The sequence below is a fragment of the Vulpes lagopus genome, chromosome 3 (assembly GCF_018345385.1).
Source record: "Vulpes lagopus strain Blue_001 chromosome 3, ASM1834538v1, whole genome shotgun sequence".
In the NCBI taxonomy this organism is placed as follows: Eukaryota; Metazoa; Chordata; class Mammalia; order Carnivora; family Canidae; genus Vulpes; species Vulpes lagopus.
This window is the reverse complement of record NC_054826.1, coordinates 137,581,526-137,653,614: the sequence shown is the minus strand read 5'-3', so window position 1 is coordinate 137,653,614 and position 72,089 is coordinate 137,581,526. Positions and strand designations below refer to the sequence as shown.

General features: G+C 38.2%; 1 non-coding gene and 1 pseudogene across 1 annotated transcript; one reads left to right on the top strand and one right to left on the bottom strand.

Moving 5' to 3' along the window:
* Positions 1-17,693: 17,693 nt before the first annotated feature.
* LOC121488410 lies at positions 17,694-17,809 on the top strand (annotated as a pseudogene).
* A 37,090-nt stretch (positions 17,810-54,899) lies between these two features.
* LOC121488544 lies at positions 54,900-55,023 on the bottom strand. Its single transcript, XR_005987158.1, has one exon. It is a non-coding gene; the product is annotated as a small nucleolar RNA SNORA31 (small nucleolar RNA).
* Positions 55,024-72,089: the final 17,066 nt, after the last annotated feature.

Genomic DNA, 72,089 nt, shown 5'->3' with positions numbered 1-72,089 from the left:
CTTATCAGAGTGGAAGCTTGTGTCATTCACTGATAATGGTCACACTGCAAGACAACTATGGAGGTGGGCTGGAGACAATGAACTCAATTTTGTGGTATGTTGTACTTGAAATGCCTTTGAGATATCCAAGTAGGAACATTTATAAATAATTGGTTATATAAATCTGGGGCATCAAAGAAAGGTGTGTGCCTGAGGAATACTCACAAATTTGTGAATTGTGTGTGAGTAGGTGAAAATTAAAGACATTGATGTAGGTAGGTATAATAGCCTGAATATAGAAACGGGAAAGAGAGAAAGGCTAAGACAGAGACTTGAAGAAGTTCCATCATTTAACATCAGTTAATTATTGGATGGAGAAGGATGACCATGTGAAGCAGAGAGAAGGAAATGCCAGAGAATAGGAGTAAGCCAGAAAACATTCATGCATGTCAGAAGCAAAGAAGAGAATGAAAAAAGGATTGTCTATTTCCCCTACTAGTGTGTAAACTTCATATGTTCACTATTGTTCCCAGAGGAGCTAATAGCTTTGGCTCATGGTAGGCTTTTAATAAATAATTTTTTAATCAGTGAATGAATATTGAGCAAGAGTTGTGAAATAGGGCATTAAGGGAAAATGGGGGCAGTCACAACAAAAGGCAGGATTGAGGAGATAATGGAAGATTTCTGAAAACATATTCATCATGAGGTTTGTGGTCAATTATTAGTGTTAGACTTAAAATTTTAGCCCTACGTGGGTCACCGTTCTGTCTTCTAAGCATCGTGTGGATGTGATGGCAAATTCCAGAAGGGACAATTTGGGAAACAGGAACAGTGGGAACTTGTGTTACTGGGGAGGCCTCACAGAGGAAACCAGTTGCAGATGTGTGTGGCTGATACTTCTGGAGTCCTGTTGGACTTTGATCTTTAGGAATTCACAGCTTTTGCTCTATAACCACTGTGATGCGTAGGCTTCAGAACAGGGCATGAAAGTTGCTGCTTTGGCTGAATATTCGTTTGTTTTAATTACCATGGTAAAGCCTTAAATGGCACATGGTAGGTGCTGCCTGTAATGATCCCCAAACTTCACTGGCTTAGCCCAATGGAATTGAAGTCTCATTCACATAGTATTTCTGTGCAAGTGGGTGGCCAGCAGCTTTCTCGAATGTGATCCGTGAGCTCAGAACCCCTCTATCCAGTAGTCTCCAGCTAGAGCTGTGGGGCCTATGCTAATCTTTTGCTTCCAGCCAGTCAGTGGGAGATGAGAGAAAAGAAGGCCTTATGAAGGAGGCTTTTTGCATTGAGTGGGCTACAAGCACTGTAGAGGTAGTGTCCACCCTTTCCACTCACATTCTGTGGTCAGAGCTCAGTCCTATAGGGCCACACTTGATTGCCAGGGAGGCTTGGGAATGTAGGCTGACTGTGTACCAAGTAGAAAGGGAAACAAGTTTGGTAAACCTGCCCATTGCTCTCCATGGGGTCTTTTTCCGTATCTTCTGCTAGTTTGAGGACCTAATGAAGCCCTAGTATCTTCCTTGCCAGAGAATTATCTTTTTTTTTTTTTAAATTCAATATATTTTCTTTTTTTTTTTTAAAGATTTATTTATTTATTGATTCATTTATTCATTCATTCATGAGAGACACAGAGAGAAGAAGAGATATAGGCAGAGGGAGAAGCAGACTCCCTATGGGGAGCCTGATGTGGACTCCATCTCCGACCCCGGGATCACACCCTGAGCAGAAGGCAGATGCTCAACCACTGAGCCACCCAGGTAGGTGTCCCATAAATCCAACATATTTTTTTTAAAACTGTTTCTGCTTGCTTGCTCTTTTACTTAAATACTTTCTCTCTTCAAGAGAAAAAAGAAATGTGATTTGGGGGTGATTTCCCCTAAGTGTCCAGTGATTATTTTCTAGCCAAAAAGACCCCACCTCTGCTAGTTTTCTGTGAAAACAACTTCATCTCTCTAGTTTTACCTCTTTTTTTTTTAATATTTGTATGGGGTCCTATTTCAACAAGATTTTGGGGAAGGGATTTATGGTTTGGCTTTTGTCTAAAAGAGTGGTTCTTAAACTTTCAGAATTGCCTGAAGGGCTGACCCTACTCCCAGAGGTTCTGATTCTCAAGATCTAGGGCGAGGACTGAGAATTTGCATTTCTAACAAATTCCCAAGTGATTCTCTCACGCTGCTCATTCAGGGACTACACTTTGAGAACCACTGCTCTAAAATAAACGACTTTTTTATTTTTTTTTAAAGAGGACATCCTGTTTTCCTAACCCTGAAATTTTATTCATATGTGAAGATAGCACAATAGGAAATGCATTAAAATTTTTTTAAAAAATATGCTTAGAAATAGGACATCCTAATCTTGCCTTGAGCCAGCTACTTTTTAAGCCAGTAGTATGAAACTTAGATTTTCCATTTCTTTATTTATAAAATGAGGATAATAGCACCTACTTTGCCTGGAACAAGATATTTTGTCCCAGGCAAATCAGGAACAGAACAGGCGGCAGATTGGCTTGTTTCTATGAAAGGCAGATTTATACCCCATCAGAGAACTTCCGGGGGGGGGGGCGCTGCCCACCTGCATCGCACACCTCCTCAAATGGGGCCAACTTCGTTTTCTTGAAGGCAGGGTTCACCAACCCTTGGACAGAATTTCAAAACAATGCACCAGCAGTGGTGCTAAAAGGTCAGCACCGCATCCCTGTGATTCTCGATGCAGCTCTATGTCAGAACCATCTGCCATAGCTCTGGAAAAAAATGTCCAAGTCCTGGCATCATGCACTCTGAGGTGGGGCCTGGGCATCCAGAAATGAGTCTTATGTGTAAAGTGGGGTTAAGACCTCCCAGTGGGAAATCGACGCTGGCCTTCCCCTGGTCGCTGAAGTGGGTTGTACTGTGACTTCCAGCTTACGGATGATGGGCACATTTTGTGCCCTGCAAAGTTTGATTGCATTGGGGATATTAAATTCCCATGCAGTGAGCACTCTATCACAGGACAAATGAGAGTGTCAGAGCAGGCTTTTTAAGGCCCTGTGTTATTATGTTGAATGATAAACTGCTTGCAGGTGATTAAACTGCCTCCACGGGCGTAGAGGCCCTCACTTCTTTTACTTTTCAGGTGATGCCATCCATCTTTGTATTTTTTTTTTCCACCAAAGAGAAAGTGCACACATGTTGAATTGCTGGAAAGCACCCCAGATACTAGAGGAGTAGATTGAAAATCATGCTTTGTGCTTAATTTTCCCAGTCACATACAATTGAATGAAATCTAATGGAGCCGTATTAAGAAATTGGGCAGCTATAAATAATGTCGGGTCTTAACATTTGATTTTGAGATTTTATTCTGGCTCTTATCACTAGGATAAGGGCAAACAGAACCGTAATCGTAAGAAGGGAGTGAACAGGCTAGGTTCTGGATACCAGATCCCACTGTGGCCTCTGCTGCTTCCTCGGGATGCACGACTTGAGTTTCCATTGTTTCTATGGAAAAGTAGGTCAAAGGACGTGGTTATTTATTTGATACAAGATTGCTTCAGCTTGCTCCCCAAGCTCTCCATGTTTATACTTTTGAAAAGCTATTAGTATTAACATACTTCACATTAAAATAAATTGGCCCCAGTAATATTTATCTCAGAACCACTTCTATCTGGTTCCCATATCAGCACTAAATAAATGACTTTTCAATGATTCTGGAAAGAGGCAGTTAGAACACTCAAATTGTAGAGCTTCTGGTGAACTGAATTCCATAGTTGAATGAGCACCGTAGGACCAAGGCCTGTCGTTTTCTTCAAATGTACTGATAAGAAAAAGAGCAACTTTATAATGGGCCCATTATTTTGATAATTTTGGCTGTCTGGAGATGATAAGAAATTTTCAGCAGATGCTGTGATCAGTGATCTCCGATACCTCTCTTCTCCTAGAAACTTATTTTCTGATTACCTCTTGGCTATGCTTTTTTGGATGATGGAGGTTTGGTTTAGATGATTGCTTCTGGAAAAACTCTGTTAACCTCCCTGCAGGACAAACTGGTGGTATGCAGGCTCCCCAGGAGGAAGAGGCGGAGCAGGATTCTAGTCCAAGTCACCAAAGCTTATGGGAAACTGGGATTTAGAATCAAATAGATCAGTATCCCCCATGTGTGAGGAGGGCACTGAGGACAGGACTGGCCTCAGACCCTGGGCAAGGCCGAGAACAGCCTAGGTCAGCTGACAGCACCTTTCCTAAATTCCAGCGCCCATGGATATTGGAGAGAGCACATGTGGGGATCCCAGGGCTGGTATGGGGTCTTGGGCTCTGGGAACAAATGTTGGCACTGCATTGCATTATACTAGAAACTGAATACAAGAGGCTTATGTTTTTATTGTTCTACTGCCAGGAGGAGAGGGGAAAAATAACTTGCAAATCAAGTGGATAAAAATTGAGAAATGAGAAAGATTTGCTTGTTGAAGGCACAGTAACCCTTTTATCTCTCTCTCTCTCTCTCTCTCTCTCTCTCTTTGTTTTAGATGTCTGTGAAGAGTCAAGTCAGCTGAATCCTCTTCTGTTCTTTAGGAATTCTTTTCAAAGTATTTTATTCTTTGTCTCAGGTCAGGTCCGAAGATGTGACACCGTACATAGTTGTTATCAGATTCTGGAGTTGGCGTACAGATCCCAGAACTGGATGTGGCTTGGTATAATTGTTCTGTCTAATTAGCCTTAGAAGCTCTGAGTTAAGGGCTCACACTGCATGTCCTTTGGCATGACATCAGTCCTCCATTGACTCTGGTTGTCAGCAGGAGTTTAAATGTTTGAGCCAAAGCATTTCGCCTAGAGTTAATATTTGTGTTCAAAGAGAACTTCTGTGGAAGGAAAAGAAAGCCTTTTTGTTATTATTGTGCTCTCTTTGGAATTAGCACTATCCAAATGAACCCTAACTTCTCACACTTCCCCAATACATTCACCTCCTTAAACTTTTAAAATTACCAACGAAAAAGGGAATGATAGTCTTTGTAATTATATTTCAAGAGATAAATCAGTCATACCTATTAAACCTTACCAAGCTATGCTGAGTGTGGAGTTTCAACCTAATGAAAGAGCTGTATATATATTGCCTTTCTACACAGTGAGACTCGATGGAAACCCTGGTTTTGCAGGTGCTGGTTATTGATGAAACGACTGAACTGTCTCCACACTTCAGAAAGGAAAATTATTTCTTTTCCTTTACACTTATCATCTTAGGCTTGGAAGATTATTAAAATAGAGTTATTAAAGGTTACTGTCCCCTTGCCCATTCAGTGCTGGTACCATCTTTACAACATCTCCCCCAAGTGGTAGTCTTGACCACAATAGAACACAGCTAGTGCTAGATCAAAACAGAGACTCCAGCAAACAGCAGACAGTTATAATTTGGAGTTATCTCTTGGTGCACTTTATTTAAAATTATGGTAAGTTTCAGCTGAGGAGAGACCTAAACACATAAATAGATAAAATGTGTACATGTTTTGATAGAGAGACAAATAAGTTGTTCAGAAACACCTGATTGCATGGGAGGGTCTAGGAAAGATATTCAGAGGGGACACTTGAGTTTGTCTTAAAGGATAAGTAGGGGTATGGGTGGGGGTGCGGGGAACAGTATTTCCACAGAAAGGATAACAGGTGCAAAAATATGCAATCTAGGAAGGGCCATGCTAAGACCTGCTGAGAGGGACACCTGGGTGGCTCAGCCGTTGGGTGGCTGCCTTCGGCTCAGGTCGTGATCCTGGGGTACAGGATCGAGTCCCACATCGGGCTCCTGCGAGGAGCCTGCTTCTCCCTCTGTCTATGTCTCTGTCTCTGTTCTCTCTCTCTCTGTGTCTTTCATGAATAAATAAATGATCTTTAAAAATAAAAAAAGAAAAGAAAGACCTGCTGAGAAGTGCAGAATGGCTGGTTGGGAGGGTTTATGAGATGGAATGATGAAAAAGATGGCTTGCCCCAGGTTATTTGGAGCTTTGCTTGCTCGACCAACAAGTTTAGATTTCATTCTACAGGGAAAGAGGAAGATGTCAAAAGGTTTAAAGCATGGCAGTGACTTGATAAGATTTCAATTTTAGGAAGATAATCCCAGTGGCAGTTTTGAGGACTCATTTGATGGAAGCGAGCCTGATTCAGGGGTATAGACTGGATGGAAAGCAATCTATTTCACTGGCATCCCATGTGTCCCAGTTTTGGTTCAGACAGTAAGGTCACTGTATGTAGAACCAGCTTTAACTGGTTGTGGTGGATTATTGTAAATTGTCTGCTTAATTTGTGTGAATACCAGCAAAGTAAAACCGGGAATTGTGGCAATTACTTGGATTGTGTGAGGAAATAAGAATTGACCCGAAATACCAAACATAAAGAATTGGAAGATGGGAAATACCTAGGTCATCGGAGAGGGTTGTATTCCTATGAAATGCTCAACTGTAATTTGGCTAGACATAATCTGAGGCACATACTCTGTAATTTGACGATTCCAGCAGGATGTTATTCCATGACATTCTGTCACAGTTGGATCAGAAAGTCATCATGGAACAGGACAAAATGAAATCACAGAAGTATTGTATTCTGAAAAGAAAGGGTTAAAATACTATTAGGAAAGGCATTAGCAATTGACATGTACTTGGCAACTTCTGTTCTCTCTGCTGGAATGTGGGGATCACTACCCTCGAACCATAGATTATGCAATTTTGATGGTCTTTCAGGAAATGCAGTAGCGGTCAGAGGAGAGGAGTGTGAACTCGGATTCTCTCCCACACTCACTTTTGCCTTATGGGGTTTACATCATCTGCCCCTTCTGGCTTGCTGGCCGACCAGTTCCCGTTTTCGTGCCGTAAACAAATGCTCCCAAGACAGATAATGTCACAAAGAGAAATTTGGTCTGTTTCAGAAAAAGAAAGGGGAGGGGGATGCATGGATTAAAGCCATGAAATGAATCCTCATATATCCTTGCTAATTTAACATGAAAAATAAGCTTTCCAGATAATTTATTTTTATCCATGTTATATGTGTATTTAGTAGCATCCCCAGGTGGAGGAAAGTAGATTTGTTACCAATTGATGGAGGAGCACACTCTGGACAGTGGTCCTCTTCCCCGAAGGGCCGAGTGGACCTGTGCTTTGTCATCTCCCACAGGTTGCCTGATAAAGAAATGTGTGCTGGTCAGAATTGATTTCTGGCATTTCCGTCAGTGGCACCCACATTTCGGTCCCCCCGGCACATTCCCCTGCAACTGGTCTGTAGCTGCATCCCATCATTTCATATTTTCTGCATGCTCCATCAGGCTAAAAAGCAGCTGTTTATTATGCATGACGTGCTCTGTAGTGTGGCTGACGGGGAACTGCAGCAGGCTGAGTCTTATGTCAGATTCTCCCTTTTGCTGCCAGCCTATTATATTCTATAAAAATGTGTATTTTTTTTTGTAATGGACTATCAGAAGCAAAAGTAAGTTGTTTTAGGGTCAGAGCCAATCGGAATCCTGTGAAGGACTTCCAGATGAGAGGGCAGGGTAGAGGTGGAGAAGCTATTTAGAAGAAGATACAATTAAGGGCACCGAACATATGCACAAAACATGCTTTTTCTATATTTGAGCATATGTGGTTGTAGATAGGGTACCCCTGTGGAAGCTGGGATTCACTATGAGCTGGAACAGTTTCTTTCTTTCTTTTTTCTTTCTTTCTTTCTTTCTTTCTTTCTTTCTTTCTTTCTTTCTTCCTTCCTTCCTTCCTTCCTTCCTTCCTTCCTTCTTTCTTTCTTTCTCTTTCTTTCTTTCTTTCTTTCTTTCTTTCTTTCTTTCTTTCTTTCTTCTTTCTTTCTTCTTCCTTCCTTTCTTTCTTTCTTTCTTTCTTTCTTTCTTTCTTTCTTTCTTTCTTTCTTTCTTTCTTTCTTTCTCTTTTAAAGATTTTATTTATTTATTCATGAAAGACACAGAGAGAGAGGCAGAGACATAGGCAGAGGGGAGAAGCAGGCTCCCTGCAGGGAACCCTATGTGAATCTCTATCCCAGGACCCTGGGATCATGACTTGAGCTAAAGGTAGATGCTCAACCACTGAGCCACCCTGGTGCCCCTGGAACAGTCCTTTCTATGAGGTTTGGAGACTGGTTGAAAGAAAGACAAGGACGGGTGACTGGCATTCACTTAGTACTTAGCCCATGTCTGGCCCTCTGTTGTGTTCTACTGAGACAGTATGTCATTGATTCTCAAATAACCATGAGAGGCAGGGGGTGTTATTCTCTTTTCTTCCTCTTCTTCTTCTTCTTCTTCTCCTTCTTCTTCTTCTTCTTCTTCTTCTTCTTCTTCTTCTTCTTCTTCTTCTTCTTCTTCTTTAACATATGAGAAGTAAGTTCTGAGAAACTGTGTAACTTTCTTAGTTTCTCACAACAAGAACATGGTTGGGTTAGGATTGAAAACCAAGTATGTCTGGTGGCAATTCCTGTGCCCTTTCTGTGACCCTCTCCATGCTCCCAGCTGAATGGAGCCCCAGGGAGAAAACTCTTTCTTAAGGAAACCCTGGAGAGTCTCAGAGGACTTGACAGGTCTCCAACAATTTGCTTCCGGAGGTTTCAGTGATTTACTGGCTACAGATTGTTCATACCAACAAGCATAAAGGCAGACTTCAGTGTAGTTTGTTTCTATTAATAAATTATGTGTGTTACATTTATATTAGCAAATAATGTGGCAATTTAAGAATCATGTTTAGAAAATATAATTATGTCTTAAGGTTCTAGTAGAACACAGTTTGATAGCTATAAGATTATCATATTCCAATGAATATTTTAGCTGTTTTGACATGTGTGTCTCCCTACCTCTTTGTATCTTGAACTCTTGACCTTCTTCCATGTACTCAAGGTCATTAATTAGCTCAGGGTGGGTTTTGATTTTTATCTATTTATTATTATTTTTAAAATATTTTATTTTATTATTTTTTTGAAAGAGAGAGAGAGGGAGAACGAGAGAGCACAAGCAGGGGGAGGGTCAGAGGAATAAGGAGAAGTAAGCTCCCAGCTAAGCAAGGAGACTGCTGTGACGCACAATCCCAGGACTCTGGGATCAGGACCCGAGCCAAAGGCAGATGCTTAATTGACTGAGCCACCCAGGCGCCCCTTGGGAAGGGTTTTAGAGCCTATTTCTAAAGTAAGAGAGAAGCTTCTGGTTCATGAGTTGCAAGAATCTGGAATTTGAGCATCAGAGGCCTTAGCCCTGAGATCAGTAGGCAGAATTTATGCCCAAAGTGCAGATTTGGAGGAATATATTGTGGGTCAGAGTGAGCTTTTCTGATATCCAGGTAGATAAAAATTCTATGGTATGAGGGAGAGGAGACAAATCATCAGAGAAGCACAGGGCATCGCTGATGGCTCCCCTGAGAAGAGTCCAACATTCCCTCCAGACTTTGGGGGCTGAATATTTTTAAAAATACATTTTAAAATAGGGGCATCTGGGTGTCACAGTCAGTTGAGCATCTGACTCTTAGTTTCCTCTCAGGTCCTGATCTCAGGGTCATGAGCTCCATGCTCAATGAAGACATTGTCCCTTCCTCATTGTGTGTCCTTGGCATCTTTTTTGAAGATCTATTGACCGTAAATGCATGGATCTATTTCTGAACTCTCTATTTGGTTTTATGGGTTTAGATGTCTGTTTTTATGCCAGTGTCATGCTGTTTGGATTACTATAGTTTTATAGTTCATTTTGAAATCAGGTAATGTTGCTGTAGAATTTTGTCAAGTGCTTTTTCTGTATCTATTCAGATTATCATATGATTTTTATTCTTTATTCTGTTTATGTAGTATATCACATTTTAAAACTATCCTTACATACTAGGGATAAGTCCCTCTTGATCTAGGTATGATCTTTTTAATGTGTTGTTGAATTTGGTTTGCTGATATTTTGTTGAGGATTTTTGCATCTATGTTAATCATGAATATTGACTCTTGTAGTATTTTCATCTGGCTTTTGTATTAGGGGGATGTGGGAATTGTAAAATGAGTTTAAAAGTCATTTCTCCTCTTCAATTTTCTGGGAGGGTTTGAAAAGAATTGGCTTTAGTTCTTCTTAAATGTTTGGTGGAATTCACCAATGAAATCATCAGGTCCTGGGCTTCTATTGGTGGGAGGTTTTGATTACTGATTCAATCTTTATTCATAAGTGTTCTGTTCAGATTTTCTATTTCTTCATCAGTCAGTCTTGATAGGTTATATGTTTCTAGAAATTTATCCATTTCTTTTAGATTAACTAATTTATTGGCCTAAAGAAGCAAAATTGTAACATGACATAGGCCAGCTCATTTAATGCCCCTTTGATTCCCATTTTTCCCTAGGTGGCTTGCTTTAGGGAACTAATTTATTAACTAATTAATTAATTAGACTAATTCACTCCCCAATTTGTTTATTCAACAAACTTAAATTGAAAACCTATCATGTGTCAGCTTTATAGGACATAGGGATCTGTGAGATATAGATCTAGCCCATATGACATTAGATTTTTTTTTTTTTAAGATTTTATTTATTTATTCATGAGAGACACACACAGAGAGAGACAGAGACACAGGCAGAGGGAGAAGCAGGCTCCATGCAGGGAGCCTGATGTGGGACTTGATCCCAGGTCTCCAGGATCAGACCTTGGGCTGAAGGCGGCACTAAACCGTTGAGCCACCAGGCTGCCCCAGACATTAGGTTCTGAAAAGAGAATGGTTATCTGTATTATAAAATAAGAAGTGGTATGATAGAAATAATCTCAAAATAATAGTGACATTATAGAAAAGTATAATTAATTCAGTTTTCAATTATTTTTAAACTAAAAACTTTAGCTTAACTTCTGCACCTTGATTGCATTGAAAATATTCTTGTATGGGACACCAAGGGCCTTTATGTGACTCACTTAAAAGGTTGTTTATCTGCCTTCAACTTACTTGATCTCTAGAATCCTTCCACACAGTGGACATTTTCTTTATGTGGAAATTCTCCTCTCTTGGTGGCTAAGACATCACAATCTCATGATTTTCCTCCTTGTCTACTTCTTAGTGTACTTCTCCTATACCTGACATCTAAATCTTAAAGCTTTTCAGGACTCAGTCTTGGAACTTCTTTTCTCCTCTAGTTATATTTTCTTCTAGGTATTATAATATATATCCAAGACTTTAAATTCCATCTATTATATTGCGGAATGCTACATTTCTATCTCAAATTCAACTATTCTTTGAATTTCAGTCAATATCTATTTATCTATCTATTCACCCATTTGTCTATATCTATCTCTAGTTCATCTATCTATTATATCAACCTGACATCTCACTTGGATGTCTCAACGATACTTCCAAATCAAAAGTTTGAATTGTTTATATTCGTCATCTGTTCTACTTCTGTTCCTTCCCATCTTAGTAACTGGCTCCATTAAATCAGTCAAGTCAGAGTAACAATAGTCATTCACGATATTTTCTTTCCCTCAATCTCTGTAAGCAGCCTATCAGCTTCTTTTTTTTTTTTAACTTGTAAAATATATTTTGAGTATGTCCACTATTCTTCATCTTCATTGACAATGCCCTAGAACAGGCCACTTTATAGCTTGTCTGGACAACTGCAATAACTTCCATTGGGTCTCCTTGTTTCTATTCTTTGTTTCTCTAATATTTCTTACCTAAAAGAGAGGAACTTTAAATAAATATTTATTTGAGAAAGAGAAAGAGAGAAAAAGCACAAGCAGGGGAGAGGGACAGCGAGAGGGAGTAGAATTTTCCTTCTGAGCAGGGAATTCCACGTGGGGTTCAATCTCAGGACCCTGGATCATGACCTGAGCTTAAGACAGATGCTTAACCAACTGAGCCACCCAGGTGCCCCCAGAATAGCTTTTAAAATGTAATTTGCCATATGCTATCTTTGCTTAAGATATTTTGAAGGCATCTCATTGCATTTCAAATAAAAGTCATGAAGTTGTGATTTATCATAACTTCGTAGCTTTTTCACACTTGATACTTGTTGATTTTTTTATCTTTATCTTGTGCCATTCTATTTTTCTCTAACTGATGAAATACACAGGTTCAGAAACCCCAACAAATCTTAAGGATGATAAATAAAAATAAATTCACAATTAGATACATCAGAGTGGAACTTCAGAAAATTGAAGACAAAGAAAAAAATATTTTTAAATCCTAAAAGTAGTCAGAGAACAAAAAAAGACAAATTTCCTTTAAAATAGGTACACAAGTAAGACTTCAAGCTGACTTCTGACCAGAATTAATGGAAAATGGAAGACTATAAAATGATAAATTTAATGTGCTGAAATGCCAGCCAACTTAAACTACTAACCACTTTTGTATCCATTAAAAATATCATTTAATAATGATTTGAAATGCAGATATTAACAGCTGATAAAAACTGAGGTGGTTTGCTACAAGCATACCTACAGTAAAGGAAATACTAAAGAGTGTTAATTAGGCAGAAGAAAAGAAACAGAAAGCTAGAGCTGAAGGGAAGAATAAAAACAACAAAAGGGCAAACATTTGGTAAGTCTGAATGAATATCGGCCAAATAAAATGATAATAAAATATCTTGTGAGGTTTAAAATGACATACATGGAGTATAATAATATATAACATACATATAATGTGCATATAACATATAATATAGCCACATAATATATGTAAATATAATTGATATATATGTCTATTAACATATTGTATTTATCTATAATTATCTATGTAATTAAAGTATACAATGATAATATAATATGAATGGGGGAGGGATAAATGTACTAAGATATTTCTTAGTATTCCTTATATTGGGGAGTCAACAATGTATGATGTAATTTCCCAAAAATAATAGAAAAAGGGCATAAAATCTCCAAAGCAGTAGAGGAGAAAATAGAATAATAAAAAAATTCTCAATCCAAAGGAAAGTAAGAGAGTAGTTAAGCAGGAACATTAAATAGATAGGACAAATAGTACATAATAAGATGGTCATTTACATTCAAATATGTGTTAAATTTAATCTAAGCTAAATGGGCCAAGTCCCTTAGTTTAAAAATTGAAGTTTGACACACTGGATAAAAAATAAAATAACATAATGTCATTTAAAACACACCTAAATATCAAAACTACAGAAATGTTGAAAACCATTACTAGAAGTGGAGGATCTGCTTCTGATAAATGTTCATTCTGATAAATGTTCAATTTTTGTAAGAAGATAAACAATTTTGTAAGAAGGTAAACAGTTCTTTTTTTTCTTGAAGATAAACAAATCTACATTTATTCACATAGTAACAGTACTGAAACTTGCAAAATAAAAACTAACATAACTGTAAGGAGAAATGGACAAATTTACAGTCATAACAAGACATTTTAATATGTCTTTCTCAGTAATTGATAGAACATGAAGAATCTTGAAAACATCTTGCAAGATTATATAAGATTTGAATAACAATTTAGCAAACTTGACCTATTATATATATATATAAGAAATAATACAATACATAATGCATAATATAACAATGGATATAATAGAATGTATAACATATAATACATCATATATTATATAACTATATTATTACATATATCATATTTATTATATATTATTACATACTATAAAATTACACATAATATGCCCTATATTATATAACACATGATATGTAATATTTATTATAGGTAACAGTTCAAATTTCCTAAATTTATTTAAATTTTGACTCAAATATATAGTCAAGTTTGCTAATTTTATTTAATAAGTTTGTAAATATATATATACATATATACACACACAAAATAGGTGAAGTTTACTAATATAGGTACACACATACTAAAATCTCAGTGTGTTTATTATATTTGTAAGACCATTTTTTACCATGATGCCTTACAACACCAAATTTTGTGTATTACCACCATAAAATTAATATTTTAATGATCATTAATTTTAAACAATTTTCAATACCAGGCACAACAATGCCAGGTCATTCTTCAGTGACATAATGATCTTCCAAAAGCTTTACTCTAATTTCTTGAACTGGATGAGAAAATCAAAACATTAGTGGAATTAACTTTTTTTTTCTCTCTCTCTTTTTAAAAGATTTTTTTATTTATTTATGAGAGACACAGAGAAAGAGGCAGAGACATAAGCAGAGGCTCTTACAGAGAGCCTGCTACGGAACTCAATCCCAGGACCCTGGGATCACGACCTGAGCCAAAGACCAACGCTCAACCACTGAACCACCCAGGTACCTCTAAATTATTTCTCTTTAAAGTAACTGAAAATACTGTAAAATACCATGAAACTGGCATCACTTGATGGATTGCAAGGGTCTGTTGTTGCTAATGGAGCCCACACGTTTACAGATGTTGCCTTGCATTTTGAAGATACCCAAGAAAAGCCTGAAATCAAAATGAGTTGAAATTAATTTAGAAGAACAGGCCTTTGCTCTAAATGAAAAGATAAGCTTCACAGTCTTGTTTAAATGCACTTTCTGCAGCTTCACGTATTGGATTATTATTTCGTAACTCAGTCTTCTTACACACTTTTGAAATAGATTCTGAGCGTTCTTCAGGAGATCTATGTCTATGTGTTCAGTGATGTCACTACTACCTTCATAGAGGATGGTAAATCTTGGCAATTTTTCATTCACTTTCTCAGGTATAGTTATGTAGTACCTACTTTTTCACTAAACATACGATTCCATTCTTCTGAACTCATTGCCGACAGGGTTTGCTATAAATTGGAAAATAATGAAAAATAATAAAATAGTTATGTATTTGTGATGTGCACTGAAAAATAATGACAAAACCACTTTTTGCAAGAGTGTTCACACTACTCGTGCTCTGCAGCAGATTAGCTCATCATCCATCTTCCACACGTACTTCATGGAGATCTCACATGTCATTTCCCATCTTCTACTGACTCTGCTGGTTGGCAACCTGTGGCTTCATGCATCTCACAGGTCCAGGACATGGCCCTCTGAGCTGGGGGACCAGAGAGTTGTCAAGGGCAGTGGCCTTGTTGAGTGAATGCAATTATCTTATCAGTAAGTCCCTGGCTTTCCTTGAAAGGAAAAGTTTGTTCTGTTGTGTATGAGGAAGAATTGAAAATAAGAGAAAGGTAACTGGCAACCTTTCAGTTGTAACCATTTGTAGAAGCTTCTGGCACATGCCTCACATACCCAGGATGAAACTATGGCAGCATCAGGGAGTACACAATGGGGATCAACCAAACCCATTAAAAAACATGTGGTATAGGTGTTTATTAGATACTTTTTATTATATCAAGGGAACTCCATTCTATTCTTTATGCAGCTTTCTTTTCCCCTCCAAGACTGGTTAGGGAAAACAATGAAAGCATGAAAAATAATGACCAAGAATCAAAAATGGGATATTATTGCATATCCTGCAGTATCAGAAAAAATGACGATAGGATATTATGAGCAATTTTATGACAAAACACTGAAAATTCAAATAGAATAGAGACACTCTTAGAAAATTACCATTTACCAACATGGACATAAAAAGAAATAGAAAATATGAGTGATTGCATAACTGTATAAAAAAATTGAAAAGATAATTTAAAAACTTTCCATAGAGAAAATATCATGCTTAGGTGACATAATTAGTGACTTCTGTCAAGCTTTGACACAAGTAACTGCTATCTTTTACAAACTTCCCAGAGATTAAAGACTTGTCTTACAATTCATAGTATGAAGTTATCATGACTTTAATAATGAATCTGAAGAACTTGACAAGAAAATAAATAGGCAAAAATCACCTATAAACATAGATGAAAATATTCTAAGTCTTTTTTTTTAAATTTTATTTATTTATTCATGAGAGACACAGAGAGAGAGAGAGAGAGAGAGAGAGGGAGAGAGAGAGAGAGAGAGAGAGAGAGGCAGAGACACAGGTAGAGGGAGAAGCAGGTTCCGTGCAGGGAGCCCAACGTGGGACTTGATCCCAGGACTCCAGGATCACGCCCTGGGCTGAAGGCAGACGCTCAACCACTGAGCCACCCAGGCATCCCAGATGAAAATATTCTAAACAAAATATTAGTAAATCTAATACAGTGATAAATAAAAGGGATGGTGTATTGTGACCAAGTTGAGTTTATTTCAGGAGTATGTGGTTGATATACAAAATGAATGAAATTTATTACATTTGCAGAGTAAAAGTGGGGAAATATGGTAATTTTAATAAATGAACAGAGATATTTGTCAAAATTCAATATTTTCATCAAGTTCAGAAAAAGTAGCAAAGTAGGAATGGAACGGAACTTCTTTTATTTGATAAAAAGTATTTAATAAACACCTACAACAATATCACGTTTAATGTTTAATGGTTTAATACTAAAGCTTCATAGAATTTTCCTGTTAGTTTCAAAGCAAGACAAGGTTGCTCATTATCACTAGCTGTATATGATTTTTTTTTTATCCTGGAGGTTTTATCTGGTGTGATAAATCAAAAACAAAAACACTAAATCACCAAAACAATACCAAAACTGAATAAAACTTTTATTCATTTGAAAGAAAAAACAAAATTTGTATTATTCTTAGATGAAATAGTAACATTATATGCAGAAAATTTAACTCTAATCAGGTAAGTGATTAGAACTAATGATCATTTAGCAGAGTAACTCTAAAAGACCAATATGCAAAGGTAATTACATATACTAGCAGCAAGTAGTAACTGAAGTTTAAATAAGATGCTTAATTAAAGTATCAAAGTACCTAGAAGTAAATATACAGATAGAACTATGAAATTTTATTAAGATAAACTAAAAATGCTGAAATAAATGGAGAAATAGACATTGATCATGGATTGGAAAATTCAAATTTGCCAAAATGCCTCTTTTCTCTAAATCAATCTATGGATTTAATCAAATCCAATACAAATTTCACTAGTTTTGTTTTCGTTCTTGTGGAACGTAAAAAGTTACTTCTAAAGCTTATATGAAACTACAAAGATTAAAGAAGAGCCAAGTTAATATAAATCTACATTAAGTTATACCATGTAGTGTTAGCACAAGAATAGACAGGGGAATGAACAGAATAGAGTATCCAGAAAAACAAAGACCAGGCATATATAGACAGTTGATTTATGACAAAGTGACACTGCAGAGCAGTGAGGGAAAGTCTGGTATTCTTAATAAATGGTGCTGGGACAGTTGGACATCTTTATTATAGAAAATGAAATTGGATTTCCTGTCATACCTAACACAAAAATCAATTCCAGGTGGATTATAGACTTACATATAAAAAAACCCAAAACAATAAAGCTTGTACTAGATAATAAGGGGAATATCTTCATGACCTTACATAGGAAATTATTTCTTAAGCATGACACAAAGGGCATTAACTAAAAGAAGATCGATCAAGTTAGTTCCATTAAAATTAAGAAGTTCTGTTCATTGACATACACCACTAAGCTAATGCAAAGGCAACCACAGAAAGGGAGAATACATTTGCAACAATTTTAACCAAAATATTCAGAATACTTAGAGAATTATTATAAATCAATTTTAAAAGAAAAGACTAAAGAGAAAAATAGAAAAATGGGCAAGAGACTTTGAAGATGAAGAAATCTAAATAACCAATGAACATTTAAAATGGTATTCAACTCCACTGGGAATCAAATAAAGCCTATTAAAGCTTCAATGATAAACAATTGTAAATCCACTAGGTTGGAGAAAATTTAAAAGTGGGACAATTCCAAGGCAAGAACGTGGAGAAATAAAGGCTTTCAAAAACTGGTGGCAAGCTTTGTGCAGTGGCAGTATCGTACCAATGAGGTTTATCGGAGGAGTGATTATTGCTAATCAAACACCTGTGGCAGTGAACATTGGCCCGCACGCTCTGGAAAATGCTTTGGCATTATGTAGTAATGTGCAGACACCACGACCAGAAAATTCTCTCTTTCTCTTTTCAAAAAAAGCATTCATTCATTCATTCATTCATTCATTCATTTGAGAGGGAGAGAGAGAGAGAGAGAGGGAGAGAGGGAGAGCAGGAGCCGGGGCAGGCGGAGGGGCAGAGCGGGAGGGAGAAGCAGACTCCCCCCTGAGCAAGGAGCCTGACTTAGGGCTCCCTCCCAGGACTCTGAGATCATGATCCAGCCAAAGGCAGACACTTAACCGACTGAGCCGCCCAGACGTTCCCAGAAAATCATTTCTTAGAGAGATATTTGCTACCAGTTGGAATGCATACTTATGTGGACTGTGGTACACTTGACAAGAATGTGCAATGCTGCTTAAAATAGCCCCAAATAGGATCCTATCTCAATGTCCTAACGTCCTAGTGTCCTAATGGACAGTAAAATGAACAAATTGTTTATCCATGTAATAGAATGACATTTAGCCTTGAAAATTAATTAGTTAATTAATTAGTTAATGATTCTATTTATACAGATAGAACTATGAAATTTCATGAGAGAAGTTTCCCTCCTTCCATGCACAGAGCCCTACGTGGGACTCGATCTGGGGTCTCCAGGATCAGGCCCTGGGCTGAAGGCGGGGCTAGACCGCTGAGCTCCCAGGGCTGCCCCTAGCCCTGAAAATTTAAAAACTACAGCTACATGCAACATATATAAATTCTGATACTATAATGTCAACAAAAGGAACAAGACAAAAACAGACAAAAGTGAACTAAAAAACAATTTTTTTTTGTAAACCAAATTGTTAAAGATTTCTGCTTTGTGGCATAACTACAGAGTAAAGTGAGGACAAATGGTCATAATAGTCAGGATAGTGGTTACCCAAGGAGAGGAAAGAGCTTGAGATCAGAAAAGGAGATGGTGGAACCATTCTGTAACATGGATGTTATTCAGTATTTTGACTTTGGTGGATGTTACACAAGAATCTTTTATTTTTTTAAAAATATTTTATTTATTTATTTATTTGAGAGCGAGTGAGTGAGAGAGAGCACAAGCAGGGGGATGGTGGGCAGAGGGAGAGGGAGAAGCAGAGGGAGCCCCACACAGGGCTTGATCCCAGGACCCTGGGATCACAGCCTGAGCTGAAGGCAGACCCTTAACTGACTAAGCCACCCACATGCCCCTGCAAGGATTTATTTTGTTATAATTGTTAAATGGCACAGTTAAAATTTGTTCAAGTGTTCAGTTTATAACTTTATTATTATATAGTATTTATTATTACAGTTAAACTGCATAGCAATATTTTATACATCTTTATGCATGTCGTATATCACAATTAAAAGATGTTTAAGCATATACAGGGTATAGAGGGAATCCAAAGAAGGGACGGATCAATTCTATGGGAGGAAGGGAGTAGGAAAGTTTTCTTAGGAGGTTACCCCTGAGTTGAGATTTGGAGGTGACTTTAGAAAAAAGAGAGTTACCTCAGTGTTTAGTCCCAGTCATAAACGGTTACTTGTTTGTGAAAATGTCCAGATTGGAAAGACTGGTTCAACTTGGCTGTATTTGGATTGGAGGTTGGGGTGGTAAGATGCTGATGATGAATACACTGGTTAAAAAATTCAACCTATTTAAAGTCCATAGGCAATAGATATAGTTAAGTGCTGTCTTCCTGGGCAATGTGTTTTAGTTGTATGACATCCCTGATTCATTAATTAAATTAATTATTATTATTATTTTTAAGTAGGCACCGTGCCCAAGCATGGAGCCCAGTACAGGGGGCTGACCCTGAAATCAAGACCTGAGCTGAGATTGAGAGCTGGATGCTTAACTGACTGAGCCACCCAGGAGCCCCCATTCATTTAATTATTAATGCATTTATTCAACAAGTATTTTCTGAGCATCCACCTTGTGTATGCACTCTTCAAGGTTCTGGGGACATTAAAAATGTATGAGACTGATGTGGTTTCACTGGCCATGATTAGCATGGGGTTATTATAGGCATCTGCCTATTTTCCATAGTAGATTGAGTGATTTGTGATCCTAGAGTCACTGTAGCTATATACTTCTTGATCTCCTCCAAAATTACTCAAATCAAATGAGTTCTTTGATGTAAGTTCTATTAGATTAGATGGGTTCTCCTTGGCTCAGCACATGCTATCTGAGGCTTTACCTTGCCTGAGATTTGCACCCACAGAGCTCAGCTGAGATTGGCCAATTCTTTTAGTTTGGGAGTTCGGGAAAATAAGATAGTATTCACCTATATAAGTACCTAAATGTCTCCACCACTTCAGATTCCTTTGGATTTTAACTTTACCTTCAGCAGAGGTCACTGGGACCACAGTAGAGGGTTTTTTTTGTTGTTGTTGTTGTTTGTAATGGCTTTCTTTATAGAGAACAGTTTCAAAAAATAGTGAAAAGTAGAATGAAACTAATCCTGAGGCTAATTCTGAAATTACTGCTAGAAGCAGTACTATTGACCTGAAAGTGTTAGAAATTATTCTAGAAGTTAGAAAGTGTTTGAATTTTGGAATGTTTTACCCTCCAATAGTGTAAAATTTGTTATCTGTTGGATTTTACTGGATAGACCTGAGCAAGATCCTGAGATACTATTCTCTCTCTCTCTTTCTTTTTAAAGATTATTTATTTATTTATTCACAAGAGACACAGAGGCAGAGACAGAGGGAGAAGAAGGCTTTTTGTAGGAATCCTGATGTGGGACTCGATCTCAGGACTGGGATCATACCCTGAGCCAAAGGCAGACGCTCAGCTGCTGAGCCACCCAGGCGTCCCCTGAGATAGTATTCTTAAACAGAAATTATTTTTGCATGCTTAGGTTAAAATACAGATAGTCTCCAACTTGTGATGGTTTGACTTACGATTTTTTGACTTTATGATGGTATGAAAGCAATATACATTCGGTAGAAGCCATGCTTTGAATTTTGATGTTTTTCCAGGCCAGTGATATGTGATGCGATACTCTCTTGTGATGCTTGGCAGCAACAGTGAGCCATAGCTCCGAGTCAGCCATGCAATCACAAGGGTAAACAGCCAATACACTTAGAACCATTCTGTACCTACACAGCCATTCCATTTCTCACTTTCAGTCCAGTATTCAATAAGTTACATGAAAGCTTCAACACTTAAATTTAAAATAGAGTTTGTGTTCGATGATTTTGCCAGGTAGACTGGGCTAAGCTGTGATGTTCGGTAGGTTAGGTATATAATTTTCAACTTTCAATATTTTCAGCTTATGATGTGTTTATCAAGACAAAATTCCATCATAAGTTGAGGAAGATCTGCATATGTATATAATGCATGTTTCTTTACCTCATAGTTCAATGATGTGTACTAATTCTTTGTTTTTAGTTTTGATAACTTTGGCTTTATCTGAACAAAAACATGGCCTCTGAACTTCTTATCCTGCTGACCTTCCCAGCATTTGATTGACAATACAACGGATTCCTTCAGGTATCATGGGATATTTATTTCTCACAGTTTACAAATATTCATATCTCATTGAACTATATAAATGAGCTCTAAATGGCAATTTCAGAATTATTTGTCTTGCTATGGTTATTTTTCTCAGCATTCTCTTGAAAGAAAGATCTTTTTTCAATAACTCCTTCTAAAAGATTATAAACATTCTAGCTAATTCAACAGGTATTTACTGATTGCCTATTCTCTTCCAGACACTATGCTAGTTTTGCAAAAAAAGATAAACAGCAAAGTAAGAGGCAACATTGACTCCAGGACTTCACAATTAGTTGGAGATTGACAGGTATAAATTGTCAATAGTGAGACAGTGCAGTAAATGTGATGGTTAGAATAGAATGTTAGGTACGGAAATAGGAAAAACATGTACCTTAGTTAGGAAGAAAAAATGAAGGAGTTTATACGTGGATGTGATCTGAGATGAGAACTGAAGATGGTTTAGGTTTGAGTCACTAAAGAAAAGTTGATAGAATGGTTAGTGATGTAGATGGAAGGAACAGAGGTTGGAAGACCCAGTGTGTGGAGAATGTGGTGAAGTCGGGACTGCAGGTGGTTTAGTGTGGCTGGCATGGTATGCAGGACAAAGTGAACAGTGAGACTAGAAGGGCTGATGGAGTCCAGGAAATCCAGGTAATTAAGGGCCTTATGTATTATTTTAATGAATATATTAACCTTATCCCAAATATATTGGACAATGCAATAAAAATTGAACTTTTAAGTAGAGAAGTGAGAAAATGCTTGTGTTTTAGATGGACCTTTCTAATTTGGAAAACATCTAATAGAATGAAAACCTGGTGTTTGAGGAGAAGGCCATCTGCCCAGAAGCAAAGTTAAAACACTAAGCTGAAGAAGTTAAATAACTTATAAACAAAGAGTTAATTTTATCCCAAATAACTATGTAATTCAGATTTTTCTTCAAAAAATTTCCAGATTACTGCCAACTCAATTGGCCTAGTTTGTCATAGACCTATAAAAGATCTAGCAGAATTTATGTAAATGAGACAAGATTTATTCCTTCTCTGAATAGGCTACAAAATTTCAAGGAAAAAAAATCTATAATACTTTACCAATCGTGTGAGATATAATAAGAAAAATACAATGTCAAGAAAGCCCCGACTTACATTATTATTAATAAGCAAGTTGAGGTGTCAATGGCAGCCTGAACATTGTTTCAAAAGTCGCTAATATTTGATAGCTAGTGATTTGTTCAATGTTTGTCCAAGAGATGTGTCAATGGTGATTTTGTAGATTATGGCAGGCATCCAATTCAGTTTTCCAGCAGGACAATACCATCATTTGATAATGTCACTGGTTCAGTTAGGATTAAAGAAGAAGTGTGAGAAGTTAAGTGAGTTTTCAGAACATTCTATCCATTAAAAGAGAGGACTTAAAGATTCAAGGAGAAGAATTTATGTGTATTTTCAGCTTTAGATATATTTGTATATTGAAAGAGGAAAAGCAAAAAAAGAGAATATGAAACAGACCTGTAAGGATAAGTGCTGATCTTTCCTCCTACTTGAGAACTGTTAACTGAACAAAATTTCATGGTGGTAGCTTAGGTTGAGGTACCTAAGAGCAAGTATGTTTTAAAGGAATGTCTTAATATGATATTTCCCACTAGGAAATACCGGCATTGTTTGTGAAGGCCTAGATACCACGAATCTAAGTTTAAGCTCTGTATTGTCCAGCTCATCTAGTCAAATCTGGAAAGAACTGAATGTGAGATGTCTTATTTTGAACGAACATTTGACATTGCTATCAGATAAAATTACAAGCTAGAATTCTATACAAAGTCACATTGTAATTAAGCTGTTCTAATTGAATGCTTTATCTTTTTTAATAGTTACCCTTGCCTTCAGTTTATTAGTAAACATTATCTAATAAAGTACTCTATTATATAGAAAAGTTTGAGCAAAAGGGAAATTGTTTGGGGAAATGAGTAAGCAATGGATAGAATTTGAAATGAAATGTTGTCTTGTGGCAGCCAGGCAATTATGTTCCTTCACAGCATAAGTGCTTAGTATCCATTTTGTTCATGTAGAAGGCATCTCTAGTGATTCAGAGGAGACAGAGAAGCAGTTTTTGCGGCTCTCCAGTTTCCTATAAAGCACTGCATTGAAAAGATGAATAAACATATAGTCAGGCATTTAAAGAATAAAATGATTTTATTTCCACTACTGGTCATAAGGTGATGAGGGAATGAATGTGTTGTCCTTTGGCTTTATGGTTTGTGGCCTTAGGAAGACTACCTTAAGGTTAGCTTTGCCACATCCTGCTCAGTTGGACTTTCTTGTATATACAAGTCCAAGCTTCTAAGAGAATGGTCTCTATTTCCATCTCAGGGATCAGGTGACCTTCTCACACAAACAAAAAATCAGAATGTGTGTTTTGAAAAGTAAGGATACATTTAATATTATATATTTTTAAAAAATATTTTATTTATTTATTCATGAGAGAGAGAGAGAGAGGCAGAGATACAGGCAGAGGGAGAAGCAGGCTCCATGCAGGGAGCCCGATGTGGGACTCGATCCCAGGACCCCAGGATCACATCCTGAGCCGAAGGCAGATGCCCAGCTGCTGAGCCACCCAGGCATCCCTATATTTAATACTATAAATAGAAGTTGCATATAATAATTACCTATTTCTGTGTAGCAAATTACCCCCAAACTTTGTGGCTCACAACAAACATTTATTCCCTTAAAGCTGCTGTGAGTCATGAATATGGATGTGGCCTGGCTAAAATGTCTCTGGCTCAGGGTCTGTGACAAGGCTGAAGGGAAGGTGGCCAGGGTTGCAGTTATCTCAAGGCTCCATCAGGGGTGGGCCTTCCAAGCTCATGCAAGTGGCTTTGGCCAAGCTCAGTTCCTACTAGGTTGTTGGACAGCAGGCTTAAGTTCCTGGCTATATGAGATTCTCCACAGGGCAACTCACATTATGGCTTTCTTCAGAGTGAGTGAGGAAAAAAGTGAGGGAGGGCCACCGAAGATGGAAGGCACGATCTCTTTGTAACCTAATTCCAGAAGTGACATCCCATTACTTGTGCTATATCCTAGCTGTTAGAAACCAGTCACTAGGTTCAGCCCACACTCAAGAGGAGAGACACACAAGAACATGAATACTAGGAGGCAGGGATCATTGGGACCATCTTAGAGCCTATCTTCTACAAACTGGAAACCTGGCAAGTGTGAATTCTTCTGCAAGCCCCCTCTCTTACTCAAATGCCTGAAAACAAGATTCTCAATAGTCTTTCTTCATTGGGATCCCTATCCTGAATCTCCAAATTTCTTCACTTTTCATCAGAGATGTTTTTCTTAGAACTGTTTTTGAGTATCTGCTCCTTAAAGCCATTGGCAGTGCCTAAAATTAGACTGGAGTTATAATCTCAGAGATGAGTATACTAGCTATGACCTACATTCGATTGACCTAGCAATTCTGAGGATTTAGAAAAACTTTAAAACCACCTTAGAATGTTTACACATTCTTTATCAATTTTAAATTCTGGGGATATGGAATGTGGTTAAGACTCCAGGACAGGGGATTTGGAAGATTTAAGCCTGGCTCTCTTTGACTTCTAGGCAAAACTCATTGTCCTTCAGCCACACATTACTATTGTTCTTGGAACTTTCTTTATGGCAGCAGTGCACATGAAAAGGAAAAATGTCTTGAACCTGCTAGCACCCAGGCTATTACATCTTTCTGATAAATACTAGGCTGCAGTAACTTGTGAACATTTCTCTCATTAGGCTTGGGTAATTAATTGCTGAGTCTTGCTGCCTTCTTTTGAGAAAGGGGCAGTATATAAAACACATTTTGTAAATAAAAATATGTCGGCTGCATCTGCTTTGAGAATAAATGCTCAATTTCAGGACTGCAATTTGGCAATGTGTTCTAAATTTGTCTATTCTGTTATGAATAGAGCAAGGTCAGTGGTTTAATTAGTTCAGCATTTATCAAGCACCAGCGCTGCCAAGCATGATGCCAGGGCTGGGGAGTATGAGGATGAGTTATATACAGTCCTGCCCTTGTAGAGTTCTCAGTCTGTTGGGAGGAACAGTCAGGTAAACCAATAATAACAACATAATGTGATAAAATAGAGCTGCATATGGAGGGCAAAGAGGGCATTGAGAGGGTGTGTCTCATTCTGCTGGGGGATTCGTGTTCTACAGCATCCCTTAGACTATGAACCTCAGAATGTATGACATGTTCAGGAGGAGAAGCAGGTATGCTTGTAGGCTGTACAATGTGTTTTTTCAGCCGCCCTATCTCCAGTGGGAAAGAAGAACTATATCTTCACTGGATGTTCAAGTTTTTTGTAACCACTCAAGTATTATCTCTAGAAGGTGGAAAATAGTTTAATTTTACCATGGTAATTCTGTCTTTGAAACCAACTTCTAAATGCCAAATGTCAATTTGAACTTTTCCAATAAACTTTTGCCAAGAAGACCTTTTACCAGGAGATACTTTATTTACATCTCTGAAAGTCATCCTAAAAGAGAGTAGAGGGTATGTATTAGGAATACCTTGTGTTTAGCAGCATGTACAGCGATGCCCGCTTCCTCGCAATTTAATTCATTCACTATGCCTATAAAGTTTGTATTGGCTTTCATGAAAAATGTGTTATCCTAAGATTAGTATAGTACTATTACTATCAGTATGGTACTGGTGTTAGTTCCCTAGGGCTGCTGTACAAAGTACCATAAACTGGATGGCTTAGAACAAGGTGTTAGCAGAGCCATGCTTCTTCCGAAGTTTCTAGGGGAGAATCTTTCTTTGCCTCTTCCAGCTTCTGCTGGCCCCCAGTGTTTCCTGATTTGCAGAGAATCACTCTGATCTTTGCCTCCAGATTTCCATGGCCTTCTCTCTATCCTGTGTCTCTGTATTTTCTCCTCTTGTTATAAACACACCAGTCATTGGATATAGGGCCCACTCTAAATCCAGAATGATTTTGTCTTGAGGTATTAATTAGTTTTACATCTGCGAAGACTCTACTTTGAAATAAAGTCACATTTTAGGTTCTGAGTAGATATGAATTTTGGGGAATACTATTTAACTCACTATAGCTAGATGTATAGAAAAGTAAAAGATATGTTTGTAGCTCAAGGATAAACACTTTATCCTTCTTCACATTTAAAGAATATGTGTATTTCTTCATATTGCTTTATACCTGGCGATGGAAAGAAAAGAGTAGGGAAAGGGTAGATTTTAAGGATAGTTAGGCAAGATTGGATAGAAATTTATCATGTGGAAGAGATTACCATGCATAGGACTGAAATGTAAAGTGGGGAGTGCTGTGATGGCCTAACTGACCTACCCAAAGTTGTGCAACCAAATATGTCTACAGATATTTAGAATGGAAGTCAGCAACTTGATTCAACACAGGAGGTGCCTGGATGGCTCCGTAGGTTGAGCACGCAACTCTTGATTTCAGCTCAGGTCATAATCTCAGGATAGTGAAGCCAATCCCTGCATCAGGCTCCATCCTGGGTATGGAATCTGCTTAAAATTCTCTCTCTCTCTGCCTTCTCCTCCTTCTCTCCCTAAAAAAACAAAAGAAAACAAAACAAAAACCAAAAAAACCCAACAAACCCAAATTAATAAAAACCAGGTAAGTTAGTTTACTGAGAGATGAAAGGAAGAGGGCCACTGAAAAGCTCTAAACCATTGAAACTCTCAGTAAGGATTTGGCGGTTTGCAAGTCTGTTCAATTTTTTTTCCAACATGTCAGTCTACTATGCCATCTGCACAGTTGTAATTTATGCCTATATTTAATCAAATCAAGTCAATAATTATTTATTGAATAATTGCTTGCAAATGAAGATACTATATTGTATATAAAGAAATATAAAACACAGTCCTTTCTTTAAGAAGCTTAGTTGTGGAAATAATCTAAATGGAAATGGAAAGGTAACTGACAGTATAAATAGTAAATGTATGTTAAGGCCTTATCACAATTTGAAGGAGTGAAAGCTACTGTAGGTTTTGAGAAGAAAGGAGTTTAATGCAGGGAGTTGGAGACTCGTGTTAACAGTGGAAGGGCTGTAGAGTGTGGGCTTGTAGGCAACCTGGGAATTGCAGGGGCTGCAGGGAAGCTGCCACTGAGGAGCTCTGCTGTCTGCAACCTTGCAGTGGCTGATTCTTGTGGAGGTCTCTGCTGGGGGAAGTAATCAGGTGAACTAATAATTGGAATGCAATGTGATAAGTGAAATGATAGAGTATGTACAGAGTGTAAAAAGGGGTAGGGAACAGGGAGTGCTGCTGGCCAAGTCCCACGTTTGCTAACTGAGACTACCCACTCATCTAGCTGCAGATGCTTCGAGGGAATGATGACTCGTTCAATTCTGCGTTCCAGTCTGCCCCTTATAGGTAGAATCCAATGGGCCCTGTTGAAAGGAGCCTGGAGGGGGAGGGGCAAGATGGCGGAGGAGTAGGGTCTCCAGGTCACCTGTCCTCAGCAAATTACCTAGAAAACCATCCAATCATCCTGAAAACCTACGAATTCGGCCTGAGATTTAAAGAGAGACCAGCTGGAATGCTACAGTGAGAAGAGTTCGCGCTTCTATCAAGGTAGGAAGACGGGGAAAAAGAAATAAAGAAACAAAAGGCCTCCGAGGGGGAGGGCCCCGCGAGGAGCCGGGCTGAGGCCGGGGCGAGTGTCCCCAGGACAGGAGAGCCCCGTCCCGGAGGAGCAGGAGCTGCACCAACCTTCCCCGCGGAAAGGGGCTCCCCGGGAATTGGAGCAGGATCCCCAGAAAGGCGGGGATGCCCTCGGGCTCCCTGGGACAGTAACAGAGGAGCTGCGCCCCGGGAGAGTGCGCCGAGCTCCCTAAGGGCTGCAGCGCTCGGCGGGACCGGAGCAGCTCGGAGGGGCTCGGGCGGCGGCTCCGCGGAGGGGGCTGCGCGGCTCCGGGAACAGCTCAGCGGCGGCGGCTCGCGCAGAGGAAGAAGCTCCGCGGAGGGGGCGGCGCGGCTCCGGGAACAGCTCGGAGGGGCTCGGGCGGCGGCTCCGCGGAGGGGGCTGCGCGGCTCCGGGAACAGCTCAGCGGCGGCGGCTCGCGCAGAGGAAGAAGCTCCGCGGAGGGGGCGGCGCGGCTCCGGGAACAGCTCGGAGGGGCTCGGGCGGCGGCTCCGCGGAGGGGGCTGCGGGGCTCCGGGAACAGCTCAGCGGCGGCGGCTCGCGCAGAGGAAGAAGCTCCGCGGAGGGGGCGGCGCGGCTCCGGGAACAGCTCGGAGGGGCTCGGGCGGCGGCTCCGCGGAGGGGGCTGCGGGGCTCCGGGAACAGCTCAGAGGCGGCGGCTCGGGCCGAGGAAGAAGCTCCGCGGAGGGGGCTGCACCGCCGGGAGCGCGAATCCAACAGCGCAGGCCCCGGAGCACAGGGCGCCGGGACACAGCCCAGGATCCGGCCTCCCCCGGGACAGGCAGAGGCCGGGAGGGCCCAGGACAGCGAGGACGCTCCTGCCTGGAACTGAGCAGATCAGCGGCCCCGCCCCGGAGCCCCCAGGCCCTGCAGACGGAGAGCCCCGGAGCTACTGCGGGGGCTGACTCCAGGGTCCCAGAGCTGCCCCTGCCACTGTGGCTTCCTCCCGGGGGCTCACGGGGTGAACAACCCCCACTGAGCCCTGCACCAGGCAGGGGCAGAGCAGCTCCCCCAAGTGCTAACACCTGAGAATCAGCACAGCGGGCCCCTCCCACAGAAGACCAGCGACACGGACCAGTTCCAGAGGAAGTCAAGGGACTTAAACTACACAGAATCGGAAGATACTCCCCCGTGGTTTTTTTTGTTTTTGTTTTTGTTTTTTTTTGTTTTGTTTTGTGCTTTTTTTTTTTTTTCTCTCTTTCTTCTTGATTTCTGATTGCTTCCCCCACCCCCCCTTTTTTTCTTTTTTCTCCTTTCTTTCTTTTTCTTTTTCTTCTCTTTTTCCCCTATTTTTTTCTTCTTTCTCTTTTTTCTTTTTCTCTTTTTTTCCTTCTCTCTCTTTTTCTCCTTTTCCCAATACAACTTGTTTTTGGCCACTCTGCACTGAGCAAAATGACTAGAAGGAAAACCTTACCTCAAAAAAAAAGAATCAGAAACAGCCCACTCTCCCACAGAGTTACAAAATATGGATTACAATTCAATGTCAGAAAGCCAATTCAGAAGCACTATTTTACAGCTACTGGTGGCTCTAGAAAAAACCATAAAGGACTCAAGAGACTTCATGACTGCAGAATTTAGATCCAATCAGGCAGAAATTAAAAATCAATTAAATGAGATGCAATCCAAGCTAGAAGTCCTAACGACGAGGCTTGACGAGGTGGAAGAACGAGTGAGTGACATAGAAGACAAGTTGATGGCAAAGAGGGAAACTGAGGAAAAAAGAGACAGGCAATTAAAAGACCATGAGGATAGATTAAGGGAAATAAATGATAGCCTGAGGAAGAAAAACCTACGTTTAATTGGGGTTCCTGAGGGCGCGGAAAGGGACAGAGGGCCAGAATATGTATTTGAACAAATCCTAGCTGAAAACTTTCCGAATCTGGGAAGGGAAACAGGCATTCAGATCCAGGAAATAGAGAGATCCCCCCCTAAATTCAACAAAAACCGTTCAACACCTCGACATTTAATAGTGAAGCTTGCAAATTCCAAAGATAAGGAGAAGATCCTTAAAGCAGCAAGAGAAAAAAAGTCCCTGACTTTTATGGGGAGGAATATTAGGGTAACAGCAGACCTCTCCACAGAGACCTGGCAGGCCAGAAAGGGCTGGCAGGATATATTCAGGGTCCTAAATGAAAAGAACATGCAACCAAGAATACTTTACCCAGCAAGGCTTTCATTCAAAATGGAAGGAGAGATAAAGAGCTTCCAAGACAGGCAGGAACTGAAAGAATATGTAACCTCCAAACCAGCTCTGCAAGAAATTTTAAGGGGGACTCTTAAAATTCCCCTTTAAGAAGAAGTTCAGTGGAACAATCCACAAAAACAAGGACTGAATAGATATGATGACACTAAACTCATATCTATCAATAGTAACTCTGAATGTGAACGGGCTTAATGACCCCATCAAAAGGCGCAGGGTTTCAGACTGGATAAAAAAGCAGGACCCATCTATTTGCTGTCTACAAGAGACTCATTTTAGACAGAAGGACACCTACAACCTGAAAATAAAAGGTTGGAGAACCATTTACCATTCAAATGGTCCTCAAAAGAAAGCAGGGGTTGCCATCCTTATATCAGATAAATTAAAATTTACCCCGAAGACTATAGTGAGAGATGAAGAGGGACACTATCTCATACTCAAAGGATCTATCCAACAAGAGGACTTAACACTCCTCAATATATATGCCCCGAATGTGGGAGCTGCCAAATATTTAAACCAATTAATAACCAAACTCAAGAAATACCTTGATAATAATACACTTATACTTGGTGACTTCAATCTAGCTCTTTCTACCCTGGATAGGTCTTCTAAGCACAACATCTCCAAAGAAACGAGAGCTTTAAATGATACACTGGACCAGATGGATTTCACAGATATCTACAGAACTTTACATCCAAACTCAACTGAATACACATTCTTCTCAAGTGCACATGGAACTTTCTCCAGAATAGACCACATACTGGGTCACAAATCGGGTCTGAACCGATACCAAAAGATCGGGATAGTCCCCTGTATATTCTCAGACCATAATGCCTTGAAATTAGAACTTAATCACAACAAGAAATATGGAAGGAAAAAAAAAAAAAAAGAAATATGGAAGGACCACAAACACGTGGAGGTTAAGGACCATCCTGCTAAAAGATGAAAAGGTCAACCAGGAAATTAAGGAAGAATTAAAAAGATTCATGGAAACTAATGAAAATGAAGATACAACCGTTCAAAATCTTTGGGATGCAGCAAAAGCAGTCCTGAGGGGGAAATACATCGCAATACAAGCATACATTCAAAAACTGGAAAGATCTCAAATTCAAAAGCTCACCTTACACATAAAGGAACTAGAGAAAAAGCAACAAATAGACCCCACCCCCAGCAGAAGAAGAGAGTTAATTAAAATTCGAGCAGAACTCAATGATATCGAGACCAAAAGAACTGTGGAACAGATCAACAGAACCAGGAGTTGGTTCTTTGAAAGAATTAATAAGATAGATAAACCATTAGCCAACCTTATTAAAAAGAAGAGAGAGAAGACTCAAATTAATAAAATCATGAATGAGAAAGGGGACATCACTACCAACACCAAGGAAATACAAACGATTTTAAAAACATATTATGAACAGCTGTACGCCAATAAATTAGGAAATCTAGAAGAAATGGACGCATTCCTGGAAAGCCACAAACTACCAAAACTGGAGCAGGAAGAAATAGAAAACCTGAACAGGCCAATAACCAGGGAGGAAATTGAAGCAGTCATCAAAAACCTCCCAAGACACAAGAGTCCAGGGCCAGATGGCTTCCCAGGGGAATTCTATCAAACGTTTAAAGAAGAAATCATACCTATTCTACTAAAGCTGTTTGGAAAGATAGAAAGAGATGGAGTACTTCCAAATTCGTTCTATGAGGCCAGCATCACCTTAATTCCGAAACCAGACAAAGACCCCACCAAAAAGGAGAATTACAGACCAATATCCCTGATGAACATGGATGCAAAAATTCTCAACAAGATACTAGCCAATAGGATCCAACAACACATTAAGAAAATTATTCACCATGACCAAGTAGGATTTATCCCTGGGACACAAGGCTGGTTCAACACTCGTAAAACCATCAATGTGATTCATCATATCAGCAAGAGAAAAACCAAGAACCATATGATACTCTCATTAGATGCAGAGAAAGCATTTGACAAAATACAGCATCCATTCCTGATCAAAACCCTTCAGAGTGTTGGGATAGAGGGAACTTTCCTCGACATCTTAAAAGCCATCTACGAAAAGCCCACAGCAAATATCATTCTCAATGGGGAAGCACTGGGAGCCTTTCCCCTAAGATCAGGAACAAGACAGGGATGTCCACTCTCACCACTGCTGTTCAACATAGTTCTGGAAGTCCTCGCCTCAGCAATCAGACAACAAAAAGACATTAAAGGCATTCAAATTGGCAAAGAAGAAGTCAAACTCTCCCTCTTCGCCGATGACATGATACTCTACATAGAAAACCCAAAAGCCTCCACCCCCAGATTGCTAGAACTCATACAGCAATTTGGTAGCGTGGCAGGATACAAAATCAATGCCCAGAAATCAATGGCATTTCTATACACTAACAATGAGACTGAAGAAAGAGAAATTAAGGAGTCAATCCCATTTACAATTGCACCCAAAAGCATAAGATACCTAGGAATAAACCTAACCAAAGAGGTAAAAGATCTATACCCTAAAAACTATAGAACACTTCTGAAAGAAATTGAGGAAGACACAAAGAGATGGAAAAATATTCCATGCTCATGGATTGGCAGAATTAATATTGTAAAAATGTCAATGTTACCTAGGGCAATTTATACGTTTAATGCAATCCCTATCAAAATACCATGGGCTTTCTTCAGAGAGTTAGAACAAATTATTTTAAGATTTGTGTGGAATCAGAAAAGACCCCGAATAGCCAGGGGAATTTTAAAAAAGAAAACCTTAGCTGGGGGCATCACAATGCCAGATTTCAGGTTGTATTACAAAGCTGTGGTCATCAAGACAGTGTGGTACTGGCACAAAAACAGACACATAGATCAATGGAACAGAATAGAGAACTCAGAAGTGGACCCTGAAATGTACGGTCATCTAATATTCGATAAAGGAGGAAAGACTATCCATTGGAAGAAAGACAGTCTCTTCAATAAATGGTGCTGGGAAAATTGGACATCCACATGCAGAAGAATGAAACTGGACCACTCTCTTTCACCATACACAAAGATAAACTCAAAATGGATGAGAGATCTAAATGTGAGACAAGATTCCATCAAAATCCTAGAGGAGAACACAGGCAACACCCTTTTTGAACTTGGCCACAGTAACTTCTTGCAAGATACATCCACGAAGGCAAAAGAAACAAAAGCAAAAATGAACTATTGGGACTTCATCAAGATAAGAAGCTTTTGCACAGCAAAGGATACAGTCAACAAAACTAAAAGACAACCTACAGAATGGGAGAAGATATTTGCAAATGACATATCAGATAAAGGGCTAGTTTCCAAAATCTATAAAGAACTTATTAAACTCAACCCCAAAGAAACAAACAATCCAATCATGAAATGGGCAAAAGACATGAAGAGAAATCTCACAGAGGAAGACATGGACATGGCCAACAAGCACATGAGAAAATGCTCTGCATCACTTGCCATCAGGGAAATACAAATCAAAACCACAATGAGATACCACCTCACACCAGTGAGAATGGGGAAAATTAACAAGGCAGGAAACAACAAATGTTGGAGAGGATGCGGAGAAAAGGGAACCCTCTTACACTGTTGGTGGGAATGTGAACTGGTGCAGCCACTCTGGAAAACTGTGTGGAGGTTCCTCAAAGAGTTAAAAATAGACCTGCCCTACGACCCAGCAATTGCACTGTTGGGGATTTACCCCAAAGATTCAGATGCAATGAAACGTCGGGACACCTGCACCCCGATGTTTCTATCAGCAATGGCCACAATAGCCAAACTGTGGAAGGAGCCTCGGTGTCCATCGAAAGATGAATGGATAAAGAAGATGTGGTTTATGTATACAATGGAATATTACTCAGCAATTAGAAACGACAAATACCCACCATTTGCTTCAACGTGGATGGAACTGGAGGGTATTATGCTGAGTGAAATAAGTCAATCGGAAAAGGACGAACAGTGTATGTTCTCATTCATTTGGGGAATATGAATAATAGTGAAAGGGAATATAAAGGAAGGGAAAAGAAATGTTGGGAAATATCAGGAAGGGAGACAGAACATAAAGACTCCTAACTCGGGGAAACGAACTAGGGGTGGTGGAAGGGGAGGAGGGCGGGTGTTAGAGGGGAATGGGTGACGGGCACTGAGGTGGACACTTGACGGGATGAGCACTGGGTGTTTTTCTGTATGTTGGTAAATTAAACACCAATAAAAGTTAATTAAAAAAATAAAAATAAAAAAAATAAAAAAAAAAAAAGAAAGGAGCCTGGACATGTAATTTCCAGGATTTCATCCTTTTCTGTACAGGAGAGGGCTTACAAGGGTAGTGATGCTTCTGGATGCCACAGAAACATCTGCTACAGTGGCCAAGAAAAGCAACCTGAAAGAAGGATATAATGTGAGCCTTGAGGAAAGGTAGGATTTGGATTGAAAAGGACGAACAAACATATATATTCCAGGTGGAACTAGGGCTATAGGTATCCCAGAATGTGTTCAGGGTACAGTGATTGTGGGGAATTGACTGGAAGGAGATGGGAAGTGTTAGCGAAGGACAACGTTGTAAAGATAGGTTGGATCGGGTTAGGGAAAACTCAATGCTGGCTTTGAGGTATTGGATTGATTTCAAGTTGGTGGAACCCAGTTCGTGGGCCTGAGATATCTGGGGACTCCTGGGTTATTACTGTAAAAGGCTCTCTGATCCACATCCACAGTAGGTATATCCCAGACACTGGGTAGATGTGTTTGTCACACGTATCTGAGCGAGTGCTCTTACCAGACTGCAGGATAGGACTTAGTAAAATACAAATTACCTGTATGAGTCTAACTGGTAGCATTTTATCATCTATATTTTCACTTAAAGTGGTCTAATAGTAAAAGTACCATCACGTGGTAATCTGTACATAATTGTTGATATTGTCAAGGGGTTCTCATACTTAACAAGTTTAGGATCACTACTGCAGGCAATACAAGTCCACTGAAAGCTTTTGAGCAGCATAAAGACGAAGTGAAATGATGGCCTAGGGAAATCAGTCTGATCGCGCACCATAGATTTAAAAGTGGAGACTAAAGGCAACTAAGCCAATGAGAAACCTCTTGTGGACGTTAAGTTTGGGAAAACCAGTGAGCTGAGAATAAGCAATTCCTAAAGCATGATGTGATGTGTGACAGTGGGTACAAATGAGTTTGGTGCACCTACCATGAATTTATTGCCTCTCAGCTGCAAATCCACACTGCAGTGTCTGCTCTGTGAGAGTGGGGCTGGGCTCAGCTTGTCAGCTGACACATTGTTAAGAGGCAGGACTATCGTTTACTGGCCCCAGGGTGTGCCTCTGTCTGCACTCCTGCAGCACACATGGCGTCTCCGAGATCTGGCTTTTGTCAAATGTACAACTTCTCTAGCACCTGGTTTCTGTAGCATGAGTCCCTATAGTATGGTTCTTTAAGCATCCTTTCAGGTGGCTTTGCAACAGAGCCACCAGTGAAGAAGCACTGTGGATGGCTTCTCCCAAAACCTTAGAGGGCAATTTTCTAGCAAGTTCTATTGGCGCAGCACCCCAGCAACTTCTCTACCATCCCATAAGCCATGACTGCACCCTCTCCAGGGAGGTCTGGATCCTAAGGGTAGTGACTACTCCTTTTTTTTTTTTTTTTAAGATTTCATTTATTTATTTGAGATGAAAGTAAGCACGAGCAGAGGGAGAAGCAGAAGGAGAGAGAAAGGGAGAAGCAGACTCCACACCAGGCAGGGACCCCAAAGTGGGGCTTGATCCCAGGCCCCTGGGATCATGACTTGGGCTGAAGGCAGATGCTTAATCGACTGAGCCACCCAGGTGCCCCAGTGACTGCTCATTTATCTGCTCTTTCTGTGTTCCTTAGTGGGTTGTTGTTTTGTTTGTTTGTCTGTTTTTTGCTCCTTACTAGCCAATATCCTTTTGGATTTAATAAACATTTATATTAAGCATCCCCATTCAAATTCCTGTATTTCTGTCTCCTGATCCGCCCCTGACTGATGTAAATGGTATCTAATTTTGCTGGACATCCATACTTAAGCAACATCTTTCACACCTCTCTTTAGTTGAAAATATAAAAAGCTATGGGTTGAAGTCCAATAAGGTCATGTTATTATGCATATTGTTCTTGCTGATAGGAGCCGTAAAAGCAGCATCATATGAGCTTTTTGAAGGCTGCAAACATAATGAGTTTCTTGAAGAAGTTCCTTATAAATAGAAAGTAACAAATTAACATTGTTTTTGAAATTTTTTCTATGGTTGATAGCAGGGTGATAGAAATTTTATTTATTAATTCTTCTAGTCGTTCATTCATGTATTCTCAGTTATATAGTGACACTTTTTATTGTTATTGCTGAAATCCATCTGGGATTATGATGCTCAGGATTTCATCATTAAAACATATGTTTATACCCTCCTACTCTGGGAATTTTAGCAGCGACCTAACAGGTATTGTACTTTCATATGTTTGATGGCATTTATTTAGACCTTATGGTCTCAGAAGGCCAAGAGACTTTTGAGTTTAACTCGTTTGTTCACAGAAATATGCATTTAAGCATACATACATACATACTTAAATGCATACTTCTGCTTGAAAATCACCGTGTCGCTGAGGTTTGGATAGATTTACAAAAACTACTTATGAATATATTTTGAAAATACCATTAAGTTAACGTGTGTGTGTGTGTGTGTGTGTTGGGTGGCAGTTGACAAAGGAAAATGTGTTTCCTTTTCTTGCTACTTTAATGGCTAAAAATAGCCCAGAACACAAATGAGCAGATTTAGTAACATCATGCTCTTATTATGAAACAAAGTGATATCAATTCTCTTATGATGATGAAGGCATCTATGTATTATCAAATTTATACAGATTATCTCCTGCTTTCTGAAAGTTCATTTGTACCACTTTGCTTTTGTGAAAGACCTTCTTTAGTATGGCAACGGCTTTTTTCATAGAAGCAAAAATCCTCTTCAGATTTCTTTCTGTTAGAAAAAACAGGTACTCATGTAGATCTCTCATAAAGGGAAAGTGGCTTCACCTGAGGTGGGGAGGAGCACCTGTGGTTAACTGGTGTTGATTCTTTTCCAAGACACCTTCCTCTACTAGACCTGATAAAATTGAAACGTGTTTTTTGCCCCTGCCTTTGAAAGGGCTATATACCAAGCTCAGAAATCTAGAAAGCCTAAAGAAATTCTTAAGGGAGATTTTCAAGGTTGACAATCAATACAGAATTCAAGGACACTTAACCTTGCTTTGTTAGATGTTAGGACCTGCGCGGTGTTACTCAGCATGTTTGCTAGATGGCGCTAGAGTTCACACCTCTTAGCCAGCTTCACGTGTCCTCTGGCTAAGAGTGGAGCAGTCCTTTATTTTTAGTCTTTATTGTAAGATTCAAAAACTTACTACCTTAAAATTCTTATTTATTATCCACCGAGTGTTACTTTGTATAACATCATTTCACATATCATTCTCCTCTAGCCTTTACATGAGAAGATCTGACAATACAATATAAAAATGCTTTCTTTGAATATTCATGTGAAGGGAGTAGAAGACTAAACATGTCCAGAAGGATCTTTTTCAGAAAAGAAATTCTCAGCGAAAATTGAACTTTCGATATGTGTTTATACTTGAAAATTGAATAGGGAAATTAAATAGTTTCATGCTTATTTTAAGTTTAAAAACCATCTTTGCCTCAATTATTTCAATGTTTTAGTTGAAAGGCCCCTGTGACCCATATACACATATAAACACAGTCTCTCTTGACCAGGAGGGGGATTTGAAATGAAGAAAAAACATCAATTCTAAGATGTTGTTTTTACTCAGTTATAAAGAAATGCCACATTTTTGAAGAGGAAATGTCTTACGTTCATTATTTTCTTCAGTTTCAACTAAAATTTATATTACAAAGATGCATAAATGTGTATATAAAACAAGTCCCCTGCCGGTATCTTTTACTTTCTCTCATCTAGTCTGACTTTATAGAGGTGACTGCTGTTAACAGTTTGATGTCTGCTCTTTAATACATTTTTCAAAACATACAACATAAATAGACATTTTCCGTATTTGTGGATTACCTCTCTATATCCCTGTATGTTATCTTCTGATCTTTCTAGAAGACATTTTTAACCTTCATATACCCAGCTGTCCTCTGATCTAATTACATGGGAAAAAAACAGTCCAGAGTCCAAGAAAATAAAAAAAGTAAGTAATGTGACTCTTACTGCAGTCTTGCACAGAAACAGTCAAAGGAGAGAACATTCCCAACACATCACAAAGTTTCTTCCAAAAACTTTTTTCCTGGGACGCCTGGGTGGCTCAGTGGTTGAGTGTCTACCTTCAGCTCAGGGTATGATCTTGGGATCTGGGATCGAGTCTCACATTGGGCTCCCTCCAGGCAGCCTGCTTCTCCCTCTGCCTATGTCTTTGTCTCTCTTTCTGTGTTTATCATGAACAAATAAATAAATCATTTTTAAAAAAGAAAACTTTTTTCTCTAAGTCCTCATTGTCAATATTTTTCTCACCCACAGCAATGCTTTAAGTCTCACTCCTTTCTTACTCCAAGCTTTCTAAGTTTTTCACCCAGTTCAGTCCAGACCAACCCTCTTGTCTTTTCTCCTCTCTCTGGTGTAGTTCTGTATTATGTCAATTTTTTTCCTTTCTTTAACATCTAGATTTTACAAAACAAATTAGAGTCTTCAAGCTGACTGAGGAAACAAGTCAGTCATCTTCATCTCCCTTGTGTTGGAGATGGAGAGGATAGAAGATGGTTAACATTATAGCATCTTTTCTTTTTATCCCACTCAACGTGTACACAAAGGTGCTTATGCATGCGCATACTCGCACATCCAGATTGCTTTCTCACCTTTAGTTACATAAATGGAAAAGTCATACCATTTATGTTGTTTTATATCTTGCTTTTTCTGCTCAACAATTTATTTTTTGAATTTTTAAAAAAGATTTTATTTATTTATTCATAAGAGAGGGAGAGAGAGGGGCAGAGACATAGGCAGAGGGAGAAGCAGGCTCCCTGCAGGAACCCGATGTGGGACTCGATCCCTGGACCCGGGATCATGCCCTGAGTCTAAGGCAGATGCTCAACTGCTGAGCCACCAGGTGTCTCTGCTCAACAATTTATTATGGACATTTTTCATATCCATATACATACATCTACTTAAAAACAAATCACTTCTTAAAAAACAAATCCATAGTATTCCATGCATTGGTAGGTATGGATGTACTTTATATAACTGTTTCCCTACATTTGAGTAATTTCTAATTTTATGGCAATATTCTAAGAATATTCTGATAGATACATTTGTGTATTTCCAAAGACACTTAGAGTTGGAATAACTAGTGTATAAATTTAAAATTTAATTGACAATGCCATATTCCTTTTCTAAAAGGTCCTACTGATTTATGTTCTTATCAGTAATGCATGAACATGTTCTTTTTTTTTTGCATGAGCATGTTCATTTTCCTTTGTCTTGCAAATACTGCTTGATATCAATTCTTAACCTTTTCCAATCTAAAATTAAAGTTATCTTATTAAATATTTTCTATCTTTTAATCAAATTAATGAATGTTTATTGTTTATAAAGTAAAATAGAACCATAAATTTATATTTTAAAAAAAACAGCATTTTTTTTTGTGTGTGTGTGTGTGTGTTCTTGTTCTGAAATTCCTATTTAGTCAAATGTTAAATCTCCTGGATTGGCTCTTTTTGGTATAGGCCAGATTTTTGCTGTGATAAGTTTCAGTTGTGAAGTCTCAGTGCTTAACCCAACAACTGCTGTTTCATATTCATGTTCAAAATGAGTTGAGTGAGATTACATCTGTTCCATATGGTCACATAGGTACCCAGCTGATGGAAGTGCCACCATTTGCTGCAGAGCTGGTTATTATGACAGGAAAGAGGGTAGAGAACTTTCTCTCAGCCTGGAAGTAACACAAATCACTTCTGCTCATATTTCATTGACCTTAATTAGTTGCATGACCCTGCCTAGTGCCAAGGATTCTGGAAAATGTAGTGGAATATTTAATGAGTGTAACTATCTTTGCCACAAACTTATAAGGCTCTCATCTTTTCTCTCTAATATGTCCACTCTGGTGTTTGTTTCTTATGATATAGCCATAATTTAATCTTTTAGTCTTAAAAATTAATTCTTTCAAAATTTTTGGTCACATTTTGAATTCCTAAGAGTTCTTTCTTTTCATGGTCTTTATTTTTTTAGACATATTTTCCTTCTGAGCTTGTGAATTCAGTATATTTTCTTATTTTTCAGAAGATACTAATTTTAGTTTTAACTTCTTTTCTTTTTGCCACCTACTAAAGCATTCTCATTTTTTTTTTAAAAGCATTGCCATTGTTTCTTTAAATTCCCCCTTTATTTTTTTTTCAGGGGGAAGTGGTTTTTTTTTTTTTTTCCTTTTCTTTCCTATTGGATGCTTTCCTAAACTGTCTGGTAATTTTTGACTCTCTCTCTCTCTTTTTTTTAAATTTATTTTTTATTGGTATTCAATTTGCCAACATATAGAATAACACCCAGTGCTCATCCTGTCAAGTGCCCCCCTCAGTGCCCGTCACCCAGTCACCCCCACACCCGTCCACCTTTGACTCTCTTTTTTTATTTACAATACTACTAGAGTCTCTTCTAATCCCTGAATATTTGAGATGAATAAGCCTGCTGCCAGTGTTCTGGTAGTTAATTGAGAAAAGAGTATGCAAACTCACCAACTAGTACAAACAGTTTCACTTGACTGCCCTGTTTTTGGTTTAGGGTTGTGGCAGAATGACTTTCTTGCCACCAACATTCATGCTTTTGCATTCATGGTATATGGAGTTATTATTGGAAGCAGCTTCCAGTCAGACCTATGTTTTCCAGCACCTGTTATATCTAGGTATATCTAGGGACCCAGTCCATACATCTCTGCATGGGAGATGCTTTTTACTTCATTTTTTTTTCAGCTGCATATAATGGAGATAAACCTCAGGCAAACTTTCAAATTTACATTTTGAAGATGGCAGTGTTTCCATTTGGATGCCTAGTTGATTCTGCAGATGTATTTATTAGCTTCGCATTGCTGCTATAACAAATTACTTCTAACTTAGTGGCTTCAATCAGTACAGATTTATTATCTTATAATTCTAAAGGTCTGAAGTCTAAAATGAGTCAGCAGAGGTCAGCTCCTTTTAAAAGCTCTAGGAGAGGGACACCTGAGTGGCTCAGTTCGTTGAGCATCTGACTCTTGATTTGGCTCATGTCATGATCTCAGGGTCAAGAGATCAAGCCCCCTGCATTAGGCTCCACACTCAGTGGGGAGTCTGCTTGAAGTTTTCTCTTTCCCTCTCTTCTGCCCCTTCCCAACACCCCTCCTTTGCTTGAGCTCATGCACTCTCTCTTTCTTTCTCTGAAATAAAAAAAATAAATACATCTTTTAAAAATAGGTTCTAGGGGACAATGTTTCTTTGTTTTTTCAGCTTCTAGAGATGACTTGAATTCCTTGGTTCAGATCCCTTTGCTTGCATCTTTCTGACCTCTGTCTCTGTTGTCACATCTCTTTTTCTTAATCTGACCTTCCTGCATCCTTCTTATAAAGATCCTTGTGATAATGCTGGGCCCGCCTGGATGTCCAGGATACCCTCTCCATTTCAAGATTTTTAAATTGGCATTATCTACCAAAGTCTCTTTTGCCATATAGGGTAACATATTCATAGATTTTGGGGATTAGAATGTGGACATGTTTGGGAGGCCATCATTCTGCCTCCCAAAGTATAGGAATGTCCTCTTCACCTGTTTATGCATCAACTGCCATTACATGAGCACACACACAAAAAAAACCCACAAAATAAACTCCAACAGCCTCCCCCCAATCCACCCCCCCCACACACAAAAACAAAAAGCCCCAAATATCTATCATGTAAGGGTAACAAAACTGGGGTAATTATTTGCTATAGCTTTTACCAATATGTTAATGAATATAGAATTGAGGTGGGGCTACACCATAATCAAAAGCTTAAAATAGCAATATTGAATTGGGGGTTAGATAGTGAATGGTAAGGAAATAGATTTTGTAAAACTCTCCTTCATGGTTAAATGGAAGGCAGACAGACCTGGTTCCTACTGAGTCCATAACTCTAGTGGAAATAGCTGGGAAGAGCTGAGAGTGTGTGTTGATTGTTAATTGTTGATTGTTATCTTGCATTTAGCAAGCTATTTGAAAGAAAGAAATGAGTTGTGTGCAGAATTAAAGACATTAGACAAAGTTCAGAAACTTGCAGCCTCTCAGAAGAATCCACTGCTTCTAGATACTAAACTTTAGGAAATGAAGACTACAAAAAGGCTCTGAATGGCAAAAACCCATTAAGAGTTCCCAGTTAAACAAATGATTCATCCCGGCAGCAATGATCACATTAAGTATATTACCTTCCCTTTAAAGGTATTGTTTCAGATGGCCTCAAGGTAGATTCCATTAAATTGCTAGAGTAAGAGAAATCGCCCTGAGAAGCAACAAATTATAGGAGGCTTGGATTTATGACTTTGAGGGTGGTTATGGGCACTAGGAATTGATCAGAAACAAATAGATCATCAGCCTGTTAAGATTTTTGGAGACTTATATAACTTAAGAAACTATGATCTTGGCCTACAAAAAGCCTGTGATAGAAAATAACCATGGAAACCCCAAGATTTCACCCCAGATTTTGAAACTGATGCCCAGAGTACACAATCCCTGGAGCCCTTATTTGTATTCACTTTCCTTTGCATTCTACCCATCTTCCTTAGATAGCAGTTCCAGTTAGTTTCCTGAGTTAAGGGGAGTCAATGCACTAAGCAACTTTTTATTTGGCAAAAATATTTACAACAATCCAGACAACAAGACATCGAAAACCCTACATCCCATTATATCTAAAAAGGCAGGTTCCTTTCTCCAGAGAAACTACACTTGGGTACCTTTCATAGAAGCCAGACTTTGCTATAGACTTTTCATAGAATTAGAGCTTGGAAAGAGCTAGAGAACAGATGGTATGTAATTCCAGAGGCTGTTTCACCTTTTCAGACTTTATAAGAAAGGTGTGCCACTTAGGACAACTCTACGCTTTTTTGTTTTAGAGTTACCTGATGATCTCTGTACAACAGGTTTCATCACCTGGCACAGGATCATTCTTGATGAGTGAATGATACTAAAACATTGCCATACTATGTGACAACATCAGAAGGCATTGTAGCAAAAAAATAGACTAGTGGTTGATTCCTAATGACTGGGATTGGACTTGTATTATAAAAGTTTATTGATTATAACTACAAATTTTGTAGAAATCTCTCATCTTGGGCATTTGATGACAACCTTTGGAATATTTCCTGACATTACCCAGGATCCATTATTCTGGTCCATCAGTCTCTCTTCCTAGAAAAATGAGAGTTATTTAGATAGTTAAACTTAAGGGTAAGAAAAACAGGATCCTGATTTGTATTCAAACTGTTAATCATTGAAAAGAGAATTGTGGACGGTTTTCTTCTGTCTCCAAGCTTCTTCAATTTATATTCTACCAAAGCCCCCAAAGATGTACATAATTCTACATGCAATGGCTCAAAGTGTAGCAGGAGACCTAGACAATGTTACTGAGTCTATGGAACCTGCCCAATTAGACAGGTGATGGTACAAAATGTTTAGGATACTGGCCTCTGGAGGTAGAATGTGTGCTGTCTTAGGAGAAAAATGTTGTACTTACATCTCTACAGACCTCTCCAGGATCTTTTATATTACTGAAAATATCCAGGAAACAAAGAAATGATGAAATTCAGTAATTTGGCTTTTACCCCCATACCTAGTTTTGCAGACTCTTTGGTTTGGGGATGGGATCTTTCTCTTGGTTTTTAGGGAAATCTTGACTCTTGTATTATGAATGAACTACAACTTTTGATTACTGTCCTTCAGCTAATATTTGTCTGTTTTAAATACATGAATGTATGGTTTTCAGAGCCTTGAAATCTGTGGAGAAGTCGACATCCCAGCAAATGACCCAAGTAATAAATTTTCCAGGAAAATAATAAGAAAATCTGACACTGATTAGTGTTGGAATGACTACCATTGGAAGTTCTACACAACCCAAACACATCATCCAACAGTGCAGAGCTAGACTAATACTGTGTTTAGATGATAATGGTCTACCCTTTACCTTAGGAGGAAGAATGATCTAAAATTCTTTATTGCTGTGTGACAATATTATCACCAACATTATTACCTTAAGGCTTAAACCAACACATTTATTACCTCAATTTCTGTGGGTAAGGAATGTAGGAATGCCTTAGCTGGGCCCTTAGTACTTCAGGATCTCACAACATTGTAACCAACATTTCGGCCGAGGCTGCAGTCTCATTTGAGACTTGACTGTAGAAGGATCCATGTCTAAGCACACATGGTTGTTGACAGAATTCAATTCCTGTGGGACTGAGATTCTCAATTTTTCTGCCTGTCATCTGGGGGCCATTGTCTCAGGTTCTTGCCAGGTGGGCTTCTTAACATGGTGGCCTGCTTCCTAAAAAGCCAGTAAGGAAGAAAATCTAGCAATAGGGATGTTATAATTTTATGTAACATAATCACATATGTCCCATTGCCTTTGCGTATTCATTTGATTAGGGGAAAGTCATAGATCATACCCACACTCAGGGAGAAGGGATCGTAAAGGCACAAATGTCAGGAGTTAAGGATCATTGAGATCACTTCATAAGATCTGGGGCATGAGAATTGAAACCAATTAATGTCCTGTTTCTGTGTTAACTCAGACTATGACTGAGGATACTTCATGCCCATTGACTAAACCATAATAGGACTGGGAATATTTTTCTGTTCCTATCATACATAAAACTGAGAACAAGTAAAAGTAATTTAACTATTTGATTCAGGAAATACTTGCTTCTGAAAATTAACACTGAGCCAACTGCAATAGCTTACTTATTAAAACTAGCAGTTTAGGGTGCCTGGGTGGTTCAGTTAGTTAAGCGTCTGCCTGTGGTTCAGGTCATGATCCTGGGGACCTGGGATGGAGCCCTGTGTCAGGCTCCCTGCTCAGTGGGGAGCCTGCTTCTCTCTCTCTCTCTCTCTGCTTACTCACTCATTTCTCTCTTGTTCTCAAATAAATAAAATCTTAAAAAACAAACAAACAAACCTTGCCAGTTTATCATGACTTTTGTTAAGACCTGCACCTCTGTCTGTCCATCCATCTGAAACTGTTATGTAATAAATGTCATTATGTCTCTCTACTACCAACAAGTTTCTTCCCTTACCTTAAAATCACCAGCTCAGGCTCTAAATCCCTATAAATATCTTCCTGTGACTTCCCCCTTACAATACATTGCTAAGAGTCTATCAAGCTGTGATTTGCCTTAGAGAGGAAAGCCTAATAAACTTAGCTTTGATCATCTTTGTTTTCTGGTAGTCTTTTTGAGGGGTTAATAATCAACATTATAACTATGATTGTTTTGGTGTCAGATATAGTATGTATCCTTCCTGTACTAAAACAGAGGCTAGTAGCAAACCATTTTTGTTTAGTCATACCTCAATCAAAGTTAAGGCCTTCTCTTCATGTTATCTTAGGCCTTCAAGGTGACTAAATCCCCTATTTTCTGTTTTGAGAAGAAAATTATGAATATTATGAGGTGAGGCATTGCCCTCATGGGAGAGGAATTGGCTAGTATGTCATTTGGAAAATTGGCATTCTTCCACATCGGTTGTCTGATAGAAGAAAGATCTCTTTGTGATTGAAGTCCTTTGTGGTGGCAATAAGGAGAACTGACTCAGCTTCCACACAGCCACCATTGCTAAGTGTGAACAGAGGTCCTTGCTCCAGCAATTGCTTGATTTTTCACTTTCCTTTTCTTAGAGTAACTGGTGTTTCCCTTCTGTGGCCAACTATCTTTCTTTCCTCACACAAGGAAAGATTTAATCTGGAAGGAGACATCTGAATCTTTTTGTCTCAGAGTAGCAATGGTGTTTAATAGTTGGATGTTTCTGATTATGCTGTGAGTCACTCAAGACTAGCTGTCCAAGCTAGGAAGCAGAATGGGAGAGAAGGGAAGAGGCTCCAGGAGGAATGTGCAAGTTAACACTTCAAAATACTGAACTACTATATTTCCTTTTTTTACCGCACTCTTCTCTCTTTATCTTTGCTGAGCATGTACATTTGAAGTCATGTAAGTTAAATAAATGTTTCATTTGTGTGTTTTCCTTTTAAAATTTATTATTATTATTATTATTATTATTATTATTATTATTTTAGTTTTTAAGAGAGAGAGAGATGAGGGAGGTGGCAGGGGGCAATGAGAGAGAAAGAATCCCAAGCAGGCCCCACACCCAGCACAAAACCTGATGACACAGAGCTCCATCTCACAACCCTGAGATCATGACCTGAACTGAAACCAAGAGTCAGACACTTAACAACCTAAGCTACCCAGGCGCCCCTATTTTAGATAATTCTTATTTTAGAACACTTTTATGTTTATAGAGAAAGGGTAACACTAGTACAGATAGTTCCATTTTCCCCACACCCAGTTTCCCATTATTGTACATTATTATTAACTGAAGTCCATGCTTTATTCAGATTTCCTCAGTTTTTAACCTATTGTACCTTTTCTGTTTCAGCACTCTATCCAGGGTACCACATTGCACTTTGTCATCATGCCCCCAGAGTCTCCTCTTGACTGTGACAGTTTCTTAGACTTTCCTTGTTTTAATGATCTTGACAAGTTTTGAGGAATACTTGTCAGGTATTTTCTGGAATGTCCCTCAATACCTTGTCAGGTATCTTCTGGAATGTCCCAGATCTGTCTGGTGTTTTTCTCATGATTAGATTGGACTTTTGAATGTTTTGGATGAAGATCATAACAGTAAAGCACCGTTTTATCATAACTGAGATTCCTATGTTTGTCAGGTTTCTCTGTTAAAAAATAACTCTCCCTCATCGTCCTATACTGTACTTTTTGGAAGGAAGTCTGTATACTTAGTTTATTCCAAAAGAATAAGGATTTATGTTCCATCTCCTTAAGGAATTTCTGCATAAATTATTTGGAATTCTGTTCTCTCTTGTTTATTTATTTTTTTGAATTAATCATTTATTTATGTCAGTGTGACTCATGGATATTTATTTTATACTTTGGATTATCATCCATTACTACTTAATTTATCTTTTTGCTCAAATTTGGCCATTGGGAATTTTTTCAGTTGGCTTTTATGTCCCTTTGACATACCCCATTATCTTTTTAAAGCACTACCTTATTTTCTGGCACTAAAAACTACAAAATACTCCAGGCTTGTCTTGTATACTCCCTGTATTCTTTTTAATTTAAAAAATGCTTGAAAGAGATACTAAATGAGAGAATTCAGAAATGCTCAATTTCACACCAGCTAAATTATTTAGCTTAATACATAAACTTTTTTATAGATATTTGCCTATTCTCTCCATTTTAAACCATTGTAATGTGAAATCATTGGTAACATCATAAAAATAATATGACAAATCAAGTTCGATTAACTTCAGAATTTAGGAAACTTGGTGGATCTGATATACTTTCCTGTGGCTATAGATGAAATCACTAAGTGGCTAGCTTTGAATGTTTAAAGTAGTCTGTTCCTGACTATTTATACCCTGATTCCCTGTAACTTTTGGAGTAAGTCTACTACTTTCATATAGACCTAAATTTTCTTGCCAGGCAAACAGGGAGCCAAGGACTCTGAGTTGGCTGCAGAATTGAGAGAAGTGGTTTCTTCTGCTTGGAGGCATGAAACCATGGGAAATTAGTCTTCATTCTGGGAAGAGACTGGTTTAAGATGCTATCTACGACAAGATATCAAGTCTAAAAAGCAAGAATTCATTCTAAATAAAAAGATTTGCAGCAAACAGAAAATAATGCAGCTCCAGAAGTGAGTCCTGGAGATACTCTTAGACCAATGGTGTGAAGGGGCAAAACCTTTTATCAGGTATCTGATGGCAGGAGATAATTCTTAAAGGAATAACCTGGGGTGCCTAGGTGGCTCGGTTGTTTTAGCATCTGACTCTTGATTTTGGGCTCAGGTCGTGATCTCAAGGTCGTGAGATTGAGCCCCACATTGGGCTCTGTGGTGTGCATGGAGTCTGCTTGGGATTTTCTCTCTCTGCTTCTCCATACCCTACTTGCAAGCATGCTCTCTCTCTAGAAGGAAGGAAGGAAGGAAGGAAGGAAGGAAGGAAGGAAGGAGAAAGAAAGAGAAAGAAAGAAAGAAAAGAAAGAAAGAAAGAAAGAAAAGAAAAAAAGAAAAGAAAAAAGAAAAGAAAAAAACAAAAGAAAGAAAAGAACAAACCTTTCTTGGTGGGAGAAAGTGAATTGACATTAGACTTTGGTTTCATATCTGGCTATTTCTCTTACTAATTATGCATTGTTGGAATTTCTATACACCCTCTCTGAGCCTCAGTTTTCTCAAATGTAAAAATAAAGCACGGACTGATACCTACCTCATTACATTGTTGAGAGAATTAAACAAAATAATAGAAAGAATGCTTAACAAGAAATTGAGCACTGAAGATCTCAGTACATTAGCCATTGTTTTATTGCATATTATCTAGAGTCCTAAGCCTATTTCAACTAGCACTTAGTATGATGTAGCTCATTAAAAGAAATTGAAAGTAGGTGAGAATCTAAAATACAACTTCATTTTTAAATATTTTGATACTTGTGGTAAAAGGTATTTTAAATGTGATGGGAAACTTATTAAACCTGAAACATTTTATCCAAACTAGGAGCAAAATTATACAAATGTTCCAGTTATCTATTGCCACATGTAAATTACTTTCAAACTTAGTAGCTTAAAACAAAAAACATTTATTATGTCGCATAATTTTGGAAGGCCAGGGATCAGAGAGTGGTAGAGCTAGAAAATTCTAATTCTGCATCTTTCTTGAGGTTTCAGTCAAGATGTTAGTGGGGTTCAGTCTTCTGAAGGGGCTGATGAATCCACTCCCAAGCTCATTCACTGGGTTGTTGTCAGAAGACTTCAGTCCTTCACTATTTGGGCCTCTTTCTCTTCGTTTTGCTTCAACAACATGGCAGCTGAGTGATGAGAGAGAGAGAAAGAGACCCAGGATGGAAGCTGCAGGCTTTTAATAACTGATCTCAGAAGTGATACACCATTACTTCTACTATGTTTGCTAGAAGCAAGTTCCTAAGTCTAGCTCCCATTCAAGGAGAGGGAAATTGGGCTACCTTCCTTAAAGGGAAGAGTATAAAAAATAAAATAAAAAAAGGGAAGAGTATCAAAGAATTGTAAACATATCTTTAAGAGTATTGGAAGTATCATTGGTATCCTGAGATTTCATGGTGTTTGTTCATGATTTTCTTGGCTATGAATGAACCAAACTTGGCACCCAAAATTTTGTCATTTCCTGGGAAGATGCAAAGGAACAGTGAGCTGGGAACACTATGTATTTTAGCTTTTGGCATCTTTTCCATTTCCTACAACTTAAGTCTTGTTTATATGTCTGACATAAAGTGGAGATTACATCATTCTTTAGGTAATTGGTCAGTATAGATAGTCACACTAATTTTAGTAGCTTTTTCTTTTTAAAGATCTTATTTATTTATTCATGAGAGATACACACACACACACACACACACAGAGAGAGAGAGAGAGAGAGAGAGAGAGAGAGAGAGGCAGAGACACAGGCAGAGGGAGAAGCAGGCTCCACGCAGGGAGCCTGACACAGGACTCAATCCCAGGACTCCAGGATCATGCCCTGGGCCGAAGGCAGACTCTAAACCTCTGAGCCACCCAAGGATCCCCTTGTAGTAGGTTTTTATGTAGCTGATTTATCATTATATATATTAGAAAAGCTACCTACTTTTAATTTTTAGTTGCTGTTTTCTTCTTTTGAAAGATTTCTTTATTCTTTATTAGAATGGTAATTTTTAAAGAAAGAAATCCCTATTAAGGTGACAGGAAAAATAATGGTGTATACAAAGGACATTTAGTTTATTAAGCATTTTCATATAAATTATGTCAAAACAGCATCCTGATATATGAGATCCATGAGTGGAAGAGCAAAACTTCCTTTTTATAATTTCTGATATCAGCTTAGCTGTAAAATCCAGAATTTAATTGTAAATAACCTTAGTGTATTTAGTCAGGGTTCTATATATATGTGTATGAATATATGGATAAATGGAGATGGAGATTTATTACAAGGAATTGGCTTACATGATTATGCAGGCTGAGAAGTCTAGACTCAGGAGAATTATCTTTTATTCTATTTAGGCCTTCAACAGATTGGATGAGGCCTGCCCACATTGGGGAGGGTGATCTGCTTTACTCAGTGTACAGATTTAAATGTTAATTTCATCCAGAAACAACCTCATAGACACACTCAGAAATAATATTTAACCAAATATCTAGGCACCTTGTGGCCCAGTCAAATTAACACATGAAATTAACCATCAAACTCAACCATCTGCTCTTTCATGCTATAGCTTTCGCTTACAATTTAGCCTCAAATCTCAAGGTTAAGGAGATAATCTGGGGCAAGATGGTAAATCACTATCATTTGTAAAGGGACGAACAAACTCACAAGTAGTCAACAATTGGAATATTCAGTATAGGTCTATGAAGACATGTGACCCTTCAAAGTCCTGCTTTGGTTTACCCTAATCTTTGTTCATTGTGGGTAGAGAATACATCAGCCAAGCCAGCTGATAGTTTGGTTGACAAGGTATAGGGTTTTGAACAGTATCCCCCAGTTACCTCCCAGTGAGTTACAGCTGTAAAGTGGGGTCCAAAGAATATTATAAAATATGATTTTGGAGTACAATCAATTAATATTAGCTAGGTCTCACATTTCTTCTAGTTCACTACCTCCTGGGATCTTTTGGTCCTCTAATTGGGAAAATGTAACTCCAGTATGGCTTAAGGACCCTTAGATGTCACACTTCTCTTTTTTCTCAGTTACTTCTAAATCCGTATCTCCATCTTGGACAATAATTCTCAGATCAAGACTTTATATCCAATATCTGACTCTTTCTTATCACACTATGTATCATGTAGGCAAGAGAGTGATCCTCAATGAAACTGAATTCTTGATTATGAAGCTGATAAGGCTATCATATAAAGTTCCAGGCAGTTCCAAAATACAGATGACATAAACTGCTCAAAAGTTTGCCTGTGCTTTGGAGACTTGAGGTTCCTTTCAAGACAACTGTATTTTTGTTCTGGGTAAAAGTAAGCGTAAGTAGTAAGCACTTTTAGGTATTGGGTTGGACATACCCTGATGCAAGCCCCCAGAGAGCCCCTCCTCTTGGGTGTAGGTGGCACCTGTGACCTGCTTCAAACCAATAGAATATGGACAGAAGTGATAGAGTTGATACTTCCCATGATCGTATTTCATTATATATAAGTCTATTTCAGCAGAGTCTGTTGGCTTTGAGGAAACAACTGCCATGTTGTGGATTGCCTATGGAGAAGGTCACATGGCAGGGAACTGCAAGTGGCTTCTGGAACTAGAGGGGGACTCTCAGCCAATAACCAATAAGAAATGGACCTTCAGTCCTACAAACACCAGAAAATGAATTTTGCCAACAACCTGAGAGAGCCTCAAAGTAAATTCTTCCTCACTCAAGCCTCCAGATGAAGATGTGGCCCAGCCCATACCTTGATTGCAACCTTGTGAGACCCTGATGAAAGGACCCAGTGATGCTAGACTCCTGGCACATGAAAGCTGTGTGGTAGTAAATGTGTGTTGTTTTAAGCTGCTAAATTTATAGTAATTTTGTTACTCATCAATAGAAAACCAACACACATATTAGCTCTAAAGAAATTGCCTATCTTATGATCCTGGGGAGTTTTTTTTTTTTTAACCTTTGTTGAAGTATAAGTACATAGAGAAAAGTGTGCATATCATAAAAATACAGCTCAGTAAAGTCATGCAAACTGAACACACCAGCACCCAAATCCAGAAATCGAACATTACCAGCCCTCCAAAGTCCCTTAAGGAAGATTTGAATGCCAGTAACTAACTGAATACAGGTGCTTCAGATGGAAAAGTTAAGTGCTGTACATATTGATGCTAATTAGGTAAAACTTTTAGTCATCTGTGTCTACGAAGTTTATATTTAGAGAAATTATTTTTTTAATTTATTTTTTAAAAGATTTTATTTATTTATTTGAGAGAGAGAGAAAGAGAGAGAGAGAGCATGAGCAGGGGAAGGGGCAGAGGTAGAAGAGGAGACAGACTCCCTGCTGAGCAGGGATCCCAATGCAGAACTCAATCCCAGGACACTGCGATCATGACCTGAGCCAAAGACAGATGCCTAACTCACTGAGCCACTCTGGTGCCCTGTTTTTTTTTTGTTTGCTTGTTTGTTTCATTTTGTTTTTTAAATAAAGACTTAGACTGTGTTGGATCTGAAAGTTAATATTTGATTTTGGGAGATGTATGTGTTTTAGGAACACTGATTGGTGCATAGAGTCTATATGCTCTTCCTCCATCTGTGTTATAGCCTACCATGCACTTTCATAGTTATTATTTCATTGTGTTCTCCCAATGGCCCCTCTAAGTAGTATTGCTGGATAGTCACCCTGTAAGTGAACTTCAGTTATTCATTAGTGATTAAATATGCTTAGTATGAATCGCAAAGTCTTCACCTGATCTTCACCTGATAGGCAGAGAGAGAGGTTACTGGTTGGTTTCAGCCAGGGTTTATTACAACTGGTCAATACCCATACTGCATATGTTAAACATTTTGACTACCACTCTTGTTCTAGGTATGCTTAGAATGAAATAATTTCAGTCTGAATGAGTCCATAGAGATGATGTGTTTCACCAGTTTTCAATAATGTTCCTCAGTTTCATGGAAGAAGTACTGCAGGAAGTGGTGATGACAAGGAAGGTGAAATGGGAGGTGAGAGAGAAGGTTGTAGAGAAGGAGCACCATACTCCATCCAGCTTCCACTTGAGTCCTTACAATCTTGGTTCTTTTAAATATTGGTACTAGGTAAGTTTTTCAATGAGATGAAGGATCTTACTACAAAAAAAAAATTTGAAAACCACTTATGTATTGCAAATATATCATCTTAGCAAATTAAGAAGCTTAGAAAGGTTAAATGACTATGAAGAAATTATACAATTATATCATTAGGTAGTTGCAAAATTTGGATATGAATTCAGGTTTTTGAATCTCAGGCTTGTACTTTCAAGTGCTGCATCTTTGATGCCTACAGAGCATTGGATAGAGAACTACTTCAGCCCAATATAAACATAACTTTAACATTCTCTCAATATGTTTCTTCATGAATATGGATGCATATTTGAATAATTTGTTTACAGTCACTCTTAGTCCTATGAAGAATTTGGTATGGCTTAGAGCAACAAATTAGGAATTTATGGGAGGGAAAGAAAGAAGGACGTAAAAGGACAAAATACAGGTAGTACGATCTGGATGGTTGTAGAGGTGGGCTGTAAATGGACTGTGAGCTTGGTGGAAGTCAGTGCAGAAGAAACCAACTATGCAAAACATAGATTGTGTTTCTGGCATCTTGAAAATGCACTAAATAAGAAACTGGGGGGAAAACACTTTCAAAATCTGGACAAACAACAGTAACTGCTTCCAGACTGTCAGCTCTTACTGTTCTTGATGTGCATAAGGTTTACTTAGTTCCCTTTGCTCTAATATACTCAGACTCCAAGTGCCTGAACATAATGTGGAGAGTTAAAATAGAGGAGTGCCTCAATTCCCAAAGTGCTTTACATCTGTCAGATTCAGAGGAAACCATGGTATTGCTTTAATGCGTGTGCGCGCGAGCTCCCGCACACACTTTTATTAAACATATGCTCCCAGCCACATTCCACTTGGCAAGATCACAAGTGCATAATAGCTACAAGCTGTAAAGAAAAAAAAAAGAGAAGTTAACCAGTTTTTTTTTAAATAAGATAAATAAGACCTCCTCAGCTTCTTTAAGCATTCATTTACACATTCTTTGAGTGTGCACACTAGCTTTTCTTCTCTGAGTCTCTATTTATTCATTCCTGCCCAAAGATGAATATTGCAATTGTACATGATGCAAACATTGGAAATCTGTGTTTACATTTGTGTTTCCAACTGAATATGCTAATAGTGTTTAATCAGCAGTGATGTTGCTTTATATCAATGTTTTGTGCCGTGTACAGCCTCAGTGATAATGTTGTGATAACCAAAATTTTCCCCACATCAAAACTTGGAGACCATCCCAGTTTTTTTGAGCAGCCATTTGATTCCAAAATATGATGAAATCCTTTAATCTTCCTCAGGATTATTTCTGTGTTTTCAGGAAGCATTAAATATCCCCTTGGTTTCATTAAGGGGGTGGGGTGGGGAGGGGGAGGCTTGAGACTGCTTGCTGCAGTTCAGAGATTCTGGGGTTCCAAGCAAGCTCCCAAGCTGTCCAGGAGAACCTGCGGGAGGAAGCTCCACGGTTGGTCATGCTGCGGAAGGAAGTGGCTGCAGGCTGCTCGGTGTGTGGTTCAGGGATATTCTGTGGAATCTAGCAACACACAGGCCAGAAAAACAAGAATCCAGCAGCAGCAGAGTGAGAGGGAGGTGGGAAATGACAAGCTCTTAGTCACGAATTTACAAAACATATTTTTATGCTGTATCTAAAGGAGGAGAGGGCCTGTGCAAGACTTGATGAGCTTCTGACCCTAGGCAAAGGGGTACTCTGCAGATAAAGCATGTCCTCTTTTTTTTTTTTTCTTTCTTACAAATATATTCCCCTACTCAGTCTGGGCCACCACGAAAACAGAGATTTTTTTTTTTTTCCTTTTGCATCCTACAGCAAACCAAAAGAACCATAGCAAATTGGTTAAGGTCTATCAGTGAATGCAGTAAAAGTATTATACTCTTAAGGCACACACATATCCGGCACCTCTAAAAAAAAAAGAAAGAAAGAAAGGTAAGAAGAGCAACCCCAAACTCTAAACTTCCTTTTTAAAAAAATAGTAGTATTCTTCAGTCTTTGTGTATGTTCAAAGTTAGAAATGCTTTCTTTTCTATTTTTTCTTCTTTTTTTCCCCCAGTGAGTATGTGGGAACCCTGCTAGGCTTTTTTGACAGAAACATGACATGCTTTTTTTTTTTTTTAAGATTTTATTTATTTATTCAGGAGAGACACACAGAGAGAGGCAGAGACGTAGGCAGAGAGAGGGAGAAGCAGGCTTCCTTGCAGGGAGCCTGATGTGGGGCTCCATTCGATCTGAAGACCCCAGAAACACACCCTGAGCCAAAGGCAGATGCCCAACCACTGAACCACCCAGGTGTGCCACATGACCCACATGACAGACTTTTTAAAGAATACTGTGATCTAGAAAACAATCCACCCTTTGCATTTTAACCTTGTTAAATTGTATCCAGATTCTCTTTAATGCTGCTTCTCTCACAGGACATAAAACATTTTGGATCTTAAACACTTATGAGAGGTACACTGCTTGAGATGTACAGATAGCTTTCATTAGCACTAATGGGAGTTATGCTTCTGTACCAGGAGAGAATAGAGCCTGAAAATTTTAAATTATGCTTGATGCAGATCTTCCAGATGGAATAAATTACGAGGGATGCTTAGGGGGAAAAGGCCTAAATATCCCCTAAGGCCATAGTTTAATAGCAAAGCAATAGTTCTGAGTAACGGAAGTGGAGTCAACATTACTGGCTTTGTGCCTATCACCATGCTAAGTAGCTGATATTGACTCTTGAAAATTCTTTATTGGATTAGTACTGCACTTGAATTCTATTTTCCAAAGGACTTGAGAGAGAGAGAGGGTTCTCTGTCTTGAATAGTCTGCTAAAATGGACTCAGTTTGTTGCAGCTTTCGAGGCCCTTTATCTTAAATTCAGTAAATTTCCAGTTGGCAAGCCTAATAGCCTAATACCAAGGTCTTTATTTTTGTTTCTTAATTACCGTTTCTGAATATAATGCTCCCTGTATCTTTCTTTGGGGGGCATATCTTTTACTTTCTTATTTAAAAAATGTCTACATTTTATTTTGCTTTGAGAATTATTGCCCACGTCTCCGAGATCACTGGAATTGTTTCCTATATTGTTCACTGTGTGACATATCTCTTATCTTCTTATTTTAAAGTTTGTTACATTTTATTTGAGACTTTTTGCTTTGAGAATTATTGTTCCCTTCCCACCACCAAAATAACTGAAAGCTTGGAGGAGTTTTTTTGCTATGACCTAAAGGGTCGTTTCCTTTATTTCATTTTCTGTAATAGCACTATCTTTCTTCAGTTGGAAATTTTCTTCCATCTTCCAGTGGAAATCAAACATTATTTTAATCAATACTGATTCCTATTATGGGTAGGAAAAGGGTAGGGCATAGGAGTAGTGAGAGGAAGACAAGATGTCAATAGGAGGAGACGAGATCACCGCCGAAAGGCCAAATCAGCTGGTGAATTCACTGTGGTTCAAACCACCTCTGAGTCACAGTGTCCCAGCATTCACTGGGCTCAGGAGTGAAGTAATGCCAATCAACCTAAAAGAGACTGTAATAGATTAACCCAGAGAGACAATTCATGAATATACAATGGGAGATACTGTTTTCTAAAGTGGGATGGTGGTGTTTGCTATTCCGGACACTTTTTTCAATACAACCAGAAGCCAGATGAATAATCAGAAAGTTGTTCAGCTTAGAGGAAGGTGAAATAAAAGATAATAAAGGATATTTCATCCAAGTCAGGTGATGCCCGATGAACCACACCTACTCTACAATACTGTAACCTGAGGAGTTCATATGTTCCATATTCCCGGTCACTCTCCCCAGGGTAGGCTGGAACCTACCAATCTCTGGGATATTGGCATCTTTTTTTTTCTTTTTTCCATATGACCATCCTCCTCTGGTTTATTTCTCCTCCTCCTCCTCCTCCTCCTCCTCCTCCTTCTTCTTTTTCTTCTTCTTCTTCTTCTTCTTCTTCTTCTTCTTCTTCTTCTTCTTCTTCTTCTTTTCTTCTTCTTCTTCTTCTTCTTCTTCTTCTTCTTCTTCTTCTTCTTCTTCTTCTTCAATATTCAGTCCTTCTTTAGACATGATACAGTTCAATCACAATGGTTCTTACTAAATTACAATTATTTTGATTTCACTTTTGAGCTTTTCTAAATTCTTTAGATTGGTTAAAACCTACAGTTGGTACAACCATCGTGTATGCATTTTTCTAGTTCAGAAGACACGTTTACTTTAAAAAAAAAAAGATTTTATTTATTTATTCATGAGAGACAGAGAGAGAGACAGACAGACAGACAGAGACCCAGCCAGAAGGAGAAGCAGGCTCCATGCAGGAGCCTGTTGTGGGACTCGATCCCGGGACTCCAGGATCACACCCTGGGAGGAAGGCAGGCACTAAACTGCTGAGCCACCCAGGGATCCCCCACATTCACTTTCTTCAGTTTCAAGTTCAGGGAAAGAGAATGCCTCTTTGTTAATCGTCGTATACGGCCACACATCTGCATTATGAATTTTTTTGAGTCCTTATGATGCACTGGATACAGTTCTGATGTTCTAAAAACAGTGTTTTTTTTTTTTTTTTTTTTTTTTTTTTTTTTTTTTTTTTTTTTTTACACAGAGGCTAAGAAACTTCCACCAAACTTTATAGGTATACAAGAGTGAGAATTGGGATTCACAGCCAGATCTTTCTGGCTCTTTTCACTGTGTCCCTCAGCCTCCCATACTTTGTTTTTTATGATTTGTTTGAAATTACTAAAATGGAAAAATGGAACTAAAGGCAGAAGAAGACACTACTTTACTGTTTTCTTTCTAGTTTTTTCTTGAGAAGCTAATGTCACCTATTCTCTGAAACTTATGTTCATTTTAACTGTGTCCTAGGATTGTTTAGTATACATGTCTGTACTCAATTAAAAGAAGTGGAAAAATTATGAAAAGTTAAGGGTAAAAGTTGCATATTTCTAAGTGAAATAGGCCAATTTGGAAAAGCTACAAACCATATGATTCCAGCTTTATGATATTCTGGAAAAAACAAAATTATGGAGACTGTAAAAAGATCAGTGGTTGCCAGGGGCAAGTAGGGAGGAAGGGGTGGACAGGCAAAGCACAGAGGAGTCTTAGGCCAGTGAAACTGTTCTGTATGATACTATAATGGTGGATGCATGTCATTATGCATCTGTTAAAATCTATGGAATGTACAATACCAAGAGTAAACCCTAATGTAAACTATAGACTTTGGGTAATATTGATGTAACAATATAAGTTCATCAATTGTGACAAATGTATCCTTCCAGTGGGGATGTTAGTAATGAGAGTGAGGTTCTGCATATGGAGGGAGAGGCGGTATATGGGAACTTTCTGTACCTTCTGCTCAATTTTGCTATGAACCTCAAACTGCTCTAAAAATAAAAGTTATTTTTAAAAAGTGCAGTGGAAAGTAGCAAGAGGAAGTGGGCGTTCTTTGGACATGATGGTTGCTCCCTCTTTGAAGTAGATGTAGCACATCCAGTTACACAATCATTTCTTTACCCTCGTAGTCTTTCCTTCTCTTCTTCCACTTACCCGTCCTCATCCATTTTCCTCACAAAGCTTGAAGCAGAGAGTAAAGCATCTTTGTGTGCGTTTGTGTGTTGATCTGCAATTGTGGGAAAGACGGGACATATGACTAGCATTTGGTCTGAATAAAGGAAGGAATCACTTTGGCTTCTCACTTCTTTCCATGTCAAGGTTTTGTTTTCTTGGTAGAGTAGGAGATGGTGAGGAGGGGTTGGAAGGGATAGTGGGATAAAAATAAAATTCTTGAAATAACTATGAAGAGCTGCATTCTTGTCACCTGGCATTTTTCTAAATTATAGTATCTGTTATATTTCATAAGCATTAATCATCAAGAAATACAACTCCTGGGAAAGTGCTTTTTTTAACACCCCCCTCCTCCAATAACCCAGTCCTAGAATTTAAAGGCCTTATACAACATTTTATATGTCAAAGATCGCAGCTTCAAAAATCCATCAAATCGGACAGCTCACACTGTTACTGGAAGGAACATTGGAATATGTGAACAAGCTTAATGGCCTCTCTCGCCTTTAAGAATATAAATGGACAATTCTTCACATGCACAGTGCAAAAATTAAATTCACAGCATGGGGTGGCAAATGGGAAAATAATGACATGAGACACCCGGGATGTCTGCTCCTTGCACAGTGGGGAGGTGAAGACTCCACGGGAGGCAGAAAGAAAAAAAATAGGCTAGGCCATCTAGAGAGTGTTCTCCGGTTGGCATGGGAGAGGCAGTTGGGCAGTCCTGACAGCTGGGCTGCAAGCTGAAGAGGATGGGAGAGTGGGAGGAACAGGCAGGCTTGACTTCAAGCTGTTTCGTTTGCATATGGCCACAAGCTGGCTCCCTGTCAATCCACCGCCCACACTCTCCCTTCCTCATCCTGGGTAAGTGTCCATTTTGGAATGTACCTGCCAGCCAAAGCCACTGGACATTGGATAGTTGATCTGTTCAGACAGAATTTATTCCAAGTATAGCAACCAAAAAAAAAAAAAAAAAAAAAAAAAAGGAAAGGAAAGGTTGTAGTGCTCTGGTAATTTTTTCCTTTATTGAGATATTATATTTCAGTCTTGTTGGAATAAAACTGACCTCTTAGGTCAAGGCAGGTGAAGGACATTCCAGGATAGACAAGGATGGATTTAAGGAGAGACCTGGAATTTAAATTCATTTTAAATTCGAATTTGAATCTACCCAATTCATTTTAACCCAGTCGTTTGCTGGTATCTTGTTCAAGATTGTTCCTGAGCGCTACTGTGGAACACTGTGCATCATGAGAAATACCTCAACCTTCATGATACTGTTTTAACTATGCGTAGCATAATTTCCTCACAGTTTAAAAAGAATAGCTGAGGAAGTAAAAAAAAAAAAAAGAATTCTTCAAACAGGATTTATTTTTTGTTTTTCTTCAAACAGGATTTAATTAAGCAGTCACGAACATCTGCATTCCCTGAGAAATATTAGAAAATTCTCTGTGTGTACTGAATGAATGTGTAAGTGTGTGTGTATTTGCTTTCTGTGAAATGATTAAAGAGGAAGCATGCCAAATAAGTGTGATATTTATGTTGGTGGAATGTTTTTCTTTCATTTTAAATTCTGATATAGATAATAACATACAGTATTATACTAGTTTCTGGTGGCCTGTTTGTCGAAAAGATAATGGCTGTGCACATGTTTGGTAGAAAGCTGTCAACATTATCACTTGTGGAAATAAGACCACAGATTTGGACATTATAAAAACATGGCTTTCATCATTTTTTCAGGATCTATATGCAGGAAAAAAACTGGATCATCCGCAAGCCAGAAGCCAAGTGACTGGCTATTCATCTCAGTTCTGAATATGTCAATTTTACAAATTCTCTTTTACACAGGAATACAACCCAAGGGCAACCCAACCCCCCCTTCCAGGAATTGTTTTGAGATTCGTAGAAGAGGGGGGTTCTGTATTCACAAATAGACAAATTTACAATATACATTAGAGAAACAATCCAAACAAGTGTTTTGAGAAGAAGGGGAATAACAGTAAGCATAGGTTAATTACAAACCTAACCAGAAATACAGATATTTATTTTAAAATATATATAGTATGAGAGGACTCATACTAAACAGATGAGGTGTTCTGATTTAGATATGTGTTTGACAAGAGAGAGAGTCACAGTATTCATTCAGAAGCACAAAAGGAGAATGGTATGAAAGTTGTAAAGCATTAAGAATAACTTATTGGTTGAACTTTTAAATTTCAGAATACGTAGCATAAAGGTGAATAGGTGTGTATGTGGATTTCCCTTAAACCTCTGCCCTGAACATTTTTAGGCTCACATAATTTAACTTTATAATTTAAAAAAATTTGATTTCTTTTTCTTCCTGTTTTAGATCAGGGAATCAATATTACTGCTTTATTTTAAAAGGTGGCACGGAAAGCTCAGGTGATCTATTCCAAGGTCACACAGTTAGCTGGTTCCAGAAAGAGTATTATTAGACACCGAGAAAGGCTATGAATAGAAACTCCATCCTTTTGCCTCAATTATTAGCTAAGCCATATTGGAATCTCATGGTTTGCTACATGTGGTGCTAAGTGCTCATTGGTTAAATAAATGAAAGTGACTACAAAGTGAACATGACTATGTTGGAGGAAAGCTTTTCCTAAATGTCTTTAGACAAGAGCTGGTACCTTCAAACACTGTTATCTAATATTAACAAAGGGTTGGGTATCCAGGAGGTGGCAGTCGTGAGTAATGAGTAAGAGTTCAGACACATCTCAGGCTGAGAAGATTGATCACCTTTTGCAAAACGAGGGAACTAAGTGGCTCAGACGTGGCAGATACATGAAGACATCTAAACAAATGAGAGACATTTTTCACAGACTGATAATGTTAAAGTCAGCTGGAGGAGGCTACATCTCCTCAAACCCTAGATCCTCTCCTTGATTCATTGGAACAATATGACTATTTTAAAATATGACATCACAGAGACATTTTCTGAGATCTGTAAGAGGGGGACAAGGCATGATAATCGTATTAGTCAGGCCAGATTAGTCTCATACTATCTTTACCGGAGTGACCAGTGCACTTTAATTCAATATTGTCAAATGGTCAATCTGATTACACTTGATTGTGTGTGTGTGTTTTTTTTTGCAGGAGCATTTGAAGGGAGATGCTGGGCAGTGTATTTCTCTATGAGAATTAGCCAGCAGTAAAAAGCTGCTGCAAAAGAAGAGGGTTGTATGTGAGTGCGTGTGTTTTATACTTTGCCACCAAACTTAGAAGCTTAAACAACCTAACCATTTATTATCTATCACCATTTCTGTGGGTTAGGAGTATGGGAAGAGCTTGGCCAGACTGTTCTAACTCAAATGTTTTCATGAGATAGTGGTTAGATGTCAGATGGGACTACAGTGATCTGAAGGCTTGACTGAGGCTGGAGGATCCTCCACAAAGGTAACTAACTCATATGACTAGCAAATTGGAGCTGACTATTGGGGGGAAGGTCTCAGTTCCTCTCCCTGAGGGCCTCTCCCCATGGCTGGTTGACTGTCCTTATGGTGTGGTGGTTGGTTTCCATCAAAGGGAGCCATCCAAACAAACCAAAACTTCAATACCACTGATAGTCTATCCTTGGAAGTCATGCTGTGAGGTCTACCTATATTTTAGTTATCAGATAGACCAGCTCTGTTTCAGACAGGAGACTAACACATGTCATGAATACAAGAAATGAGGATGGAGGGGAATTTTGGAAGCTGGCTACCACAATCTATTAAGAGAAGCTTCCTTTCCTTCTGCAAGTAATAGGGGTAAAACATGTTTTCACTAGAAGGTCCTTGTGAATACTTGTCATCAAATTGAGATGCTGAATCAGGATGTTTATTATATGCAGGAACACTGACTGAAGGTAGAAGCACATTAGGATTACCCCGTGGAGTAATTATGGTAGAATTACTACCAAAAAGTGGTAGAGGAGAAAACAAATCCGCCCCCTAGTCATCTTATCATTAAAAGAGCAAAACCAAACACAAGTAAACAAAGCAAAAAACAGAATGACCCTGGAATGTCTAAAAGAAACTTGGCTAACTTTTTGTATTAGGGACTAATGTGGAAAACCTCTCCTTTTTGAAAAATCTATATCTCCTACCTCGAAAGAGAAAGGAAGAAGTTTGAAATCTGTGAACACTGAAAAACATGACATAAGTGGATTGCCAAGAGGCTTTCTTCTGTTTTCTGCCAAGTACCTCAGTGATTGAACTGTACTCCTCATTTGAGTTTACTGTATTATTGAAACTGTCACATTGTGTTAAACGGAGCCATTTGTTTCTCCACACTGGTTGATTCATGTTTCAGATTGGTATTGTACTTGGCTGGTGATATTCTAGTGTACGATGACTAATTGGACTGAACTTGGGTGATAAGAGTAGGGAGGGGAGGAGTGAGTGGTTAGTGAGGTGTCAATCCACTATTGCCAGCTCCTACCTCACAATTTCTTCCAACCAAGTCTCCATCCATCACCCCCATCTCAAGTTTTCTTCTCATTGGCTCCTACTTGATGTCTAAATCACAATTTACGTGACCAAGGCATTATGATACATAAGCATTTTTTTGACCAAGGATAATAAAAATAAATCCCAAATAAGGGATTCTGGCCACTGTGGTTAATTGGAAACTATTCTAGGGCTGTATAATTTGTGGTATTGGGAATAATTTCTAATGTGTGATGATTTCAGAGAAGTCTAAGAGAACTCTGCAAATTCAAGTTATATTGATTCATGGGGAGAAGGAAAGCCAAGCACTTAGCATTTCCTTTCTCTCTAGATCTGTGCTATAATAATATCCAAGATCCAAAATATTTTTTGTCTTGTAATCTACTCGGATTCTTGGCATTTTAGCTACTGTGGCATAGATTTGCATTGCCCATTCTAATATCTATCTCCTTTTCTTAGAACTCAAAGGCACATGATTGCCTGGAATAAGGACAACATTTGCAACTAGTAAGGTCATATGCCTAAAGGTCTAGCCAGAGGGATATGAGTAGAACTGCATGGCAGTTTCTGGGAAACTTCCTTGAGATAGATTGTAAGTGTGCTTTAAATGTGCTCCCCTCTACTTGCTTCCTGTTTAGAACACAGTTATGATGGTTGGAGCCCTATGTTGGACCAAGTACAAGGAATCATGAAGTGGAATTGAAAGCAGTCCAAGTTCCAGGTGATGATGAAGCCACCATATAGGCTCTTGTTGGCTGATCTTGGACTTTGTGTGAGAAGGAAACTTCTATTTGTTGGAGGTAAGTTGCTTTGGTAGAGCTTCATTGCTGGATCTTTACGAAGTCTTGTGTAGAAAAGTGGTCTTCGAATATGCTGGTAAACACATGGCATTGCCAGTCCCTTTGTAAGCTATGGAGAAATAACAATGGCACTTTTCATGTGATAGTCAGAGATATGTTGCTTTAGTAGCATCGCAGGGGAGAATCACAGTACCTCGCTGCAGTCTGCCTACACAGAAGCTCCAGATGCTGTCACTTCTGTTGCCAAGAAAGCAGCTGCTTCTCCTGATTCCCTGTTGGTTCCGGGACACATTCCTGGGTGATTCATCTTGGGACATGTATGTTCTTTCTGTGCCAAAATGAGGAACACCAATGTCGACTTTTGCAATTCATTCATGTCTTCACATATGTGAGGTCATGGAAAGTTTTTGTGACAGCTGTTTTATGGCATGATGACTTCAGTGATAAAATATGATTTTTTTCATATTAGAGGATAACAGATATGGGAAGTTAAGGGGTCTGTATGTGACCAAATGAGTCCAATTTTTTTTTTGCAAAGAAAAGATGGAAAACAGACTTAGAAATAAATATGCAAAACATGAAACCTGTAATTATTTGACTCACAAGCTATAATCCTTTCTGAATTAAAGCTCATGCTTAATATGGATGTTTCAATAGTATCATACCCTTTAAAGTGAATCCATCCACTGTTTGATTAAAGAATTACATTTGTGTTCACTGTGCCTATTTTTGTAAAGTAATTATGGAATACTTATGAATAAAACACTGGGTTATACACTATGATGGGGGGAACGTAAATGTCTAAAGTAGAGGAAACAGCATGAATATGTCTTAGTTAGCATGCTATTAACAGTATAGACATGTCAGAGTTCACTGAAGACTTGATAGAAATGTGCTGAACTTTTAGCATTAGTATTTTGTGATATGCAGGATATTTAGTGAATCTTTTGGATCACTTTGTAGCTTCAATAGGTGCTTGTTAAAAGGCTATGTTTTTCAAAATCATGGCTATTATTTGATTATTCATGTTTTCATCACTAGAAACTGCATATATGATGTATCTTATAATCTCTTCTAATTAAAAAAAGCTGCTACTATAAACATGGCTGGCAACTCCCTTTATGTGCACATTTTGCAAGTGAGAAGAATGGCTTTTCATTTGCAGCTGTCATCAGTTCACTGAAAACATTTGTTTTTCTACAGCTGACAGTTCTGAAGCCTTTGCTAAAATAGAGTCAAACTCATTCCTTAATAGAAGTACATGAGACCATTTTCTATTGTTTCCTATTATCTTTCAAATGTGTTTTCTCCTCAGCTTACATGTTCTTTACAGGTTTGCAATAGAGCAGCTGCTTGAGAATCCTGATGCTGAGAGTGATAATAATGCCTACTACATGCCAGGTATTTCACATATATTTTTAAAATAAACTTCATAATAATTTAAAGGGCAGTTATCGTAGCTCCCATTTTGTTACTGATAAAACTAAGACCCAGAGATTTAAGTTAACCTCTTAAGATCAAAATACAGATTAATGGAAAATGCTGGTTTGAACGTAAGTCTGTTAGCAACAAAATTGTGGCTTCCATTACATGGTATTACTTTCCAGGTGATACTAGACTTTCACTACTTATAGTCCGTTTTAAGCCATTGGGCTATTGTAATGACTGCTTCATTTCTAGTAGGTTGAAATATTTCAAGACTTTTTGTGGAGCCCAGTTGATTTACTGCGTAGTATCAGGTAGTGTGCACTGACAACGCAGGTGAAATTACCTAAGAAGGCAAACACATGCCCTATCGTTATGATCATTTATGATCTCTTTCCCCCAAAGGTGCTTTTATTGTTAGATGCTGAGATGTGACATCTAAAATTATACTCATTGGGGATATATAATTTTTTTTGGAAATTTATTTCTAAGAATTTCTGGTGATAATATTTTAGGGAATCTCAATAAAAAGAAGAGGATGACTATTCCAGTCAGTTGATGCCGATATCACTGTAGGGATGGGTTAAAACGACCACATACTACTAGACTGTCATCGGGAAGGTTTTAATGCATGAACTGGTTTTTGGAGCAGGATGTTCAGCTGGTAATGAGGCAGCAGATATTGCCTTTGGCTTGCACATGTAAAGCTTTCTGTCTAATTTGTAGAATATTAAAGGGAAAACCTGGTACAACTTTAGAATAGTATATCTTTTGAAGTCATACTCCGAAGGAGTCAGATCTGTTTGTTCTTCAAGGGATGATTCAGGCCTGTTTAGAGACACAGCCTTCCCTGGTTCTCATTCATTGTATTTGTTGCGAATATCAGGCAAACAATGCATTTTTTTTTTTTTTACAACTACAAGAGAGAAAATATTGGACACCTGGGTGGCTCAGTCGGTTAAATGTCTGCCTTCAGCTCAGGTCGTGTTCCCAGGGTCTTGGGATGGAGCTCCACATTGGGTTTCCTGCCCAGAGGGCAGTCTGCTTCTCCCTCTCCTTCTGCCACCCCTCTGCTTCTGCTGTCTCTGTCTCGAATAAATAAATAAAATCTTTAAAAACGGAAAGAGAGAGCGAGAGAGCAAATATTACTCAAAGGCTCCATTTCTCTCTCTTGTATAAAGAGTAAGCCTTTTGGTACCTTCCTGATGCTTTAAACACAATGGAGCATGGCAAGGTTGGGAATGGGTTGGCCAATAAGGTACTTAGAGACGACAAAATCTTGGGATCCTGGAATTCCTTGAGCTCAGATAAAGCATCTGAAGGGCTGACAGTTTTATATACACAGATTTTAAAATCTCCCATTTTGTAAGAGACAAGCCATTTAGCTCTTGTTTTATCGCCAGCAATTTGAAGCTATCATTGAGAGAGAAAATATGACCTGGGAAGTTTCATGGCATATGTAAAACCTTACCCATTTCTCAAGTTAGTCTCATTTGCTTAGTCATTTACTGAAATAAGATTTCTTATGAGATAAAACACCGCAACCATCACACACACAAACAAATAAATCAATAACTAAGTGTTCCCTGAAATACCTTATCACAAGGTATCACATTTGTTTCTTTCCAAAATTAATTATTTGTATATTTGGAACTTGATGTCTTTGCAATTTAATAATTGGTTCTCTAAATCAGGACTAACCTGCATTTGAACAAAATTATTCCCATATTGAATCCATTTGTTTTTGAAGTTGGAACTTTAAGCAGTATGGAGTTGATTATTCTTTGTTTGTATTTTGCTATTGTTATATTATTTAAACAAGGAGGCCACTAGACTGAGATGGCTTTAATATCCTGGTGGCTTATGTAGGCAAAGCAAAATCTAAGCCTGTAAATGCCTCAAGATTATGGATTTGAAATCTAAGGGCAACCAGTCACAACCAACCAACTAAGTTAAGCTACCACCAATCAAAAATTTCCTTACTTTGCTTCCACCTTTGCTCTTTAAAGTCTGTCCCTCAGCTCCTGTCAGGGGAGCCCTCCTAACCACTTCTGGCTTATTGCTGCCCTGATTCAAATAGATTTTTGCTTAAATAAACTCTTAAAATTTTTGATATGCCTCAGCTTACCTTTTTAACAGTGTTAACTGATTTCCTATTCCTCATTTCCCAGTCAGATTGATAAGGCATTTGCAAAATCATATATTCTTAGAATTTCCCTATGACTTTGGACAGTGATTCTGAGTGGAAGGTGAATTATTTTGCTGTGTAAGGTAACAATAATACCTACCTTATAACGTTAAGACAAGGATAAAATGAGTTAGTATGAGTAAAGTGGTTTTTAAAAGAGTTCTGGACCTAACCAATAGGCGCTCAGTGTAAGTTGGTCTTAATTACTACTTCATTGCTTTAGTCCCGATCATCATCATATTCCACCCAAATAACAGCAATAACCTATTAACTTTCTTTTTTTGCCATCAATCTTATCTCCCTCTAGTGTTTTCTCCACAGAACAAGCCAGCATTATTCTTCATAAGGTGCAAATATGCTACTCCCATTGCTTTACCTTATTAGCTTCCTGTTACTCACAAGATATAATCTAATCTCCTTATTATATGATCTGTTTTCTCCTTAGCTCTCCTGCCTTATTTTGTCATCCCTCTACCTCAAAATCCACATCTTTATTTGTAAATCTAATGTTAAAAACATGAATTATTAACTCTAACTTGTTTTTTTCACTAGTAATCAATTCATAAATTAGTAGACTAAAATTTCCCCTACAATCAGCTCCATTTACAAATTTAGTTATTTTATATTCCACTAAGTGTTTTGAAGTATGTTTAAAAATTTTAAATGTCTTGATCTTAGACATCTTAAAAAGCTAGTAAATGTGCTGTTTTATTAATGGTAAAAATACATAATATGAAGCTTGGCGTTTTTTTTTTTTATTGTTATTATTCATGAGGGACACAGAGAAGCAGAGATGTAGGCAGAGGGAGAAGCAGCCTCCCGGCAGGGAGCCTCATGCAAGACTCGATCTTGGGACACCGGATCATGACCTAAGCCAAGGCAGATGCTCAACTACTGAGCCCCCAGGTGCCCCAAGCTTAGTGTTTTTACCATTTGTATGTGTGTAGTTAGTTCATATTGTTGTACATTCACATTGTTGTGCAAATATATTTTTACCTAGAGCTGTAAAAAGTCTTTCTAAGCCCTTATCCAATTTTGTAAATCTGATAAATCAAACTTAATGAATGTTAAAATGGGTTCTCCAAAACTTCAGATTCTGTCCACAATTTAATTATTTTATATCCTTTATGAAAAAAAATATCAATTGGATATTTCAGTGTAAAATCACAAGGCTATGATGCCAGAATCTCATAAACATTTGGAACCTAAAAAATATATTAAAAGAAAACATTTCCAAAATTTACTAATGAGAATGGGTGAGATTTCTTACCATCTTGGTGCAAAGGAACAGCATCCTACTAGGCAATTAAAATACTCATTTTTTGTAGGGACATTCTATAGGGAACAGTCACATAATCAATGTTAGTTTTGTCAGTAAAAAAAAAAAAAAAAAAAAGCAAAGATTTGGAAATGGCCAAAAGAGATTATTGTCCTTTTAAAGGAATGTTATGGATTTCTTGCAGGGATTATCTGATACAATAGGGCTGTGGATCTTTGTTTTTCTGTGACAGTTTTGTAACTATAGGGGTAGAAATTAAGTTGTAGAAAACTGGTATCTCAAATGATTCTCATTCACAGCAATATGAATGAATTATGTCATGTAGAGATATAATTTGTTTCTACTTTGTGGAAAATATAATTTCAAATATTATACTTTAAATTATTAATCAGCTTTTATCTATTAGCAAATTCATTTCAGCAGTCTTGATTGTCTCTGTATATATATCTCCATGCTTTAAATCCTCCCTTCAACTACTTTTAACACCTTATTGATTTCCTCATTAATTAATGAGTTAATATAAAACATTTGATAGTATTCCTTTCATTCTTTTAGGAGTCATGTTATTAATTTTTTAAAAATTCATATTTTCAAAGATTATTACATTTTTGAAAATGACTGATTAAAAATATCTTGACTGACAGTTGACGGCATGTTGAGAATGAACTATTTACTAGTAGAACAAGCTATAATCCCTATAAAGTTCTTTGAAAAATTGATTATGCATTTTATAAAGAATGGGGATTTATTCCCAGAAGTCATGAATTACAACATGGAAAGCATTTCTGTTCCAGACCAGTGCTGAAAAAAGTTACCAACTTATATAATGCTTCCAAAAATTATTCCCAACATTCTAGAGGTTGCAAAACCACTTACTCTTTTTCTGGTTGTTCTCAGAGCAGAGAGCCAGGATGATTCAGCTCAAGCCACAGGTAAACATGCAGAGTGTGCCCATCTCTTTTCAAGGAATTTTTTAAGTTATGCCTTGTTTTGGTGTGTATATGATACACATCGTTGCCTTTTCTTTTCTTTTCTCTCTTTTTTTCCTTTCTACTTTTCATCTCCTGATTTTGATAGACAGAATCCCTTATTATTTAACTAGTTACACCTAATCTCTTTGCTGTACATTAAATTCAACAAATCTTTTTATTGCCTGATTGGGTTCTTTATCCTTCCCTTACTCATTAGACACCATTCTTTCACTGACACCCATCTTTGCTACAGACATTCCCCCTAGTACACCAGGTTGTCTCTTGCCTTCAGATCTTTGTACCTAAACCTGCAACCATCCTGTACCTACTTATGAGATGAATTTCTTTGGCGGTTTTTTTTGCTTTGAAACTCAGGGTTAGGTTTCCCATCACGACTGTATATATCTCTCCTGTAGTGCTTATCACACTGCTTTGTAAATACCTATTGCTTTGCCTGTTATCTCTACTAGACTTTAATCTTATTAAGGATAGTGACAATGCCTTATTCACTGTTGGGGCTTTCACACTAAAGAGAGGCCCTATAGAAGGTGCTCAATATATTCTTATGAGAAAAAAATAGATTTCAAGGAACAGCTCTGAGACTTCACTATATTCTGATTTTAGAACAAAGATTGAACACTGTAAGGATGAATCCACGTTGTTGAAGCTACTAAGGAATTGAAGACAACTTTAGTAGAGTATTTTGCTGGTCTTGTCAATTTATTCACTTTATTTAATCATTCTTCATCATTAGTAGGGTTGGATCACTACCTCCTTGAAATAACTATCTTGAGAGTACCAATGGCAAGAGGCGCTTGTGACCTTATTAAAAGTGCTTAGAGTTGCTGGATGAGTAACCTCACAACAGAAATCAAATTTTCTATTGTCATAGAAACTACACTAACTCTTCTCTGCCTGTATAGACAAAAGATTTATGTCACAATAAATAATGAAACAACTTTAAGGCATCATATTTCAGCAGCTGCTAGTTTGGTGTTTTCTACTGCAGGCAGACATGCTTCCATGGAGTCTTCACTGGTGCAAAAGGGAATCTCTGATTCCAGGCCTTTTCCACTGGTGAGGACTCATTCCTGTTTTACATTTTGTTTTGCTTCTTAAAACATTTCTTTTTAAATTTTGCTTTGGACTGTCCAAGATTTCCAGTGTTTCTGTCGCAATCCAGGTTGGCTATGACCTGGAGACTTATGCAGAAAACAATTAGTATTTTATGTTTAGCTGCAATTTTCAATGTATCAACCACATGTGATTGTACCATATTTCTGCTGAGTGACTCCCTAATTAGTGACAGTCACAGATGTTGTTGCTGCATTCTTGGAATCACTATCTGAACAAAAATCAAGTTAACGTGCTCTTTTTTTAGTTATAATAAATTTTCAGGTACCACACAAATCATGAAAATAGTCAATGACAACAGATGTTACCAATTACTTTGTAATTCTGTATTGGGAAAGAAAATTGGGGGTTGAAAATGCATATCAAATTTCTTTCTTTCTTTTATATTTAAATTTTGTGAGAAAATGATAACTGAAAGAAATGAAAATGACACAGAATTATAACAGTATGTCTGAGATTGTACAGAATACTTTTATAATTCTAATGTTAGGGAAAGAGTTGATACATACTAATATATTACCTTGGGTAATTATGACTTATGTTTATTGTGTGTTGAGGGATATGATTTGACTTTAAGAGTCAGACTGATGTTACAAAGCTTTCTTCCAAAGAAAAGAACATCTCTGAGAGTCCTCTCAATGATCGTAAATTATTTGCTTTGAACATTGTGGATGTCTGGCATTCATTTTGTGTCATCCCGACCTTTCTCTAACCAGGCACCAAAGTCTATTTTTCTAGTGCTGTGGTTAGTCTGTCTGATTTGGATTTTATTTTATTTTTTTAAAGATTTATTTATTTATTTGAGAGAGAGAATGGGAGCATGAGTGGGAGAGGGAGAGAGAATCTTAAGCAGACTGCTGGCGCTGAGGGCAGAGCCCATTGCAGGGTTCAATCTCATGACCCTGAGATCATGACCTGAGCAGAAACCATGAGACGGACGCTTAACCATCTTTGTCACCCAGGTGGCCTGACAAGGATTTTAAAATGTATTTTAGTTTGGTGCCATACCTAATGTAATTGATTGAAGCATTTTCTTACTATCTGTTTTGATAATAAGAAAATATCTGTGGAATGAAACTAGCTGGCTACTGAAGAATACCTTTTCATACCCCATTGATATATTATGAAATTAGGTGAGGTTTC